At 41.6% G+C, this 72,089-nt stretch overlaps 3 protein-coding genes across 3 annotated transcripts in view; 1 reads left to right on the top strand and 2 right to left on the bottom strand.

The window, feature by feature from the left end:
• The window catches only part of KCNS3 (potassium voltage-gated channel modifier subfamily S member 3), a 1,485-nt gene extending 656 nt beyond the window's left edge, over positions 1–829 (bottom strand). Inside the window, exon 1 of the mRNA XM_009958136.2 lies at positions 1–829. This exon is cut by the window's left edge and continues 656 nt beyond it. Within this exon, the coding sequence (XP_009956438.2) occupies positions 1–829 (829 nt within the window).
• A 41,568-nt stretch (positions 830–42,397) lies between these two features.
• LOC104352965 (uncharacterized) lies at positions 42,398–54,865 on the top strand. Its single transcript, XM_086460478.1, has 21 exons — positions 42,398–42,420; positions 42,673–42,725; positions 44,248–44,340; positions 45,717–45,844; positions 46,504–46,647; positions 47,307–47,402; positions 47,978–48,145; positions 48,214–48,310; positions 48,408–48,631; positions 49,578–49,731; positions 49,807–50,015; positions 50,102–50,219; positions 50,389–50,594; positions 51,048–51,165; positions 51,521–51,690; positions 52,463–52,536; positions 52,615–52,742; positions 53,534–53,723; positions 54,142–54,283; positions 54,555–54,651; positions 54,792–54,865. Exons 1-21 carry the CDS (start codon positions 42,398–42,400, stop codon positions 54,863–54,865), a joined length of 2,706 nt encoding a protein of 901 aa, XP_086316604.1.
• An 8,665-nt stretch (positions 54,866–63,530) lies between these two features.
• Positions 63,531–64,046, bottom strand: MSGN1 (mesogenin 1). Its single transcript, XM_009959414.2, has one exon. It carries the CDS (start codon positions 64,044–64,046, stop codon positions 63,531–63,533), a length of 516 nt encoding a protein of 171 aa, XP_009957716.2.
• Positions 64,047–72,089: the final 8,043 nt, after the last annotated feature.

The following is a 72,089-nucleotide window of genomic DNA, read 5'->3' as shown; positions in this document are numbered from 1 at the left end:
TGTCCACAGCCAACGTGGCATAAAATGGGATAATAGAGACAAAATCAATGATATTCAGTGGTTTCTTCCAGAATTTCTTTTGACTTGGAGCAGTAATAAGCCTGATCACTAGCTCAGCAGTGAACCAGATGATGCACGTAATCTCCACAGCTTCCAGCACAGGGTCTTCAATCTCCCTGTCATTGGCATCCAGCCTTTGAAACTCTGGCATGCTGTGAATGCACATGGCCACAATTGACGCCAGGACAACACTCAGGGATGACACGGCAATTAACTTGGCAGACAAGCAGTATGCAGGATTTTCCATTCTGATCCAGATCTTCTTTCTTATTTCACCAAAACATAGATTGTCAAATTTTTCCAGCTCTTTATCAAATATGGATGACTCTTCAATAGAAGAGTCAATACTTCTGTCATTGCTCTTCTGATCCCAGTCTTTCTCAGGACCTTCCTCTTTCCTTTCTTGGTACCGATTGCTGCAGCAGGAATCAATAAACAGCTCATTTATCCCCCAGTACTCTATTTCCTGGCAGAAGGAAAAGACACAAAGTTCTTCCATGACATGAAGTTTGCCCGTATAGTAAAAATTCAGAACGTATCGGAACAAGGAAGGATTCCTGTCAAAGTAATATTCCTTGTCTGCAACACTATAATCATCACACAGTTCTAGAATAGCCTCTTCTGAATGGCATTTGAGAAGTTTCCCAAGTCTGGTATGGGGAAATCGGAGCAAGGTGCTTTGATCCACTGATTGCTTAAAGCCACCCACATTCAAATTGATAAGTTCTGCATCTTTACCAGGTCTGCGGAAAAATTCACCATAAACCATTTTGAACAGACGAATTCCACTGCTGGTGCCCAACAAGATTACATTGAACCTGAAAAGAACGTAAGATACTGTTAGAGCATTTAATTCAGTTTTGCTCTTGTGACACATTCTTTTTTCCATCTCCAGTTACTGTGAAATGCTATTACAAAAAAAAAAAAAAAAAAAGAAAAAAAAAAAGAAATTATGAATACCATTATTCAGCATTTCTCAGAAGTAGGTTTAAATCAGTTTGATGGTTTAACATAGCTTTAACAAATTTTAAAGCAATAGGTTCTGGTTTGGCTTTCTTGAATCTTTTCTATTGTGGAGGAAGAATGCCTAATTCATCAGTAAATCGGTCTCTGTTCTACTATCACATTGAAATTAATAGTCATGAAATAAGTTTGCTGAATGACAAAAAATCTTTACTTTAAAGACAGAAAACTTATCAATCCACCAAAACTTTTAAGAGAAAGCTTAAGAGCAGGTGTCTCTCAATTATGGTTTCAGGAGAGTTGTATTGATTCATATGATATTGCAATTTATAATCCACTACATTCAACATTATCTACTTGAATGTGGACTGCAATTGCTGCTGCTGTCATATCAATTAATTTCTTTCTAGAGTCATCCACAGAAAAGCATTCTTTATTCTTGAAGACATATCAAATGTGCATTGAAGTTTTCCAATTCCTTACTTCAGAGTTTTGTGTAGTACATATTTGAGTATCTGCACTCCCTCAAGTTATTTTTCTACCTGCCGTCCTACTCACCTGGAGAGTTACAACCCTCTTGTGACCTTGGTCAGTTCCAGAAGCAATTCCTATTCTGCCACAGCACAGCCAAAACCACTACAGTAATGCTGAGAAGCCAGTGTTGAAATGCCATTTCCAGAAACAGGAGCTTCCAGAGATGGAACTTCCACAGGAATTTTGCCTCAGCAAGTAACTGTGGATACCTGCAGATAGACAGAAGGACATTTCAATGTTTCCATATTTTACTGTAAGTTAAATCATTCAGCTGAAACTGAATTCAAAAAGGCAGATATAGATACTAGGAAATAAGTTAGCTTTTTCAGGAGAACTTAACTCTTGCTTTTCTTCTAAGGAGCAGTTGTCTTCAAGCCAAAATTGGCAGTTCCTACGTTTGTCATGAGATTGTAACTTCTGATCACCACATGTGCAAATTTTTTTGATGTCTGACACTTGAATATTAACTGATATATACTAAGCTAATTTATTTCAATTGAATATGGAAGTCAATGATTTTTAAATGTGACAAGAAAACATCGTAATTCTCCAGTCCTAACAGACGGACTCATATCATGCAAAGAAATTGCTTTGGTGCTTTTTAATGGCTTGGGGAAGTTACTAAAGGAAGAGACAGTAATTTCTATACCTGCCCATCTTTCAGTGCCTCCTGCAATAGCACCAACTATGATTCAAAGTTGGGACATGTTAGAGTTTGAATATTTTTTGCTGCCCCTCAAGGTCTCCTGACTCAGTTAATGAAGGTCATTAAAGATATATCTATTCCCCCATCCATAGTGTGTACACCACAGTTGCATCCCTGCTGTATGTTGGCAAAAGAAAGGAGCATCAGCACTGCTTTACATAAAAGAAACCTGGGCATTTTCCTCAAACAGGAATCACTGTAGACTTTAATCAGTGCCAGAGTGGATGGTTGGGATACCGGACCTGAAGGGTGAGCCACACTTCACACCACCAGAACAAGTAGAAGGCAAAAGAGAATAATAACCCAAAACAACCACGATCTTTATTTGTTGTCAGCTAGAACAATTCAGTTTTCATTCAGCCTCAGGTACTTGTATTAATGGACTAGCTCTTTTGAGCCGTATAGCCACACTCACTGAATTCGTAAAGACAGCAAGTAACAGAGGTAAGTCAGCATCTCCACCACTGCTAGCTACAGCTCCATCAGTCACCCAAAGTAACTCACTGTGCAACTTCTTAGGCACCTCTACCTAATCCAGAACTGACTTCCTCATCATTTTTAAAACAAACTGACAGAACTGCATCACAGAGGTTGAGTCATTTTCCAGCTATTGATCCCAAGTCTATCATCCCAATTTGAAGGATCCAGTGAGGCTGCTTGCCTTGGAGGGACCCACCCTGCTGCAGAGCTCCCAACCTCCTTTTACTGCAGGAAGACCTAACAGGAGACAACCCCATGCTGATTCACAGTAGAGTCAACCCTCATGCACAATGTTGTCCTTGTCACTTGTTGATTATACAAAAGGTGGAAATGAGAAACACCTTAAAAACTGGGTTCAAACTTCTGATTAAATGCCAAAGAGAGGAGAAGGAAATGGAGATACAGATTCATGCTGGGCGGGAAAGCACTGAACTGCCCAAAGAACTGAAGAGTTTATCAACTAGAAGTTGAATCCCTCCAGATGAAACTGTTTCATAGTATCTGTAAAATGCAATGATTTATTTTCTCTGTGATGGAGAACACCTACTGTTTAGAGGAGCAGCAGCTCCCTGCAACTGCCGTGAAGGAAAGGACTTCTGTTGCCTTCTTGCCACTCCAGTGCTTTCAAGATGGGGTGAGAACAGAGAAATAGAGCACTGGGAGTTCATAGTGGCAGGGTTTCAGGGCACAAGTTAAAGCACATCAAGTTCTAATACAGATTCATTTTTTTGTTTAGGGAGAGGTTACAAAGGACTTCCTGAGTCATGATCTTCTCACTCACCTCGCCTTTAACTTCCCTGCACACAGGGGTTTCTTTAGGTTTGTCACAAACATCACTAGAGATCTTCTCAGTGGTATTCTCTCTCTCTGTTTTCCTTGTATTATTTTTTTACAGTCCTTCATACAAGTAGGAACACAGGGTCTGATATTATAAACCTCACGTATTCTGCTTCTTCATGGGACTCATGCCAGCTAAAGCTACTGAAAATCTCGTAGTAATCTTTGTGTGTGTAACAATTGCTGACACGTATAACACATGAACAACCAGGCCCAGAAGATGCTGATGCTATTTGCTCTGGTAATTAATTCTGCAAAAACAGATTTCTATCCAGAGTGAGCTTTGTTTATATAGTGAAAGAAAAATGTCATTTTGAAAAATGGGAAAAAGCATTTCTTTTTGTGGCCACACTACAACTCCCTTTAAACAATTTATCTTATATCCAAATTAGTTTGAGACATTAATTTTACTGTGTGCATAGCCTACCATAAAATCAAGATAAAGTTCTTGTTCTGTTAAGACATAAGGGTATGGGGAAAAGCTCTGTATGAGACATACTGCTTTCTAACTAAGCAAGACAGAGAATAGTCAATTTTTGTGGCATGATAAACTGTGTACATAGAAGTGATTTTACACCTTAAGATGTAGTTTGAAGTCAGGTATTCAGTAGCTAACAGAAATGATCATAAGACATAGTTGTTCCAGGCATTTCCCAAGGCTCAGCTTTTAGGAACGATTAAGACATAAAATAAAAGCACTGATCTCTACTCACAGACAAAGGGCAGCAGGACTCAGCTGATAAACAGCACCACACTTCACTCATGATCTAGAGCCAAGCTGTGTTTTACACCACTATAAATTAAAAATAATAAAAAAAAATCTTATGGACTGGCGTGACCAAAGGTCAATGTATATGCAAAACCAAAAAGACTCTACTTATTGATTAATTTCAGTGAGTAAAATCTCTACTTCTCTTTCAGCAATTAATTAAGATGAGAGCACTAACAATACAAGCTAGCACTATAAAAACCAGGCGAAACCTCAGATTATCTGGGGGCATTTCTGACCATAACAAAAACAAAGCAAGTTTTACTCAGAAATAACCAAAGCAAGAACACGGTGCTCAGCAAATCCTTAGTCCACTAGACTCTAACTTACTGTTGAGACAGCAATGTAAAGCCATATTGACTATGCAGATGATATCCATAATGGTGCCTCCATATAATTGCTCTGTATAATAAATTCAGTGAGAAACAATTTACTGCTTTGTTTTAAGGGTACTGCAGTCGTAACTTGTGCAATATACAGAGAGAAAATGGATCTTGCTTAGGAAGGCCATGATCCAGAACCTGTGATAATGCTACTAAGTGATTTTTAGATCGAGGCACGAAAGTACAGGAAAATTCCCTGGTATCTATGTCAAGAGGAGCTTCACGATTTGCTGAACATCTCGTTTGACTTGCAGAGACCTTGATCCCTGAGCCATGGACCAGGACATCGTGCCAGGCACTATCAGAACAATTTGTGGCATTTAAACAAGTGACACCAGCCACAAGGCAAAGACCACAGGGAACCAACTTTTTTACTCAAGGGTAAAACTGCTCAGCTGGAAATGATGTTTTCCTGGAGTGCTAAAGCTGTGTCATGAACACCCTAAGAACAGAGCTACCACAAACTTTGCAACTCTCAACTTGAAGTGCAACATTAACCTCTTTGATCTTCTGCAAACAACAAGTATTCATATATAACATAATAAACTGCTAACCATTCCAAAGCACACACTTCTTGCCCTGGAGAGCATATAAGAGAGTAAGCAAACACATACCAGATGTTAGTTACTTCGTTGCTTTAATTGCTTCAGTTGTTTCAATGAGCTACTGGATAAGAACTCGTATAGAATAGAAAATGAAACAACACACAAAAGAAAGATGCTTACTGGAAGAATCAACATTATTTTCCAAGATGATGAAAAAACCCAACAAATAGAAGTTCCAAATGTTAAGCTTGAGGGCTAAATAAAAGCCAGTCATAGGGAAAGCTGTGTGAAAAGGATACAAACATTAGAATAAAACACAAAATGACAGGATCCAACTCTTCCCAAACCAATTTGAAGATGGGCTTTAGCCAGCGCTTCTGCAGTCATACATTGTTGGTGAGGCCACAGGCCCATTGTCTGGCTTGGAAGAGGGATTGCAAATTTCTGGGCTTTTAGCACACTGTGAAATCTCTAAAGCTCACAAAAGGAGATTCACAGAGACAGAGTTTGTATATACGGTCCCTTTGAGAGAGCTGTGCCACAGATGTACAACATATCCCAAAGTGCTACAGTTTCCAACCTCTTCTGGAATAAACCCCTGAAAGACTGGCAATGTGGATCCCCAGATCACAAATTTCTTTGTCAGTAGATTTTCTCTTTCTCAGTTATCTTTCACATACGGTCTATACAACGTCCCCATACTCTGTGATGTCCTACATCACAAGCTTCAGTACACACTTTTTGATATGTTTCACATTTAAGCATGGGAGTATTTCAGCTACTGGTAATTCCAAAGTGTGACAGTTTCAGCTTTTGTTAGCATTAATCTGTCTGTGATTATCGAGGCACGATGGAAAGAAAGTTGAATTGATTTACAATTGGATAGCCTATGTTGTGCTTTACTACTTAAAATACTAAAAGACAGCAAATCCCTACAAATTTTCTACCAGTTTGCTTCATGACTATGTTGTCTGTAGCCTCACCTCCTGCTTGCTACACAGTAACACTTCATAAACCTCTCAGGACTAAGAAAGTTCACATTTCAGGATGGTATCCTCTAAGTTGAAATAATATAAATAAAAAGGGCCTAGTGCTGCCAAGAGGAATACGATACTGATGTGAAATTGAAAGGGCAACCAAATCTCTTTACAAATGATTGCAAAAACAAACTTTACAAACTACTTACAGAACTCAAGGATATTTTTTTCCCAAAGAATCTGATGATCTTCGTAGATTTAGATTTTAGGGTTGTCAATTCAGGAAATTGAGTTTTAGCAAATACACTCTAAAGAGTCTTATTTGGGCACACAACCATCCCCAGGCACCAGATTTTGCCTCCTAATGATGCAAATAACCAACCACCTGGGCTCTAACTTCTGCTAATTTCCTGACAGCTAAGAGCTTCTACAAATCACCCTAGCTACACACACACAGCTTTAGACATCTAAGCACTTTTTAAAAGCTGTGGATATGACCCTAACAAACTTCAGCTCAGGATCAACATTTTCACTGGTTTTTTAAGTGTTTGAATTTGTCTACTTATCATAGGGCAAATCTAATGCACCACCTAAAAAGTACTGTCTATGCTTTCTGACTCACTGAGCATAGTAAAACATCCAAATGCATGTATAATTTACTTGATCAATCAGAATCAAGGATTTGGACTGAAATCCAGTTAGTATGACTTAAGCTATTATCTGTCAGCTGGGCAGTAATAACTGCTTTAGCACACATAATTAAGCCTGAAAAACTGTAAGGCAATATTACTTGGCACAGGCTCTTTCATTGTGATATAAGCTGTAACCATCAACTCTCCTTTGTAATATTTGACACAGTTAACTGTAAAATCATTTGCAAACAGCCTGTGAGGCAGAGGTAAACTCAAAAAAGTCACCTAGCACAAATAGCAAGACCATCTCAAGATACTGCTCTGTGGTTATGGACATTCTGTGAGGCAAAGAGGATAAATTCATCAGCTAAATTATTTGCTCAGTTGTAATTTATTTTTTATATTCCATTGGCAGTGACATCCTTTATCCAGAATATTGCATTAAAATGCCATGAAAATAATAGAATTATGCAACTACATTCCTCTTAAAATGTATTCAGTACAACCTCCCAGAAGACCTTAGGTAAATAAAGGTTGAGTTGAAATATCCATGGCTGAATTTTGTTCTCCAATTACTTCCACATAAGCCTACTTGGCTGTGTACCCCAGTACAATTCTACTGATATCACCAGACTGTTTTAGAAACTGAACTTGCGCCAAATATTCATGCATCGTTGCCATAAAATGGAGAACAGAAAGAAATTATCATCATTTGGAAACAACAGTAGCTGCTAGGAACAGTGGTGACAATAAAATGTGAAATTATTTAAATATCTGCACCTGCGGAAAAATAGTCTTCAAGGCAAAATATAAGGTTTTTTTTTTTAAAAAATCACTTCCCCAAAAAGACTGCATAAGGAATAAACGGAGATATTATAACTCAGAATAAAAGAACACAAGCAAGAATAGAACAATAAGCATCTCCAGCCCAAGTTTCATGCCACTTAGCTTAGGCACACATTTTCAGGTGGAGTGAATCACCAGAGGTGGAGCCATCTCTGTATTGACTAGATAAGCAGTCTATATGACCAGTGTCACAAGGTGTCTAACTTGCATGTGGCTACTACCAGGTACAATGAATCCCCACAAAGTGAAATTCTGCTGATTTTCACTAGGAGGATGCTGTCAAGACAGAGTATATGCCAAGGGATTGGTATGAGAAAAAATAAGGGAAAAAAGTGCTAGCTGTAGCATCAACATGACAGAAGCTTCTTTGGGAATGCAGTCTGTGATCTGAATTGCTTTCTCACATACAGAAAGAGCAGGGAGTGAGATTTAATACCACCCAGTTATCAGAATGTCATCTTCTAAAATGATTAAAAGAGAAAAAAAAAAAAATAGATATCCTTTCCCTAACTTGAAAAGCTCCTGGAGATAACACACATTAAGACAGTTAACAAGGCTTGCACCTTGCAACATTCCCAAAGGCTTCACAATTTATATTCTGTTCAGATAAATTAAAAGATCATTATCCACCTTAACTAAGAGGAAATTATAGATTAAAATGTGTTGCTTGAAAATCTACCTGTAATACCTCACCAATTAAGCATCGTTATAACACTGCAGTTATGACACCTGTTGGCTTCTACAGACAGCTGACCACATTAAGCATTTCCTTGAGCTATATTGTCCCAATTGCTGAAGTTCGCATATGAAATATTCAAGAAGATGAGAAGATCCCAAAGGCGTTATTACCACCAGGTCAGCGTTGCTGTGGTTTGATGTTAAAAGAAATTGTCTCTCCAGGTTAATTTTTTAGCAATCATGTTGTTTGACAGGTCATCTTAATGACATTCACCAAGAGCACAGTTGTTTGAAGTGAACACTGTAACTTGTAGGTCAAAGGATCTCTTCAGCGAGGACAGTTTGTATAGATCCCTTCCTCAAATTAATATTCCGTACAACATTTTCACTGAATCCTCCGTTATCTCCATTCACATACTTCTTCAATAAGCACAATGAATGTAAAATCCTATTGTCATACCTATTGTGGTAATTTGTAGTACCACTAGTAGTCGAAAACAACTGATACATGATCCCAGCACGAGACACTTTTCCATATAGGAAAAAATCACACGGAATAAAGATAACTCAACATATTTCTTAAAAATAATTCTGCATTCTCCTTTCATCATGGATTAGTCTAGAGTTTACGGAAGTTCTCAGTGAAACTCTCTTTCACTCATAGAGGTAGTTTGACTTTGAAAGGTTAATTACCTAAGCAAATAAGATGACGCAGATACCCAGACAGGCAAAGCAGCATGCCTGAGGTCACACAGCAGATCAGCTGTCCACAAGCAAGTGTAGCCCACATCCCCTCACACCGTTACTCTCTTCACAGCCTCATCAATAGCTATCACTTACCAGACCAGATACTGGTACCCTGAGACATGGGATTGGGTACTTGGGCCCAGAGCCAGCAGCCAAATGAATTCTGACAGCCTAGCCCTATAGGAGGTAATTTAAAAAAAAAATATTTCTAGGAGTCTCCTCACAAACAGAAGGACAGTCTCTAACTAGAGTCAGTGACAGGTTCAGTAGCCTCTGTTTAACATGCATGCTACTACTGTTATCCAGTAAAATTACTCAAATGGCCTGTTAATGATCCTACATAAGCCCATTTTTCCTGAAATATGATATTTTCAAATATTTCTTCATTTAAAAAAAAAAAAAAAGCACATCTAGCTAGAGTAGAAAATCTAATTATTGTTGTGGTATACTGCAGTTTCAAGAGTCAGTGGTTGTACTGACAGGCTATGATGGCAGAGATGAGAAACTTCACAATCTATCCCACCACTACAACTGCTCCAGGCATAACACAAAGGGATAAACAATTAGACATGATATTTTTTTCTCTAATACACAGGTCCATGAACCATTTAAGACTCTTCTGAGTTTTCAAGAAGAGTGTTAATGGTTCACAAGCCTCTGCACAGAGGTGAATTATAGCCACAGTGAACCATAACTCTTCCATGTTAAGGAAAGGAATATGGAGTTTGGTGAAATTCAGAATATTCTTGTCTTGTGGAAGGGCAACCGAGAGTTAAAATTAAGATTTAACTCACTGCCAGACCTGATATTCAAAATTTTTCCATTCATTAGTCCATCCTACATTTCCTGATTGTAAGGAAAACTAGTTATTCTTATTTCTCACTTTAGAGTCTGAAGGATTGTTCTCCAATTCCTAGCACCAATGACTCCTGATGCTGCAGGACTGTTGATCATTTCTGTTCCTAGATTATCCCCTCCCCCTCCTAATCTCTCTCTTTTTTTTTTTTTTTTCCTTTTTAGAAGCAAGGTAACATTTCTAAAGGACACAAAGTTCAATCGCAACAGTCAGTTTCACTGAGTGAAAAAGTTGTTCTGAACAATGACAAATCTATGCACACCATAAAGCAGAGCTTTTCCACCTTATGCTGAGAAGAGAATCTATAAGCACAAAGCCCAGGACTATGTCGTAACATGTCATAGCAGAAAAAACTGTTGGGAGACGTGAAATCAGTCTTGACTGTGATACTAATCACACCTCCACTAGCACTCAGCCACAGAACCAAAACAGCTAAAAGGGCAATTCAGCCACAGATAGCACAGTGCTAAACCACTCAATTGGCTACCCATAACTTTTGAATCCATTATAGTTTTACTCTGTAAAGTCCTGGCTTTGCAATAAGTTGCTTAAAAAAACTCTCTCCCCAGAATATTGTTATGGGTGTATCATCTCAGTCACTTCAGGGGTTTTTTATTTATAAATAAAATGGTTACATTAGTAATATATTATCAACTACAGAAATTAAGTCAGGAAAGGACCTTGAAGGGTAATATAATTCAACTCCTCCCCCACCTCAAGGCAGGATCAGTTGTTCCTAAACAATTTTTGACAGATGTTTATTTAATCTCCCATAACAAAGCCTGCCCAGAGAGGTTGTGGAATCTAGTCCGGTGCTTGAATGCCCTCAAAACTATTTTCGCAACATCTACTTAAGCATACCATGCTGCAGTTCAGGCCCATGGATGTATATACTTAGAGTAGATTTGAAATGGGATGGGTCACTGAGGATGGACAGCAGAAACAGGCTATCTACAAATTTTCCATAACAGTTCAATTTATTCCCTTGGTATCTATCTAATTTCACTTGGCAGTCTGAGTAGAGTTACATGATATTTATTTTTTTTATGTTTTGAAAAAAGTCTGTTAATCTCAGAGTTAAACAAAGGTTTTCTTTAACACAGTGAAATTCTCCAAGATACTTGCAGAGTCTCTTAGGCAACAAGAACACAAGCAGTTGTTATTGTGAATATTTTGGGTGAAACCTTCAACTGAAAAAATGTAAAAACACTTGTGTTTGAAGCATGTTAATGTGACTAAAGGAGCACAAGTTGTTAAAAAAAACCTCTCTTGACCCAAGACAACTCTGAAGCAAAGCTCCAGATCTCACTTATTTAAGTCCTGTGGTTTGCTTCAATCCAACAATCACTTTCAAAGCACCCAAGTAACTTTTGCAATCTTTGAGCATGCATGACATGAGGTTGCATGCTAAGAAAGGATATGTGGAGGCAGCTGGAGAGAATATCTGCAAGAGAGACAAGAGACCTCTGGATGCATAAAATGAGTTGGACGCAGCCTTCCAGCCAACACTGGGAGCAGCTGGTCCAGCATGTTATCGGTCAAGACAGCCAGCTGTATCCATCAGGTGCCATTTCAGAGTGGGAGACAGACTGCAGCAAGGTGGTACAGAAATGTTAGGTGCAGACCAAGCTCTGGTGACATACTGTTCAGAGTCACTCTGTAAGCATTTACCAATACTTAGGCCACTAGAAGCCTCAATTTCTAGGAGTACTCAGATTTTGGGACACATGCTCACAACTCTTATACTGGACATTGCTTTGTTCCACCGCTCCCCTTGACTTTCCAAGCAGTATCACAAACTGATTTGTATTGAAAAGGTCTTTTGAAGGTCATCTTGTCCAACCCAGCGTTCAAACGTGGTCAAGTTAAAGCAGTCTGTTCAGGGCCAGTTGAGTTTTGAATATCTCCAGGGTTTCCCAAACTCTCTGGGCAACCTGGGCCACTGTTGGACTCCTCTTATGGTGAAAATATTTTTCCTAAAGTCTAATCAGATGCTCTTTTGTTCCAGCATGGGTTCATTGGCTTGCATCCCGTTGCTGTGCATTTCTGACAGAAGTTACCCATCAGGTAACTGTAGACCACAGTAAGATTTCCCCTGCACCCTCTTTTCTTCAGGTTCACCTTTGTCAGCCTCTCCTTGTACTCTGTGTGCTCCATCCCCCAACCATCTTGAATGATCTCTACGGGACTTATTCCAGTAATCCAATGTCTGTAGCAAACAGCCCAAATCCTTCAAGCCCTTCAGATTCAGTCTCACAGTGCCAAGCAGGGAGGAATAACTGCTTCTGTGGACCTGCTGTTTACAGCCTTGATAATAAGGCCCAGGATGCAGCTGGCCTTCATTGTGAGGGCACACTGCTCACTCATGTTCAACATGTTGCCTATGAGGATACCCCTGTCCTTCTCTACAAAGCTGCTTTCCGTTCAGTCACCCTCCCAAACTGTGCTGTTGCATGGGGCTACTGCAGCCCAGATGGAGTTTCTCCAGGATGTTGAAATCCCATCAGTGCATCGGTGTAGTATTAACCATCTCAGTTCCTAAAAACCAAAGGTATTTTTCCCCCTTACTTCAACTTGGCTGTCCCCACAAAGCATTCAGCAAGAAAGGTCCTTTGCCAGAAAATGTGTGAAGCAAGTACGTGACAAGCTAAAATATAAAATTGCATCACTGCACCGCTATTCAATTGAATATTCATAGAAATAGCTGAGGCGTCATTGTACAGAAAAAGGAACAGCCAGCGAATAAGTTTTCACCAAATAAGCATTAGTCCTACCAGTGCAATTCATCTCAGCATCTGTCAGTATTACTACCCATTGTTTTTTTCAGGAAGTGTTGAGTAGCTAGTAACACCTGGATTTACATATGCAAAATAATACCGCACATTGGCACAACTTGTAAGGTACTATAGGTGTTATGTGCATGCACTGGATTCTGGCCACATTGATATCTATGTTTGCACAGCCCACAACAATACAGCCATTTACTCAATCCAGTGTCAGGCCCTATAAAGTTACACACGTGTAATTTTTAGTATTGCCTTCCAATGACCAAAAGTTTAGAACAGACTATAAAGCCAAACCAAACTAGAAGGCATTTCAGAAGCCAGGAACAGCCCTTCCTCTCCTTCCTTCTTCCACCTTAATTTTACATATTTTTCTAATGTCTAAGATGACCCATACAAATGTTCAGAGAAGAAACATGAAGACAGGTGGCTAGGTAAATCCTAACCCCACAAAATCAGCAGAGGTTTTGCAGGATTTTAATAGGATGAGGGATTTCTTAGGTTTTTGCCTGGGCTAAACTACAGGTAGGCAGTTTCAAGGCCCAAGGATTTTGAAGGCATTATGATATAGAATCATAGAATAGTTTGGGTTGGAAGGGACTTTTAAAGGTCATCTAGTCCAAAACCACTGCAGTGAGCAGGGACATCTTTAGCTAGGGCAGGTTTCTCCAACCTGACCTTGAATGTTTCCAGGGATGGGGCACCTATTACCTCTCTGGGAAACCTGTACCAGTGTTTCACCACCCTCAGTGTAAAAAATTTCTTCCTTATATCTAGTCTAAATCTGCCCTCTTTCAGTTTAAAACCATTACCCCTTGTCCCATCTTTCTTGCAGGCCCCCTTTAAGTACTGAAAGGCCACAATAAGGTCTCCCCGGAGCTTCTCTTCTCCAGGCTGAACAACCCCAACTCTCTCAGCCTTTTCTCATAGGAGAGGTGCTCCTGCCCCTGACCATTTTCATGGCCCTCCTCTGCACTCACTCCAACAGGTCCATGTCTTTCTTGTGCTGAGGACTCCAGAGCTGGACACAGTACTCCAGGTGAGGTCTCTCCAGAGCAGAGTAGAGGGGGAGAATCACTTCTCTCGACCTGCTGAGCACACTTCTTTTGATGCAGACCAGGATACAGTTGACCTTGTGGGCTGCGAGTGTACATTGCTGGGTCATGTCCAGCTTTTCATCCACCAGTAGCCCCAAGTCCTTCTCAGCAGGGCTGCTCTCAATCCCTTTATCCTCCAGCCTGTACTGACCCAGGTGACCCTCATGAGGTTCACACAGGCCCACTTCTCAAGCTTGTCCAGGTCCTTCTGGATGGCATCCCGTCCCTCAGGTGTGTCAACTGCATGCCTCAGCTTGGTGACATCTGTAAACTTGCTGAGGGTGCACATAGTCCTGCTGTCTATGCCATTGATGAAGATATTAAACAGCACTGGTAGCAGCACAGGTGCCTGAGAGACACGACTTGTCACTGATCTGCATCTGGACAGAGTTGTTGACCACTACCCTCTGGATGTGACCACCCAACCAATTCCTCATCCATCAAAGAGTCCACACATCAAATCCATATATCTCCAATTTAGAGGGAAGGATGTTGTGGGGGACTATGTCAAAGACCTTACTCCAGATAGACGACATCCGTAGCTCTTCCCTCGTCCACTGATGTAGTCACTCCATCATAAAAAGCCACTAGGTCAGGCAGGACTTGCCCTTGGTGAAGCCATGTTGGCTATCTTGAATCACCTCCCTGTACTCCATGTGCCTTAGCATAGTTTCTAGGAGAGTCTAGGGTCCTCCTTTCTACCCTTTTTAAAAATGGGTGCAATGTTGCCCTTTTTCCAGTTGCCAGGGACTTCACCTGACTGCCATGACTTTTCAAATATCATGGAGAGTGGCTTGGCAGCTGCATCAGCTAATTCCCTCTGGACTCTTGGATGGATTTCATCAGGTCCCATAGACTTATGTATGTTTGGTTTTCTCAGGTGGTCACAAATCTAATCTTCTCTTACGGTGGGAAGGGCTTTGCTCTCACGGTCCCCATCTTGCAGCCCATCCACTCAAGAGGTGTGGGAAGAGAGGCAGCCAGTAAAGACCAAGGCAAAAAAAATTGCTGAATTCCCCAGCCTTCTCCTCATCCATTGTTACCAGCTTGCCAGACTTGCTCATTAGGAGGGGTACACTTTAACTTTCCTTTTCTGGTTACATACATGTAGAAGCCCTTCTTATTACTCTTTGCATCCCTTGCCAAGTTTAGCTCCAGCTGTGCCTTGGCCTTCCTGACTCTGTCCCTACACAATCAGGCGGTGACCCTGTACTCTTCCCAGGATACCTGTCCCTGTTTCCACTGCCTGCGTATTTCTTTCTTGCCCTTTAGTTTGACCAACAGGTCTCAACTCAGCCATGCTGGTCTCTTGCCTTGCTCTCCTGATTTCTTACACCTAGGGATTGAGAGCTCTTGCGCTCTTTGGAAAGCGTCCTTAAAGATCTGCCAGCTTTGTTCTGTTCCCTTGTCCCTGAGGGCTGTCTCCCGGGGGTCCCATTGACTAACCCCTTGATGAGCTGGAAGTTTGCCTTCCTAAAATTCATATGAAGGCAGTTCATACCAATAGGTCCAGAGGAGGATCTGAGACCCTGACTAAATATCTTCAGAGAAAGAATTAGATTTAGTTAAACATTCTTCCAGTGCATTGGAAGAAACTAATTTAAGACAAATACATACCTCTTTTCAGTTGGCACTTTCCCTTTATAAGCTGCTGCATGAAGCGAAGTACCACTAAACACCACTGTATGCAAAAACTGTTTGGCCTTAGCAGCAGTGCTAATCCACAACTCACTAGGAGGAAGAAGAGACACCTGAAATTGCACTTCTTTGTTTTGGTCTGAATGAAGTACTTCAGCATGTGCTCAGTAAAACCTTGGAGAGAAAAATTATGACCTCTGCCTCTCACTTCATTTGTGCAGCAGTTTCCCACAGGCCCCAGGGGCTCCGAAGATCTTTAATGTTCAGACTTTGTATCTGAATACATAAACACTTGATAACAGCTGAAATCAGTAAGATTTATCACTAAGAGAAACATGTCTGATTGCCTAAGACCCAAGTTTCAGGCCTAGGGCCAGGAGCTGTCAGAGATGCCAGCCAAGACACAGTTCAAATTTTTCAGATAGAAGAGGATCTACACACAAGAAAAAAAGAGTCTCTTTCAAGTCACAATGGACTTCCTACAAGCTAATGAATAAACTTGTGCTTAAGTATTACCTTGAAATGGAGCTTTTGCTCAGCTCCAACGATAACTGATAGCTTAAGAAGGCTGAAACATCCCCTGCCCCTAGCACTTACAGAAGACCTCAGAAAAGGCTGGCATCACAGCCAGGAGATGGATGGAGCACCCCAGAAAGCCAGGAATAAGCACTTTTCCTAGCAGCAAGTGCTTGCAGATTAAGCTTTTCTCATTTTTAACATTCACAACAACTCTACTGAAAGAGGGTAGGTTTAGATTAGATATTAGGAAGAAATTCTTTACTGTGAGTGTGGTGAGACATTGGAACAGGTTTCCCAGGGAAGCTGTGGATGCCCCCTCCCTGGCAGTGTTCAAGGCCAGGCTGGATGGGGCTTTGAGCAACCTGGTCTAGTGGAAGGTGTCCCTGCCATGGCAGGGGGGCTGGAACTAGACGATCTTTAAGGTCCCTTCCAACCCAAACCATTCTACAACTAGTTGAATGTCAAATATACTGAGACCCAAAGAGCTAACTTGTCCTTAGTTTTGTACTCTTCTGTCATGTAAATAAATTAACCAAAATAAGTGAGAAAAACTGCTTTCTACCTGGCCTAACACACAGCAAACAGTAAAACAAAACTACAACTCCCTGAAAAGAACAGCTTGCAAAAAATGGGACCACAAACACCATTACTGTTTCCAGACTAATGGCAACAAGCTAAAATATCCACAAGGACCCATGGTATACCCCTTGTTCAGCTCAAGCTTTTACCAATTTCATGGGTGAATTAAAAGAGCAGTATTGATCCATATTGGCTGTCCTTTTCAGTGCAAACATTGCACCGGACAGGGAGACACACAGGTCTTCTTAGCTTAAGAAGAATATACAAGGCAGTATCCTTTTCAGCAGCTTATTCAGGGAAAAGGTGTCCACCACTAAAATGTCATGCTGAAACCATCATTCAATGCTTGCCACTAGCTAGGGCTAAAACACGGGGGACTGATTTAAATTTGTGCTGCAGTAACGAGTTATTTTCAAAATCAAAACTTAACTTATGGCTCTACTTGTTCTTCTTTCAACTGGCAATAAATAGAGTTAATAAAATTATGAAGTGTCTTTGGAATCATAATCCAATTAAATCAGCAGTTACAATGATTCAGATAACTGAAAAATTTTAATTAAAAAAAAAAAAAAGATAAATTATATAATAAAAGATTCAATAAAAAGGAGTCTTCTCTGGGACGTATCCGATCCTCCCCTCACCCCCTTTTAAACATTCTGATTGACAATAAGTGTACTCTAAAGCAATATTGTAGATTTATTCTTGCATCTCTCAAACTATGAGGTCGATTCTTCTCTCACTAAAGGCAAGAGGGAGAAGCCCCAGAAGAGAAGCAAGGAGCAGAGCAGAGCTATGGGAAGTGCTTCCATTTTTTATCGAACTACGCAGGCCATGTCTTAACTCCTCCATGCAAATCAAAGCTGTCATTTTTCCTGAGTTGGTAATCTGCCTCCCACAGGTAACCTGCCTGCAGCTACATCAACGGCAGCAACCAATTTGTTATGCTCAGAGAAAAAGAACAAAAAAATCAGAGAAATATAAAATGCCTCCTATATGGGGCAGCAAATTGCTAATACTAAGTTTTACAAGACTATTACATAAAAGACAGGTTTTTTCCATAAATCTCATCACTGTATTAACTTACAAGACCTCCATGCTTTGGAAGCTGAACCTGAGACTTGAGAAGTGACCTGTTCAACGTCACGTAGCAGGTCAACATATTCTGTTTCAACATTCCCAAGTCCGTAAAGCCTCTGTCTTTGCTTTGATTTAGTGAGAACCAAAAGAGAAGGCAAGCAGTCCTCTGCACAGGTGGAGACCTATGCCCATCATTAGAGTAACACTAAGCTAGAATGATTAAACACATGGATTAATTAACCAGTTTTTAAGATATCAGTCAGCATCCCAATTGCTTGTCCAAGTTGATGAATGAAGGACAAAAATGTACAAAAGAGGAAGAAAAAAAGGAGAAGCAAAATTCTCTCTGTCTCAGATGATAAATAACCTGTCCTCCTTAAACCAGTCACACTCCATTTTGTCCATGTAGCCTTTGCTGGTTTTTGCTGGCAGGCTGGTAAGATCAAAATATTTCCAAAAAAAAAGAAAAAAATAAAAGTTTGTTTATTAGCCTCTACCTCAAGACAATCCTATTCAGAGCATAAGCAACTCCAGCAGAGCAGGTACACCTCCAGAGCACTCACACCTTGCCAGTACAACCCCTTGCAGGGCGAGCGGGAATACCTTCATTTCTTGCTGCTGCTGGCTGAGGTAAGGATGGTGCAATGCTGCCTGACTGCCACGACACGTGGATCAATTCTGCTGAATCAAAATCAGGCAGCTCCCCCTGCCCAAGTTCAACCTTTAAGACATAAACCTAACGGGAAGAGACAGCAATAGACACAGAGCAAACTGAAGTCAGGCTGATGTCTGCAGTCAGGGCATGTGGACACTGAACAGAGGGGAGGCCAAACGGCTGAGTCCCCTCCCAACAATTCCTCAGCAGCTGTGAGAGCTGCTAAATCAGAATCTCTCACTTCAGTCCCCACTCACTTGTCAGGGATGGGAAGGCAAAATGGATAAGGCACTTCAGTGTGGAGGGCAATAAGATGAGATGGAGAACTTGCAGATAAAGTGATGGAGAACAGAAAATCATGCTAAGATCAAGGACATCTGGAGTACCTAGCAGACAGGTATCAGTGAGGGAAACAATTTAAAGAGGTCAGAATGAGTGAAGCCTTCCACAATCCTTTATATTAACATCACCAACAATTCAACCACAGACACCACCATGCTTACTCCAGACTTACCCTAGCTTCTTGCAGAATAGTGCACCAAAATGAAGGTCTCAGGCTTTACCTGTAACACAGCAAATGGCCTGAATCTGGATTAAACTAAGCTCCAGAACAGGAACAGTGACAACAACGGGACCTTCTAATATAAGTGATAAAGCTCATCTTTCCAGAAGACAAATCTCTCTTGATAATAAGATCAAGACTATGGAATGAACTCCCTGAGAAACTAAGGACCAAGATGGTCAACATCTTCATATATAAGCAAGACATATTTCAGAAGTCACGTCTTCTACAGTAGAATGAATCATTACAAGCAACTGTCACATACAGAACTCCCTTCTAAGAAAAAATGTGCACGTTATCCACAAATGACAGGTGACAGAAGTTTAACACACTACTGTTAGGACTTTAGATATGTTATGAATGATGGTGATAGAATGTATTTTAATAAAATGGAAAGTAGAGTGTAAAGGGAAGAAGCATCAGTAAAATAAGGAAAACTAAAAAGGGCCAGAAGGAAATGAGGTATAAAAAAGAATAAATGGTAAAGAACGGAGAAGGATGCTTTTGTCACCTAACTTTAACTGGTGCAGAACCATTGACTGGCACAGATCACTTTCCATAAACTGAGGATTTGTCCCTCTACACAGAAACAGACAAGAGCAGTTATACAGCATCCTGCCTGGTTTTCTGAGGGTGTTCTCCCTCCACAGGAAGTAACGGGGCAACACAGAAAGAAAATAAGATGATCTCACAAATTAAAAAGTAGAAAGAGGCTAAACAGGAAAAAATAGATGACATATAAGAAATAAGAACAAAGCGATGGGGCAAAGACAAGATAAGAAGAAAATATCCACAGGTTAGTGGAATACATTTTATTTATTTATGAGCTCTGTTTTATTATGTGTCCTTGGCAGACATCCCATAACTGAAAATTTGCAAGGCAAGGAAAGATGCGAGTTTTGAGACTTGAGCCTTGTTTCTAGTCATTAGCCTTGGGCAGACCTTTTTAATAGATGTGCCCCAGTAGCAAGTTAAAAAGCTCTTTAAATCAAGGAGGCATGCTGCAAACACATGGGCTTAGCTAGAGAGTGATTCCGGGAGAAAAGACAACAAGTAAGCACGGCCACAACCTGTTTTCCAGTAACCAAGAGGAAGGACAGGCTGTTAGGAAAGGTATTACCCAACAGGATACTGTCTGATCTCACTCTGACCCTAGCTCACATCAGACCCTGCGGAGCATCTCCCTTTCACATGCACTCCTTGTTAACCAGCACTTACTTTACCTGAGAGCATGCGGGGCTCAGCTTGCTCAGCTGGCAAGGAGGAGGGATGCAAACAGCAGGCAGGCACAGGAGCGGCGGCAGCGGTCTGTGGCAGTGATCCCAGTACAGAGGCAGGCAATGTGTCCGATGCCAGCTTCGCTGGGGACTCAGCCAGAACAAAGAGCACACCTCTGGCAGATGCACCAACGCTGAGTGGGGAAAGCCCGGCTGTCTCCGCTCTCCTTATGGGTTTAAGGTGCCTCTGCAGCTCAGCTCAGTCACTGCTGAACCTTGTTTTGCACTGAGGCTGAACCTGGCCCATGGTCTTGCCACTGAGTATTAATAGTTGATTTTACCTTGCCTATAGCTGTAAGCACACAACTAAGGTGACATTGGTGGCTTAATACTGATTTATCACCCGACCAGTTTGAGGTGGTTTTATTCTTCTTGCCCCAGGAAATTTGCTAAGTCCTAGAGAGGGTGAGCAAAGAAATGTTTCTCCTTCAGGACCTCTCTTTTTCTACAAAGAAAAATATCTGACCTCACTTGTCTCGGGAATAATGCTAGAGATCACACTGGAGTTTGCATCAGTTCAGTTGAAAACTTCTGCTCATTGATTTTCTTTTGCCCACACTCATAAATAGGAAGTTGAAAGGCTGCTACCATTTCTGTGGTTGCCTTAGTGCTGAGACTGATAACAAGACAAAGACATTTAGATACAGTGTTCAAGGAAGAAGTTCTCTTCAAAAAGAGCTTTAATGTCCTCTGCTATGAATACATATAGATTTTTCTTATTTTAAGATCAACTTAAACAAATATGTTCAGCCTGCACAAAGAAGGTCTAACAGACCAGCTAAAGAACTGTGACTTAGGAAATTTGGATACTATTTCTGGACCTTTCTCATTCTTCAATTCCTGCAATTAAAAAAAAAAAAAAAAGTAATGATACTGCACCTCTTTATGAAAAGAACTGTTTTGAACTCTGTAGATAACAAGCACCACATAAAAGCTAGGTATGATTACTGTCAGTTAAAGGTCTTTTATCATCATTTAGCTACCTACCTATATACAAATAATTTACACAATTTCAGATCATAAAATCCTCTTTGTCTACCCACACTGCTATCTCAGCAGCAGTTTAGATACAGAAACTAGGAAGTTTTTTTCCTTATTAGCCAATTGTCTTCCACTCCCCCAAATACTACCTTTTCGAGCAGAGAAATCTAGAAAAGTAGAAAGCAATGATGAAAAGATACGGTTCTTTATAAAAAAAAAAAAAAACTCGATTCTCATCACAAATGATCACTGGTTTCAACACCGCAGCAATGGGCAGCTTCCCCCCAGCAGCAGATGCGGAGTACACCTTGCAAAGTTCAAAAGCCACCTCTGCTTCCTGGTGAGCTTAGGGTACCAACACTGATCAAATCCTACCAAATCTGTGGATGATTTAACCCTAACTGCTTCGAGCAGAGAAGTATTTTGGAAAATGCTGCCATTGCGACTAAAGAAAATAAGAATGCATATCCCAGGATGCGCGTCTGAAAATGAGACCTTCCTAAAGTATCCCAAGTCAGATGCCCGGATTTTGACTCACATATACTCTCTGAAAAACCTGGCTCACATACAAAGCGTATTGTTGCCTCCTCTGTCCTTTTCAGATGTTAGCCCGAGTACCTTATGCCATCTATTGGTCTAGACCAGCGACAGATGCTCTGAGGGGAACTTTAGTTCTGGGAAAGTGGCTGTGTTAAAAGGGATCTGTCGGTAGATCTGTAAATTCTGCTAATGGAATCAATATGCCGCCGCTACTCAGATCCTGAGATCTGCCTTCCCCAGCAGACACTCTTGAGTTCAGCTCCCAGAATAACCGGCAGTTGTGCTTTGCATTAAGCAAAAGAGAAATAGTATTGACACAGGAAAGGAAATCCAGAAAACGAGCAGTGAGGATTTTCACTGTTTTACAGAAGCACATAAGAAATGTCTTTTAATAAAAAGAGAAAGACCCTTCAAAAACCACCTGGATCTAAAACCAGGTAAACTATCCCCAACTTAGTAAGTGTACTTTAAGTCAGCCACACAGAGAGAAGAGAGTTCTCCCAGATTTCTTTAGCCGTAGAGGCTACCACAGTGATTCACGGCTGCTTAAATCTAGTTTACTTTTTAATCTAAATGCGTTTTTAAAAGGCGAGGCAGAGCTCTGCAATGCGAAAGGGATTCAGAGGCACCGCTATTGATCCGCTCCCGCACAAGCCATTAAAGGCAGAAGCCGGCAGGAGAACGCGCGGCCGCCCCGGCAGCGCCCCGTCCCCTCCGCGGTCCCCGGGGGGTCGAAAAGGAGCTGAGAGTCCCGAGCCGGAGAGTTCAGCCCAACACTTCGGCGGAGCAACGAAGCCCGCCGGGGCTCCCCCAGGCCCAGGCTGCATCCCCTCCGCCTCCTCCTCCTCCTCCTCCTCGTCCTCCTCCTCCCTCGGCTGTTTGCCCCGCAAAGCGCAAGGAGAAACCACCGCACCTCCGGCACCGCGCCGAGCCGAGCCGAGCCTGCCTGCGCGGCCTCCCCACCGGGTCACGAAGCCGCCCACCCCGGGGCCGCCCCGCCGCGGGCCGGGGTGCAGCGGGCGGCGCTGCCTACCTGGAGCCGCGGGCCGCCGCCGGCCGCCCCGCCGCGCTCCGCCCGGCACCGCGGGGACGCACCGCGCAGCCCGAGGTGGGAGGGGAAGGAAGGCGGCGGCGGGCGGGCTCAGGCGAATCCCCACCCCGGCCTCGGGCATCCCCCGGCCTCCGCCCCGGCTCCCCGTTCCCGTCCCGGCGCTGCAACGAATCGGCACCGTCCCGGCGGGGCGGGCGCCGCCGCGGAGCCGCGCTGCCGCCGCCCTGAAGGTCCCGCAGCGCCCTCGGGGGTCCCGGCTCCGCACTCGGCGGTCCCGCACCGCGCTTGAGAGGTGTCGCCTTGCTTCCGGGGGGTCCTGCTCCGCACCCGGCGGTCCCACACCACTCCCGAGGGTCCCGCTCATGCCCGGGCGGCCGCGCTCAGTGGTCCCTCAAAGTCCCACTCCGCACCCGTGGGATCCCGCTCCGCACCCGGGGGATCCTGCACCGCCCTCGGAGGTCCCTCTCTTCTCTCGAAAAGTTCCCGCACTTTGCCTGTCGTTCCCGCACCGCATCCGTGGGGGTCTCCGCGTCCGGGGGGACTCCCGCTCAGTGCCCTCGGGGAGTCCCGCACCCACCCGGAGCCCGTCCCCGGAGCCCGCGTGGGGACCCGGCTGCCCCCGCTGCCTCCCGCAGCCACCTACCAAGCACCACTGGGCAAGTTCCCCTCTCTCCCACGGCTCGGAGGAAGACGCGGGGAGAGGGGCGGCCCGCCTGGAGAGGGGGATGCCGCCGAGGCTGGGCCGTCGGGGCGGGCGGGAGCCGCCGCCTCCTGCCCCCGGGCTGCGGCACGGCGGCGGAGCAAGTTCTGCGCCTGCCGCGGGTCCCCGCGAAATGCGCGGCGCGGCTTTTCCCTTCCCGCTTTTGTGCGGCAGCGGTGCCCGGTGCCACGCGGGTAGTGACAACGCGAGCGGGATCGATCTGCTATTGATTCGCTACCGGCGGTTTGCTGGAGCGGCAGATCCACGGCGTTATTCACCGGCTGTGCAGCGTGAGGTGTGGAGCGTCCCCCCACACGCTGCAGAGGGGAGTGATTCCGTCTCCGTATCGTGCTCCAAAGTAGTTGTCCGTGTCAGGGCTCATTTCTGCCTCAGTCAAATGGGAAGCCAGGGCAGCTCCGAGTGTAACTACAAAGCACAGCCGCATCAACCTTCAAGAATGGAACATTTTGCCTGTTCCACTGATACCATTTTGAAAATTGCTGAGCATGAACGTGGAGGTTTATTCCTTCATTATTTTAACATAAAGAAAAGTATTTTCTGCACTTCTGGCAAGCTCTTCCAAACTTTTTATTAAGAAAAGTCTTTTAAACCATCAACATTGTCGTAACCAACTGCAGGATGTGGAAAGAGAAGTCTGCTTAGTAACTATTTCTGCAATTTTTTCCTTAATCAATCTTACCTTGAAAAAAATCATGCTCAAATGTTGCAGAAAATTCTCCTCTGTTTTTTGGGCAGTTTTGTTTGTGGTTTTGTTTAGAATTCATTACATGTTTTAAAGAAAAGAATTCAATGACCTCTTGTTGTAGAGTCAACATAAAAACTCACCATTCTGTCGTGTTTCTGGTAATAATTTTGAAGTCTTACAAGTGTCCTCAGTTGCAAAGACTGAGGAGAGTAGGGATCCTAATATTTTCTCTCTGATTGTGTTTGCTGGCATTCCCTTAAGTTACTATTGCTATGCAGAAAGGGTTCTTTTTCTTATGAGTTATGGTGTGTAATTACATTAAGAAATTAATTGTTTATTACCTTCCTGTTTCATTAATCATAGAAGTTTTAATCAGTGCAGAATATATCTCCTTCAGATACATCAACCCTTCAATGTCATGCACAGCTCTCTGCATTTCTGCTACTTGTTTCTTCGAAAACCATAATTAACCATCAGTATATTAAGATCAAAAGTAATGACCTGCACAGAATGGCATTTGGTTACAGAAAGTTTGTGAGAAAGCAATGCACTGAGTGCAGAATGAATTTCTCAGAACTATCCAAATACAAGAATGTGAACAGAATACTTCCTGAAGACAAATGAGGTCATCTTAGTGGGTCATTTGGAGATTTCAGCATAAAATTTGAAAGATCCTGCAGAAATATTGTTACTGACTGGAAATGATACTGCAGCAGAGCAGCCCATCAGAAGGTTACACAACCTAAGTCATCACAGGAGAGAATGTGAGATGCTGGAAATTGCCCAGGAAGGTGAGCAGCAGCTCGCCGGGTAGCAAGGGCACATAACGTTTCTGTAACACCTGGTGAGCTCTGTAGTGGCAAAGGGTTGACACAGCTTGTGACACTGGTGACCCTGTCCTTAGCCACTCTTGTGGCCACTGGACATATCCCATGGTCCTGCTCTGCCTGGCATGGAGGGCAGAATCGTGCTGTCTTGGCTTCTCACCGAGCCTGTCAAGCTGCAACCTGCATTATCATAACTTACAGCTCCTTCCATCAGCATGATCTCTCATTGCTCTTTTCTGGACAACAGACCCAGTCCCTTGGGGGCAGCACATTGAGAAATGCCAGCTCTCTCCTCCCAGTGTTCTGCAGACCCAGATGTCTTCTCTTTTTATCTGCCTCAAGAAATATCACAAGACTTAGGAATCGTGTTTATTTTTGTATTTGATGCATCATGGTTTCTTTTCACATAAGCAGTGTCTGAGCATTGAGCTGTCTGAAAGAGCATCTTCCCTTACAAAGCAGTTTTTCATGTGCTTCCGCTAAAACACAGCAACTCCCCTGAGCTGTGATCATGCTTCTACACAGAGGGATGACTTGAGGTTTTTGGCAGGTTTTTGCATTTTCGTTTGAAAACATGCCTTGGAATTTGCTTGATTCGTTCAACTGGAAAAGGAGAGAGGTCATTTCAAGCTTCCTGATGCAGGAAAACTTATTGGCAGATGTTTGTGGGTAGGCATGAGCTTAGCTGCTGACAGTGGGAAAAAGAGCTGAAGGGAAATCTAGGCTCTAACATCATCATCTTCATTGCACTGCAGTGGTTTATAATATTGCAAAATGGTGTAGCTGTTGCTCACCGGCTTAAAAGGATTGTGAGATGAAGACTGTTAGGAAAAGTGGCATATATGGGGCTGGCTCACAGTATCTTGTGCTCTAGCCAAAGGTCAACCAGAAATATTTGTATTCTGGAACAAATCATCACAAAGTGTCCAGTCTAGTTTTTACAAATATTAACTCCTTCAAAGCTGCTGGTAATAAGTTAACTCAAGGCAAAAATTTTCTTTTAAATCCCTCTTAAGATGAGAAGGTTTTCACCAGTGGAGTGAATGGAGTGAAAAGTTTGCACTAGTGAACATATGGCTACATCAGAAGGGATTGTGACCCCCCCATAAAATGGCTTACAACCTTTTTATGGCTCTCTAAAGCACGCAGTGAGCCTATCCAAAGTCAAACTGCCACTGGCTAATCTAAACTGGAAACAACAATGCCCTGAGCACTGTTGTGCATGAGTTTGTTGTGTTTGTGTAATGCTGCCATCCCTAGGGGCTGGCTGTTTTTCCCCCTATTTGTTTTCTTCCCTGAATTGCCTTCATTCAAACAAATTCTGTCAGCAGTTACACCAGGGGAACCCTATTAAAGGCAAATGGACCCAATGTTCTTCCTCCACAAATGCTCATAATTTAAACTGCACAGCTGTGGGACAAAGTGGGAGTAACTCTGCCTTAGGTACTTTCTTGGGGAGAAAAGTGGAAAAAAAAAAGGCAATTATAATGGCAATTCTTCTGTCAGCAAGAGCTGAATCTGAACTGTGCTGCCTGCTGCAATCCCACCCACTCCAGCCCGCAGAAGGGCACGTCGGACAGGGACTGCAACACCACTTCCAGTCCCTGCAGTACTCGCTGAGTACATCCACAGCCACCACACCAGCGAGCGCAGGGAGTTGTCGCTTACCACACAGCCACTCATACAAATCACAGCTGTTCACTCTCCCATTGACTTACGTGTTTCTCAGTGCAGGATTCTGGGTTTCATTTACACCCTGGCTGGATGCAAATTGTCTCATTCGATTGAGCTTTACATGGGGTTTTTTGCTCCATCCACAGAGGCTCAGTCCCACCTCTCATACAAATCAGAGGGACTGCTGTTGTCATGCTATGTTTTTACATTGTCACAAGTGACAGGTGGGTTGGAAAGAGAGAAATCCTGTGCTTGCATTTGTATTCCAAATCTGAGTACTGTCTATGCTCTTCTGATTTAAGAAAATCAGTCGGAGTTTACAACTTTTGTTGCTTAGTTTAGGAAGACAAACTTTCTTCATAAATGATAGGGTCCCTCCTGAATTAGCCTTAGAAAATAACTTCGTATAAAGCAACAGGGCACCTTCAATTCACTAAATATAGCATATTTCTAATGATAACAAAGTATTACCAAGAGAAAGATAAAGAGTTTTAAAGGTTTTGGGAGGCAGCATGATCTTCAGGAAACACTATATCTGCTGCAGAGCCAGGAACAGAACTTAGAGCTCCAGAGGTTTTTAGTGATTTTTTTAATGCTGAGTTTGGTAGTTAAGTATGAATAGTCAAAGGAGAATAGTGCTAGTATTTGAACTTAAAAGCCAATTTAAAAGCATCTGTAAGTGTTTCTAGGAATATGTGAACTGTACCAGATGTTCAATTAAGCAGAAGGAAATAAATTTATCAGTGCCAGCTACTCCCTGGTTACCAAGCTATTGACACATTTCCTAGGAAAAGAAGTCATATGTACGTATGCATTAAGTGTCTTCATTTCTGGAAAGTATATTTTCCATTTAATCTGAAAGCATATTAATATTTAATAGAATAAGATGGACAGCAAGTTACTGAATCACTATTCAATGAGGTAGAGAGGAAAGTCCTAGTACCTTTCCTAACTCAAACTAATGTGAAATTACAATGTGACCTGTAGCAGAATAAGTCTAAAGTAGGGCCTTGGAGGCACAATATAGAAATGACAACTCATGTGGAAATGCTGAATACAGTAGCTATCATTACACAGGATATTAATACAATAATTACACATTGGATACAAAATCTACCTTGCCTGTCACAGCTGAATTCTTCCTTACAACAAATACATTTTGGGATTTACAGTGCTACAACTTTTTAAAAAATAGTGGGAAAGCAGTTACTGAGGTAAAAGAAGACAAGATCTTTCAGTGGGAGAAGTACATTTGTAAAGAATGGTGAAGAAGGATCACATGTAACCTTTCCATTTCTCCTACAAAATTATGGCAGGGTGCTTAGGAACATGAAGTGGAAGGTGGGGCCTTGTTTCTTCAACCTTATTTCTCTTTATTTTTTTATTTCTCCTTTGCTGTCTTTCTTCTCTATTTCAATTCTGTTGCTATTCAATAGGACTAAGGTAGTCCCTTAGGATACTCAGTCCAGGCACACAACTTCATTTCGGTAGATGTGATACAATCAAATACAAAGGAAGAAATCCTGTAGAAGAAACTAAAAATCAGGGTTTGGAAGGCAAGGTAATACTAAAATGAAGAGAGCAATATTAAAGCTATAGCAGTGTTTCAATTTCTTAACTTTTAAACAGTCTTTTCTTCTATTTTCTTTTACTTTGTCTTCTAGCTCTGGTTTGTTTGCTTTTCTTTTGGGGATTTGTCCTTACTTTGCATTTCCATTCAGCTCTGAAGCCCTTGACATGTCCATTTCTCTGACTTGCTATCGGTCACCGGCTGTGTGGGTGAAAGATAGAATTGCAAAGATTTCCTTCAATATTTAAGAGAAAAATGGGCCAGGAATCAATATTTCTATGCAGGCATATAGCACTGATTATTGAGATGTAAGGGTATTTACATCTGAAAGCATTCCACCTTGCTCTTCTCGTGAATAATGAATGAAGTCATGGCATTCTTGTGGGTCTGGGTTAGCCAAATAAAACCTTTGGAGCATGAGAAGGGACTACTATATCTTGATTAGCATCCTGTGTTTACTTAATGTGTTCTGGAAAAAAATAGAGTGCTAAAAGCTAAGGACTTTGTCCATGTTTTGTAAAGTTTCTATTCTGAAGAATCTACAGAGACAGACCATTGACACAATTACTACATAAGTTCCAAAGAGGGTCAACACAGAAGTCTTTCAGCTCTAAAGATATTGCATTTTAGCAAAACTATATGAAGTTCACCCATTTGCATCACATCAAAACTTAGGTCTTCTGTCTAAGATGATCAGTTAGGATCTTCTATCAATGACAAATTATTTATTCCATGTATCTTAGACACATACCTGATAAGGAGAATTGGATTTTTTGGGAGTGCTCATTTTCATCTGACTGACTACAGGAAGAACTTAAGCCTAATGGCTTAGGTTAAAAATCTGAAATCAAAGGACCAAAAGTAACGTAAAGTGAATTGCATTCTATGTGATTAAAGAATAGGGAAATCTACTTCCGGTTAAGTCAAAGGATATTTACATGATTATTTTTTGTGATTTAGTAGTTATGGAAGAAACACTGACACTAAAATGGCAGCACCAACAAAATGACTGCACAGCCCATTACAGATGAGACACCAACACATTCCAAGTGACACTACAAAGAACAAAGTTGATCCAACACATTCCAAGTGACACTACAAAGAACAAAATTGATGTTTGAAAAGGAATGTTTGTTCTGCACTCAAAAGAATTAATAGCCATCCTCATCACTACATCTATAAACTGGCTAAAAATGTAGATATGAGTGAAGAAATGGGGTGTTTTACCCTGCTTTGCTATCAGCTGTAAAGCCCTGCTTTGCCAAACTCTTCTTTGGCTGCTGTATAATTTTCCATCAAACAGCAATATGTTCTGTTGCATTATACTCAGTATGCTCTATAGTTTCCCCAAAAATCTCTCTGAAGCCAGAATGTCAGCACCTTTGAACTCCCAGTTTAGAATTCATATCAGGTCCAATGTCCGGCAAGGAATGATTAATCAGGACACACACTGTACTGGTGGTTAATAGTGCATATGACTGGCTTACTTTTCACATTGCACATACCTTTTTTGTGAGCCTTCTCTGTCCTTTCTGGATGTTTTTAAATGCATACAAGCTACATTTCTTATAGCCTTGTTAACACGGCATATAACATGATACAGTTTTGTGCCACTTAAAGGTGGGAGCCATTTCATATCCAGCAGTTCAAATGCAGGAAAGAGATACGCCTTTTGCTGAATCCATCTGCTCAGAGTTTTGACTAGAAGGAATACAGAAACATGTCATTAAGGTAGTTGTCACATCATGGCCATGAGCCATCAACAGAACATGACCATAAAACCCCCAAGATATTTTCAGTAGATAGAGAAACATTCATACCATTATATATAGTCCTGGTGAAATACCACCTGTATTCTGATCTCCTATATTACAGAAAAATATGCTACTGGGAAGTTCAGAGGAATGGAAAATCAGATGTAAGATACAGTGAGAAAGACTAGGATGCTTCAGTCCACAAAATGAAGAGTAACACTGAGTATGAGTTCTCCTTTTGAAAATGAGAAATAAACCCAGGAGATGAGTAAGAGTAATTTAGTCTCAAGGTCTGTACTAGTACAAGAACAAATCAATATAAACTGCTCAAGAACACAATCTGGATAAAAATGAGAACATTTCCAAATGTCATGGAAACAAAGATCTGGAACATTCTTTAAAGATTCGGAACATTCTTTCATGGGGGGGGCAAAAAATTTGATTGTTTTTGGAGTAGGTCTTAATTAGCTAATGGAAATGATCGTATAGAGGATATCCTGCAATAGTGGAGTACTAAGTACATGGATTTATGGACTCATAAACTTCTTCCCAGTTGAGATTTTTAAGGATACCACTGCAAGCAGATGTGGAAAACCACTGAATTAAAGTAGCAGCATTTAACATTTGCACAAAAGAAGCTGTGAATAGTTACCCTGATTGAAAGCCCTTTTAATGTTATATCCATTTTCTTACAGTGATTAGAATCAGGTGCTTTAGAAATTGCTTCCTTCAGCAACAAACATCTATTTATATGCCCAGTTTGAATGTGGAAACATGAGATGAACATAGATCCAAGCAATGCATCTGATGAAACTGAGCTTACCAAAGTAAAAACAGGTGGGCCGATTACAAATCAGCTATGGAGCCATTTGATTGCTTAATGGAAAGATATATGAATCGCACGATGAGCTCAGGTTTAACGGTACTGTAGCACCCCCTTGTACAAATGCAATAAATAGTACAGAACTCAGCAAAATATTTATCTGGATAAATTATGAGGGTTCTAACACGATGTCAAAACATAAGCTTTTGGATCCCTACAGGTGTATGAAATTTTTTTGGATGATCCCTTAACACTTGGATTTTTCCAGATATCTGAGTTAAAGTAGTTGCTGCAGAATTGTTATTTTATTAATACTTTCTTGAACACCAGCCACTGCTCATTGCCTTGCAAGAGGAAAAAACAACACTCAGCACGTTAAAGAGCTGAAGACATTCAAAGCACACAGTGCTTTCTCAAAAGAAAATCAACTTAACATCAGCATTGCTTCCCAGCCCTGTGCTATAAAGAGACTGCAGAGGAGTTTAAAGCAAACTGCTTTGCAAACATACAGTATTCACTTGCCACACACAGGAGCTCTAGAAGCAGTCATGGGACATCAACTGGACTAATATGCAATATTATCAGGATGACAGTTTTAAAAGCTGCATCATTACTCATATGCTGATGTCAGAGTGTTGCTTTTTAACTTAAGAATAACATTGAAAGGGGATCCCTTCAACTTCTGAAAAAGTGAATCATATCACTAAGTCTAACATGATTTTATTCTCAAGCTGTAGTAGTCTTGCCTCTATTATTTTTAAAACCTAGAATAGTGTATTTTTATGCCATTTAGGCTATGGCGATTGTACCATAAAAAAGTCAAGCCACTGCTCTCCAGCTCTTCCTCATTTTTCTCCTGCTTTTAAGTCAAGAATCTCCTGATAGTTTGCTCTTGCTGGGCAATATCACAGGCTCAGGCTTACAAGTGGACTGGCAAGTTCAGATCAGTAACATAGTAGTTTTATAATCAGACAAAGATATGAAGCGTCTAAACCACAATTTTCAGGAGGCTTCTCTAGTAGTTACATGCCATGCTTAAATTACCTTTTACAGGTGCCTCACTTGGACATTCTGACTACAGACATGTCATCGAAGTCCAAGAGGGGTGTAAATCACACTCCCTACTATTCAAGGTTGCCAGTTCCTTCCTGTCTCTGCAATAACTGGCAGAAGTAGTCAAAACGTCTACTGTGCTGAAAATACGTTGCTTGACAATGTTATCAGTAGCAGTACACCATCTCTATACACAGTCCACCCTCCATGCCAAAACAACCCAGCTTCTCTCCTTACATGCAGTTGTGCCAGCACTGATTTAGGAGAACTGTAAAAATACATATTTTCTTCCAACGGTAGTGCAGTCAGCCAATTCAGACCACAGCAGAGCCCCATAAATAGTCAAAATGATGCTCCTATGGGGGCAGCACCTTGCAGCACAAAGACAGAAATGGCTACCAGATCATGAAGGCCAAGCAGGGAAGACATTAAGGCGATTTTGCCACTGTGGAAAATGCATAGTCAAACTATAGCCTATTCTGAAAGGAGTCAAAGAAGATAATAAACAAGTGTTTTCACTAAGCTGCACTAAAAGCACTCCTGAACTCTTCAAGAATCTCTAATTTTACACATCTTTTGCAACCTAAATAATGAAATTACACCCAGAACCTGTTCAGAGCTAGATCATGGGTACTGCGACACCAATCGTGCCCTAACTGGTCTTCACTGATTTCAAAAGAACAATTCCTAATTTCCTGTGATTAGGGTAAGATCATAATAAAATATTTAATTGTTTGATAAATTGTGGAGTTATTAAGAACCAGTTTCTACTGCCTCTTTTGAAATAGAGACAAAAAGAGCTGTTGGCATTTTCAGTAGAAAAAACAGCTTTCACATTAAATCAATAAGGGTCAATTTATGAATATTATATTAGACTCAGATTCTGAAATCTTAGTGAATAAGTGTGTCCTGTAAGCAAAGTGAAATTAAGAAATAAAACTTAACATGTAAGTCAAGGTCAGATCAAAATCGGGTTCAGAGAAGGCATGTTGTTATGCCTGAATGGCTCATAGCTGTTCTGACTAGTGTTGGGTAAAGGTGATTTCCATACCCCTCATCCATCCTGGGATTCCAGCATCATCCTGACTCCTTCAACTGTAATTGTAATTACTATAGAGTAATTCCTTTTGGCAAGATGATATCAGTATCTATATTAAAACTTGCCATGACTTACTGCCAAATTACTAAGTGTCTATGAAACTTTGAAATTATTAGTATTGGCATACTGTGATCGGCTATCATGGTACCTCATGGATGCTGCGGTTCAGTTGCTGAATATCTCCTTCTCCGTGGTTGGGGGTCTCCTGCCATGCAACATATTCCGGGATGTGGGATAGACTGTTATCCATCGAGATATCAGAGTGTGTTGCAGATAGGGAATTTGGCCAACTGTGGAGAGCAGTCAGATCACAGAATCATAGAATCATTTTCAATCATGGAGTTAAATCCAGCTGGTGGTCGGTCACAAGCGGTGTCCCCCAGGGCTCAGTATTGGGACCAGTCTTGTTTAACATCTTTATCGATGATCTGGATGAGGGGATTGAGCGCTCCCTCAGTAATTTTACAGATGACACTAAATTGGGTGGGGGTGTTGATCTGCTCGAGGGTAGGAAGGCTCTGCAGAGGGACTTGGACTGTCTGGATCGATGGGCTGAGGCCAGTTGTATGAGGTTCAACAAGGCCAAGTGCTGGGTCCTGTCCTTGGGTCACAACAACCCCAACAGCGCTACAGGCTGGGGGATGAGTGGCTGGAAAGCTGCCCGGCAGAAAAGGACCTGGGGGTGCTGGTTGACAGCCGGCTGAACGTGAGCCAGCAGTGTGCCCAGGTGGCCAAGAAGGCCAACAGCATCCTGGCCTGTATCAGAAATGGGGTGGCCAGCAGGAGTGGGGAGGTGTTCGTGCTCCTGTACTCGGCACTGGTGAGGCTGCACCTTGAGTGCTGTGTGCAGTTTTGGGCCCCTCACTGCAAGAAGGGCATTGAGGTGCTGGTGCGTGTCCAGAGGAGGGCAACAAAGCTGTTGAAAGGCCTGGAGAACAGGTCTGATGAGGAGCGGCTGAGGGAACTGGGGTTGTTTAGTCTAGAGGAGGCTGAGGGGAGACTTTATCGCTCTCTACAACTTCTTGAAAGGAGGTTGTAGTGAGGCGGGGGGGTCAGTCTCTTTTCTCAAGTGACAAGTGATAGGACAAGAAGAAATGGCCTCAAGTTGCATCAGGGGAAGTTTAGATTGGACATTAGGAAAAATTTCTTTGCCAAAAGGGTTGTCAAACATTGGACATTGGAACAGGCTGCCCAGGGAGGTGTTGATGTCATCATGCCTGGAAGTGTTCCAAAAACTCGTAGATGTGGTGCTTAGGGACATGGTTTAGTGGGCATGGTGGTGTTATGTCAATGGTTGGACTTGATGATCTCAGAGGTCTCTTCCAACCTGATGATTCTATGATTTAGTTTCGAAAAGATCTTTAAGATGGAGTCCAAATGTAAAGATATTTTATTTAGTCTATAGTCTCCAAATAATACCATAGAACCTGAAGAGATTTCCGCCCAACATCAAGGTAAGCTGAAGCAAACCCCTAGATTGTTCCAGACTGAATTTATTCTGAATTCTTCTTCTATCCAGACCGAACTTCAGTTCTTCTGAACTTTCTCTTCTGCTAAGCATTTAATTATTTCTGCTCTTTATCTCTATTTGGGAGCAAAACAAGTGTCAAATTTATTAGCAGGACATAATGCCATTTTTTTTTACTGGAGCTGATGAATGTTCAATGACATTTATTGTGGAAGCAATAGGAGTATATGAAACACAGAAAAGATATGATCAGTATCTCCTTAGGCCACAAACTTCTCTCTTTCCTGTAAAATGCTTAATCTAGGGCAAATTTTCCCTGGTGTTACCGAAAGGCAGTGTGAATCTAGATTGATTATATTTAAAATAATGCTTCTACAGTAAAATACAAATGATCTTCCATACTTACATGGCCTTTTTGCTACACAAATTATGTCATGTATGAGCAGTTCACAAACTGTTTTCATATCTTGCCTAACAGTACTGCGTTGCATTATTAATCCTGTCCTATGAATGGGGTATGTAGATACTGATGTCTAATGAGACTTCCAAGATGACATACAAAATCTGAGGCAGACTGCCCCAGTCTCAGTGTAATGTTCCAATTCAGTGTAGTGATTCCTCTTTTGTCTCATTGCTTAAGATGAAGAGGGAAAAAAAGTGCAAGGGGAGATTGGAAGAGCCAACATGGCTTTTCTTTAGCTTAGTCTTTTCCACAGACTGCTGTGGAGTTGAACTGGAAGTTAAGACCATTTTGCTTCTCTGGCCTTATTCATAGGGCAGTCTCCATATGCAAGAGACTGACTGGTTCCTTACACGATCCATTGCACAAGGTGGAGATATTCCCAGACCTTATCCATACATTTCATGGTCCTGCATAAAGGTCATTCACCATTTGGCTTTTTGTGATTAGAATCTGTTTCCACAGAAGAAGGAAACCTGGCAAAACCCCAGAGTTCTCCCCTAACCATTATGAAAAATGCTGTGAGACCTTCAACTCAACACTGGATGGCTGCCAGTTCTGGGGAGAGGAGATGTGTCATCTGAACTTGAATTTATCTCCTTCCCTACAGGCAATATGGAGCTCTATCAGCATAGTAATGCAGATCAACACTGATGCAATTCAATACATTTCCAAATTTCAAAATAAATCAATTAATAAAAAAAAGTTTTCCACTGTTCACTGTGTGCTGGGAACACAGACAACCATGTCTTCCAAACTTTGAGAGCCTAATTCAAAGCTCACTGAAATCAGAGAGGATCAGATTGTTGTTCGTTCAAGACTGCAGCACTAAACATTAGAAACTTCAATAAACAAGCATAAAATTGTATTTAAATAAATTACAACTAGACTTATATTTTATGAAGATACTCTGGGAAGACTACTCTTCTCTTTGTTCTGTATTGCTTCATTTTGACTGCTAATAAGACATTGAATTACTTGAACAGATGGAATAGATCTGTTTATTTGCTGGTGATTACACACTATTTTCACTTGCTATCTCTGTTGCTACAAAGTCTAATTAGTACTGGTGCGTGGCCTTGCACCAAAGAAAGTTTACGTCCTTACAGCACCCAAGACTAACTTACTAGATAAGTAAATGATATTGCAAGTTCTCAAAGACTTTAAATAGAGAAAAGACATGATTCCAAATGATTGAAATAGCGCATATAAATCCAGACAAGTATTGGAAGTGACCAAAGAAAAGAAATCTGTCTGAAAAGATGAATCCTGGCTTCTGAACATAGCCTGAGTATTTCAGGTTCTTCAGCATCACAGGAGGATGAGCTAAAAATACAAAAGAATTATGTCTGCATGACCCATCTGCATAAGAAGAGCTAGTTTATGTGTCCATTACTTTGAGGGATATAAACGTATAATAGCATCTTCGAATATAGACAGAGGGAATAGAAGGGAAGAGTAAAATGTGTTTGTCTATACTTCAAATAGAACTAGATCACAGATTGTATTTTCAATTTAAGAACAAGTAATTCTTTCCTTGTTTATTACAGTTGTCAAGTAACCATATATAACTACATATAGACAAAGACAGGATTGTAAGGGGGCAGCAATTATTAATGGACATTGTTGAATGATAAATAAAGAGCTAGCTCAAAAATGGTATTCATTGCACACAGATGTCTGGACCATGGGCAGATGTCTTAAATTGTCTACACAAAGCGCTTTTGTGCTATCACAGTAATCTAAATTGCTTTGCATTTGGTTCCAGACATTTTCACAAACCGCTCTTCACCGAACATAAATTCCCATTCTCAAATCCTAAGTGGACTTCAAGGGCCAAATTACTTCCTGGTGTAACTCTTTCGCTTAATTTGGCTCAGTTTCACTGATGCCAATACACTTTGAGCATGGTATTCTCAGTTATAAGAGAACTCATACATAACTTCATAGGTTATGGTCCTGGTTCAGGAGAGGGCATCCACTGCTCTTGCACCACCACATTGAATGGGATGACACTTTGAAAGCACGAGCGAGGAGAAGGTGAGGTGGAAACATGGCTTCATGCACGTTCTGTGTGCAAAACACCATGATCTTCAGAAGACAGTATGGTTGTGATCAACAGTCTTGGGGCAAGACTTGTTTCAGATGTCCTGCTGTACCCTATTCAGAGAAGAAAGGACTACCATGGAGTGCCTTATAAAGCTTTAACTCAGGACAATTGTCTTTGTAATGGGTTTGCATGTCAAGATTTTGGTAGCAGGGGAGGCTACAGAGGTGGCTTCTGTGAGAAGCTGCTAGAAGCTTCCCCCATATCCGATAAAGCCAATGCCAGACAGCTGCAAGACGGACCCAACCGCTGGACAAGGCCAAGCCCATCAGCAATGGTGGTAGCACCTCTGTGATAACATGTTTAAGAAGGGGAAGAAAACCCTGGTGCACAACAGCAATCTGACGAGCAGTGAGAATATGTGAGAGAAACAGCTCTGCGGACTCCAAGGTCAGTGAAGAAGGAGAGGGAGGAGGTGCTTCAGGTGCCTGAGCAGCAATTCCCCTGCAACTTGTGGTGAAGACCATGGTGAGGCAGGCTGTCCCCCTGCAGCCCATGGAGGTCCATGGTGGAGTAGATATCTGCCTGCACCCCATGGTGAACACCACGCTGGAGCATGTGGATGCCCGAAGGCAGCTGTGACCCTGTGGAAAGCCTATGCTGGAGCAGGCTCCTGGCAGGACCTGTGGCTCTGTGAAGAGAGGAGCCCACGCTGGAGCAGGTTTGCTGGCCGGACTTGTGACCCTGCAGAGGACCCACACTGCAGCAGTCTGTTCCTGAAGGACTGCACCCCATGGAAGGGACCCACGCTGGAGCAGTTCACGAAGAACTGTAGCCTGTGGGAAGGACTCACACTGGAGAAGACATGGAGGACTGTCTCCCGTGAGAGGGACCCCACACTGGAGCAGGGGAAGAGTGCGAGGAGTCCTCCCCCTGAGGAGGAAGGAGCAGCAGAAACAACAGTGTGACGAACTGACCCCAACCCCCATTCCCTGTCCCCCTGTGTCACTCGGGGGAGGAGGGAGAGAAATAGGGAGTAAAATTAAGCCCAGGAAGAAGAGAAGCGTGGGGGGAAAGTGTTTTAGGGTTTAGCTTTTATTTCTCATTATCTCACTCTGACTTGATTGGTAATAAACTAAATTAATTTTCCCTAAGCCAAGTCTGTTCTGCCTGAGACAGTAATTGCTGAGTGATCTCCCTGCCCTTACCTTGACCCACAAGCCTGTCATTACATTTTCTCTCCCCTCCTGCCAAGAAGGGGGAGTGATAGACCAGCTTTGGTGGGCACGTGGCATCCAGCCAGGGTCAACCCACCATAATCCTTTTATATGTGCTGGTCCCTGGTTTAATCTGTGAATTGTCAGCTAACAATCATCATACCTACTGCCTCTGAATATGGGGGAGCCCAAAGAAAATCACTCATAACTCTGAGATAGATGGTTTCGTGACTTTCTGGGGACTTGGGGATCTTAGCTGTACTATACTCCCGTAGAAGGATTGTGCCTAACTGAAAATCAAGTCAGTGATGATTTAGGAAATCATTTGTATCCCCAGAGGAGGCATATCTTCCAGCAGAGACAACCCAGCATAAGTTGCTGAGTTTTAGTTAATGGTGTTGTTCTATCTAATGTGTCTGCTCTTGCAGATATCACTTACAGATGAACCGTGTGTTTTCTGTCTCCCCAATTTTTTTTTTACATGGAAATATTTGAATTAGGCTAGCACATAAACACACTGTCTAGGAACATGAGAGTAGGAGGAAACAGAGAGAGACAGATAGAGTAGTTGATTGAATTCTAGGATTCTGCATTGCAGCCTTGTGAAGAAAATGAGTAATACATTTTCCTGCTGAACATTTTACAAGGGTCACTTTATATGGGTGCGACTGCAAAATCTCTCTCAGTTTTATTATTCCTATTAGCATAGAATTATCTATTATCTAATCCTGGAGGAACTACAATTTGACTTTAATTTATCATGCATATTTGCATGCGGTCAAAATAGCTTTCAAAGTACACTTAACAGATAGCCATATCAGATTGTACAAACCTCCTTTTTTCTCCATCCAAGGGCCATTGCACTACATGACCTGACCCTACTACCAGGTCACTGCTTGCTGTGGGAGAATTATCAGTTACCAGCTGAAAGGCTGGTAACATTAAGATATACCGATACCAGCACATGGTTCCACATATTCGTTAGCCCTGAAAGCATGCATAACACTACATCATTTCTTCCTCTTCTTGCCTTGATACTGCTTGAAAAGTCAGAAATAAATTTTTGTCTGTCATCTTGGATATTTTGGCCATAGAGCTGGAGTAAAGCCTTTTAGATTTTTGTATTCTTTAGAAATTAAAATCGTGACAGACAAGACTTCTTGCTTTTTAGTTAAGTCAGCTGGTAATTTAGGTTTGAGTGGGTATAAATAATCTTAGATTTATTTGTGTTATTGTATTGCCCAGAATCATAATTACGGTCCAAGATAACATGTGCTACATACTAAAAAAAATAAATTTTAAACCCCACAACAAGCCAGAAACATAAAAGTGCCTAGGAATTAATCTACAGTTAATGGATAAAAGAAGTAAAAGAAGGAAGGAAACAAACAGTGACTGTGTGATAAACTAGATGGGCAGTGCTTTCAGTACCATTGTGATAAGGGTGAGTTGTAGCAGGACTACTGCAATGCTCCCATTCCAGTATATGGTTGCTAGTTATCATGATCCTGTTTAAACTGCAAGAAGTGAATAAGACACCTCTGGGGTGCCACTTTGCCCCATAACCTCAGCTTGATGTGAGTACTGGCAGGTTGAAGGATTAATGGAAACATGGCTAAAACCTGATTGGGGTGGAAAAGCATGAGCAATCTTGACACCGTATAAATGGTGTGATGGGCTTGTCAACACTGCAGATCTGCTGTAAATGTCAAGTGGAGTTAATGCAAGCTAGAGGAAATCTCAGGCACTTCCCTGATGGTACCTAAAATTAAGTTCTGGAAAAGCGTAATAACCTTTTTGTAATATTGCAAAAACTCACTGCACAGTGAAATAAAGCCATAATTCAAATGGTCTGAACTCCAACAATAATAAACAGGGATGTGCTGTCCAATATTTAAGCCCTGACTGCTTGATCATCGTTTTATTTATTATTATAATCCATTATTTATATAGTACCCTTGGTGGATAGTGCTTCTTAGGAAAACTCCCTGTAAAGTCAAAAATTTATCACATAGGGAATTTCAGAAGCAACACAAACCAGTTGGGGATACTCGTTTCTGGGGTAAAATCCAACATTTTGGAGTACAGCAAACTTTGGTTTTCAACATTCTTTGCTAGTCTTAAAGTTGTGGGAGTGGTGCAGCCAGGTTAGCCGTGATAAGCAGCATAAACACTTCTCTCCGTCTAAAACGACGCTGTGTAATCTGTGTTAGGTTTAAGAACAAGCTCTGAGCGGCTGGGGCTGCCCGGGCTGCGCCCCGGGGGAGGTGCCGCGGGCGGGCGGGAGCGGGCTGAGCAGCCCGGCCGGAGGGTCTCAGGCTCCCTCTCGAGGACGTCGGTATTAATTACAAATAAATCCTCCACTGCTCCTGCAGCCTCTACGTGTGCAAAGGAAGGAGCAAACCCCAAATGTTACAGGCATAAGCCTAGGACAAAAGAATCCCCAGTATAAGGTTAGTCTAGAGATGGAGTAGAGAGAGGGGGATGCAGGCAATTCTGACCGCTCCTTGGGAAACACCACCAAGCTTGCCTTTTAGCAAAGGTTTTTCAAACAGGGTGGTGTGCACTGATGTGTACAAGAAAAAAATTAAATCCTAGTAAAGTTGCTAGAAAAAGCATACACACTCAAAAAAAATGGGGAAACGAAAGCAATATTTTAGCCATGAAGGAGGAGAAATTATCTTTGCCAGAGGGGAAATAGGTCTCTGAGAGTTGAGGATGTATTTGCACGGAGTCACTGACAGTGGAACTGAATGATGACCGAGACAAGGAATACTGGATTCTAGAACCCTCTATTACATAAAACAACATTGCAGCTATTACTGTTTATTCTATCGATATTGCTATAGTTACACACAAACAGTGCTCAACGCTTACAGACAATGTGAATGCACACCCCTTGCACACTAAGTGACTTGGCCACACCTTCTGGCCATCAGCAACTCAGCCCAGCAGCCCCAGGGACATGACACTCCCACATATCACTCATGGTGACCAGAATGCACCTATGCTGATGATGGTGGGAAACCATCACTGACCCACAGCCAGGGCCACAGGTATAACTTCTCTCCCTTTGGCATACTGCAAAGGCAGGGACCTTTTCTCCAGTCTGTTTGTGGTCAGATCTGCTCCTCCACAGGTTTTGGGTTAATTTTCCCCAAATTTGGGGATGATTTCTGGTCTAGGTGTCCCACAAGCCACCTGGTGAGACAGTCCTTCATTTAGTTTGTGACATCCATCATTCTCCAGCTAGGTTCCCTTTTACTGTTAGTTTTGACCACTTAGCTTAAAGGTCAACAGTTCCTTCTCTTTTCTGTTACACCAATTGCCTTAAAACTGCATTTTGCATATTTGCCTATAGGGAAGGCTATGCAAAATCCTCCACAGAGGAGACAGGGTGAATCAGGTTTGCGTGGCAAGGTTTTGATGGTGGGGGGACTACAGGGGTGACCTCTGTGAGAAGCCACTAGAAGCTTCCCCCATGCCTGACAGCTGGCTTCAGGACAGACCCACCGCTGGCCAAGGCCAAGCCCATCAGCAGCAGCACTAGTGCCTCTGTGATAACATTTAAAAGAAGGGGAAAAAAACCTGCTGCGAAACAGCAGATGAGAGAGGAGTGAGAATAGTTTTTATGTCTCATTATCATACTCTGATTTGATTGGTAATAAATTAAATTAATTTTCCCTAAGCCAAGTCTGTTCTGCCTGTGTCAGTAATTGGTGAATGATCTCTCCCTGTCCTTATCTTGACTCACAAGTCTTTCATTATATTTTCTCTCCCCTGCTCTGCCAAGAAGGGAGAGTGATAGAGGGGCTTTGATGGGCACCTGGCATCCACTCAGGGTCAACCTACCACACAGGGTGAAGAGAAGTAACTCTAAAACTATTAATTGTCATATGCTCTACCAGAACAGGACCAGTTATCCTACTATCCCCTGAAAACCTGATAGTTAGGAGCTGGCAACCATCAAAATGGGGGCACCTATGCAGGAGCAGATTAATCAGTAGAGAAAATGTACAGGTGACATGAATTACAGGTTCATAGTTAGGAGGGTAAACAGCTGAAAATGAGTTTCATCAGTACAAAGGTGTCAGCCTTTCTATTTAACCCAAGACCCTAAGAAGCCAGAAAAGCTTTGATTTCTATGCAAAGCTGATGAAGGAGGGGTTTTTTTGTGTGTGACTATAAAGGAAAAAGCACCAGAGGTAGAAAGTGAGCAAATGCACGATGGAGCTGAGTTTGGTGCAGAGGTGAGAACTTTGTAGTTGGTAAACGTAAATGAACTTACCTCAGGCATTAAATATATCAAATTCTCTGGTTTACCTTCCGTACCTTTCTAGTGGTGACTAAGGAAAGCCTGTTTTGTAATTACCAAGCCTTGACCTGTAGCTCTAAATCTAAGACTAGTTTAATATCCAGACTGTAACTTTCAAAGCACAGAATTTTATGAACAAGCTGTTGTCACAGCTGAAGCTGCTGCTAATCCCTGTCTTCTCTTACAGGTTTTTGCTAATAAGGATATTAATCTCTGAAATATGGACCCAAGAGACACCAGGTAAAGCTGCTGAAAACTGCTTTCATGTAACAATTTCCAGGCTTTTCCATAGATGATATCTGTGTTTGTGCGTGTGTTTCAGAAGAGTCTGAAGCTTTTGTGGCAGCCATACTTGCACATTTTTCTGAGAAACTCCAAATGTACGGGTGTCTACTCATTGTGTAACTACTCATGGCCACTCTTTGGGTTTCTATACTCTCGTATTAAGCAAGCGTTTGTGTCTTTCCTCACTCTAGTAGCAAGCGTTGATGAATTAATAGGGACTTTATTGTTCTTGCGTTCTTGAGCCTACTCATTAACCATATAATATGTAAAGTCTTTTAAATCCTATAGAAATATCAGTCCTTTGCCTGAGAAGCAACAGTTTTCTTAACCAAAACTGCTGTCTGTTTTAACTTCTTCCTTACAAATCAGAGCTGGTCCTGGAACAGCAGATACAGAGATCTGGTCCTAGGACTGTCTTGCCCTACTCACTGCAGGTGCTGTGTAAACATGTTGGCATTTACTAAAGATCAAAGTAAAAAGATACTGGAGCAGGTTTTATCCAGCTTGAACAATTGTATAGTTTCTGCACTGAATCAAGTTGGCAGCTTGGCATATAGGAAGAATAAGGTCATGTTTACCAGCATCTAATTCCCTAGTATGACCATCTCTGACACAGGAGTTGCACCTCTGGTTAACTTCAGGGTATAGTGCCAAACTCTCTAGGAAAAAGGATTCTCTCAGTGTTTGAAATGCACCATTACTATAAAAGGTCTAGTTGGCACTACCTCATTATGCCATAGAAGCATCTGTTAAATGAAAAGCCTTCTCTGGTCTCTAGTCCTACACTTAAAACAGCTTGTACCTGCTTCCCGCCTTTAAGAGGTTTGGCAGCCATAGCTTGGTTTGTGCTGTAGTGACAACTTGGGATTTGAGCTCCTCAAGCCATCCTCTTTGCTCCTCTGTGGCTCTTTCCCAGCATGAGCCAACTGGCTTCTGGTACTTGGGCAGGTGAGCAAGATAGGCTGACGGGTAGCTGATGTGGCTGGTCTCCACCCAGACTTGGCCCATGGCTCCTCCTGTGAATAGGTGTGTAGGGTTTTTTGGTTTTGTGGTTTGTTTGTGGGATTTTGTTGGTTGGGATTTTTGTGATTAGGGTGCTTTTTTCCTCTTTTCAGGAGGGTGGGGGGACTTTCTTGTTCTGGTTTTTTCCATTTAAGGTGTTCCGATTGGGGCAGCTAATTTAGTACTTTTTTTGACCCTGTTCCAAAATCCTGTTTCCGTGACTGGCTGTTGCAGGTAGCATTGCCAGCTGATCAGACATGGTTACTACTGGAATACTAATTTCAGAGCTGTTTTTTCTCCTGGAAGTATTGCCAGTAAAAAACCAAACAAACAACCTCTAACACCTCCGATTAGAGATGCTGGACTATAACTGTCACAACACTGACTTTATAAAGTAACCTGGGAAGTAACAGATTTCGGTTTGTATGTTACCTTTAATCCCCCACTTACTAATGTTTCAATATGTTCAACACAGGACCCATGAGTTCGGAGTGCTTGGGGAACATTTTGCGTATAACACTGAGTGCAGAATACTTTGAGGACAAATACTTATCTTTTTCTGTTGTTGGTAAGTTGATATAAAAGAACTTGGAGAGGGAATTACACATGGTGAAATGTTTAAAATTCTCGGAGGTCATCCTATACGAGAATTCCCTGGATTATTCTAAGATCATGGAGTTTAGTAGGTTAGACCTCATTGTAAGTAAAGCCGAATGCTACGTGTATAACTGATGCTGTAGACCTGTAGTGTGATAACTTAGCAATATCAAGTCTAAACATGGCTATCTTTGGACTCAAACTGAAATGCACATGGTAGTCTCGAAGCATGATAATGCTGGTGGGTTTCCCTCCTGGTAAAAATGTACCTGAGTAACAGCACATACTGTTCTGAAAATTCACTAGTTGAAGCTGGTGCTACATTACTAATTTCTCACTAGTGGCTTTCCACCTTCTTTGCTTATAGCTAAGGGACTTGGTGGTGGAGCTGTATAAATTCTTAATGGAGTTTAAGAAAAATTACCTGGGTCCTCTGGCTATGGGCTTAGTAGTCAACAAGTAGCACATTCAAGTGAAAAGCACCACAGAGTGGCCTGGAAGGGCAAAGTGAGATAACTTTTGGGCTATAAACATCATCAGGTGGAAGATTATACGGATAAAATGTAAACTCAGACTTGAACTAGCTCTCCATGCTAGTTAACTGTCTAACTGGATATAGTCCGTGATATCCACAATGTCTGTCTTTCTAGAATGTTAAACTCGTGTAAAAATTCACTTAATAGATGTTCTTTGGGCCCTCTTGATCCATACACAAAGAAAGACACTCTGCAATGGGGATATGTACAGTTTATAAGTATAAAGTAAATATTTTTGGAAGAAAAAAAAACACAACTCTGAAACACAAAATGAAAAAGCTCAAAACCACAAATACAGTTTTGTAGCCTAAAAAAAAAAAAAAATCCAAGCTAAGTTTTAGTGTGTTTGTCATCCTGGTAAGACCTGAAGAGACTCTGGCCAGTCAGGAATCAGAAAAGTGGGCCTGCGCCAGCTGCAGATCAGACTCCTGATGTTGCTAGGCTGTTGTCTTCTGTCAATCCTTACAGCTTTGACACTGATGACCTAACTGACTGTTCTGTCCTTACTGGGGTTTTTGCTCTTTTAGGTTTTGGTATCTTTCCATGTTGGTGAATTTTTTTTTTCTTTATTTAATCTTCAGTCCTTGAGCTTCCCTGTCCCAGTCTGTCTGTAATGTTACCTTTCTTGCTTTCTGTAGACTTTGTTACAGCTCTTAACACTTTGCAATTCTCTTATGTCTGAGCTCAGGGTATGTGTCTGGGCCCTATTGGAGCAGGGTCAGCTGAACTCTGGGGCAAGAGCAGAATGCTCAGGGAGTCTGCAGAGTGGGAGTTACACTCATTAATACGACCCTTTGTTAATTGCCCATAGATCAATCTGGGATAGCCTGGGAGCTACATGAGGCCATGGCATCACAGTGTGGCTATACAGTAACTTACAGCAATTGGAGTACCATCGAGGTTCGTGCTTCTGCACTAAGCTGCCATTCTCGCCTAGAGGTAAGTCTATTATAGGCATTTTGACTACAGTGCTGTTGTATACAACCTTTATGGGGAAGATAACCAAATTATTGATAGGTATTAATTGAGGTGTTTTAACATCTTGAACATCTATTAGCAGAAAATGATTTAATTCTCCTCAAATGTATCCAGAGGTCTGAGAATATTTCATGGTATTGACATTTGAATGGCCTACACATGAAGAAGCATATTACATATACCCTTGAAGGGTAACCGTTTTGGGTAAGAGTAGGGAATTCTGTCTGGTAGCTGCATTGCACTCTGCTCTTGTATTTAGGGTTTGAGACACATTAGGGTAAAAGCTCAAAAGTTTTGGCTGCTTGTGTTGCTTGCTCACTGCTACTATGTCATAAAATACAAGATCAGCTGTGTTTTAGGGACCACTTTTTGTCCAGTTCTGGGGCTATGTGAAAGGTTGAAGCTGCTCCCCAAAGTATGCTGCTGTGTAGCTATACATCTACACGCTTACAGCTTATGTAGTTAATCAATTAGAGAGCAGTAATGCTTCAGTACAGAGTTGCTCTTCTGTGCAGAAGCTGGTGGGTGGGTTTTGTAATTCACTTTTATGTCATAAGTATAGGTGGCGCCTAACTAGGGAAAATTGGTCTAACAAGCAAGTATTCCCTGTGTCCATGCAGAAAGATGTGTTCACAGTAACTATACAAATCAAAGCATCTCATGCTCCTGATATGAAGAATGCTACAACTCATCTGAAAAGTGCAAGTTGCTATTATGGTCCATGGAGTCCAAGAGAATTAGTATGTGAAAGTAACTACATGGAGGTAAGTACTGGAAGTACTTAGGGGAAGGTACTTAAAGTAAGGTAAGGAGGTAAGTACTGGAAGTTGCTGTCTTTGAAGTTGATTAAATGCTAGGAATGTGCATTGGAAGCAGAAATTGAATCCTCTGCCATGAACAGTTTGCTAGTGAACACACAGCATGCATCTTGAATTCAGTGATGCATTTATATTATACTTATATAGCCTACTTGCCAGCATCAATAGTCAATAAAGTTGTGAAATGGTATTCGAAAGGTTAAGTTGATGGATTGAACTCACTGAATGTTGCTGCAACAAATCTTATTTGAGATAACAGGAATGTATACATTCTGAAGGAAGTTTCCCTACTGAATTTGCTGGGGAGGAATGCAGAGGGGGAAAAAGGCCTTCTCTTGAAAGACGATATGGGAGTCAAGAACAAATTCCTGGCCCTAGCTGGAAGCAGAAATGGGAAGATAGGCAGAAAACAAAAAGAAGCTGAAATAAAGTGGACTATAGATAGTGCACCATGCATAATGGCATCTTATGCCATAATTTTTTACTTGGTGGGAGGAAACCTCCCTCTAGAAAATGATAGATTCCCTTGAAAAAGACTTCTAAGGTGTCAAAAACAAGGACGCAAGTGCCACCAGCAAATCCTTACCATGGCTTCTTCCCTTCAGGTTTCTGTCAGGAGGGAGGTTCCCCAGATGGTAAAAGCCTTCATTCAAGATGAACCTGAGGACTGGACTCTTGCCTTTCCAGAAATAAAACTACAGGTTTTCTTCCTAGTAAAAGCTAGTGCTACTTCTGACACAATCATCCACCTATTCTATGACCACACAGTATAAAAATGCCCTTTCAAAAAGCACTTAAGTACGAAGAGCAGAACTTCTGTACCAAGTGGTTTTAGTATAGAGATTTTATATGCTAGAAATACACGTGGCTGTAGGCCATGTCTCCAAGGAATAAATGGAAACTGATTTATCAAAGAGCCAAGAAATCAAGTCTTCCCCAGGCAAGAGACTGTGTAAAAAAAAAAAAAAAAAAAAAAAAACAAAAAAAAAAAAAAAAAAACCACCCATCTTTAAGATTCCACAGCCCAGGAGTGAACTGTGGATAGGCTTTTTTCTTCTTGGACCCCATATTTGTGACGCAGAAATGCAGTTAATATTTTAATATGTAAAGTTTTCTGTATGTGTGAGAGGGGGAAAATTTGAAGGGGTACCCCACTAACAGTATTTAGAATAAGGCAACAAAACTATTAGGCAATTCAACATAACAAATCATTCAATATAGTAATTCTGTTACTCTGGACAGCATGTTTAAAATGTTGATTAATTTCTCTGGGTAGGCAAAAACAGGAGAAGCCTCTATATGGCAAATAGTGTTTCATCAGCCGGAAGAAAAAAAGGCTTTGCTTGTGAGCGATGCTTGGAGTGCAGGCTATGGACTCAACATTACAGACACCAGGGTTCTGCTGCGAATACCATATGCTGCTGCGCAAATTCAGCTGATCGAGGTTGGTATGCTTATTCTGGCCCAGGAAGCTGCCAGGCTGCGTAGGTCTAACCAGATCTCTTCCTACAGGATCAGGGAATTACCTTTTCTGCAGTGAGATCGAGTACGTTTTATAAACAGAGATGGATGATCCTGATGGTGGATACTGCTGTGGCGTGCCCTGTAGGTGAGAAATGCAGTACCTTACTCCAATGTTTGAATGCACAGGGACTGCCTTACAACTGGAGTAATGAGCTAACAGCCCTTGATATTTTGTCCCTAAGATGGTGTGGACTACACTAACAAAACAATCATCTGGACTGTTCCAAAATATATTCAAATGCTTTCTGCTGGAGCAACTAGCTTTAACGACGTGCTGCTTGAAGCTGGTGTGGACCTACACAAACTCTCTGCCAAAGAAATGGCTTCTAGGAAATACGTGTTATTGAATGACTTAAATGCAATTACAATGAAGATACCAATAGGTGCAAAAGGTGGCTATTACAAGGTTAGTGACTTATGTTAGGTGCCAGGCAACAGACTTTTGTTTTTTTCCCTCTAGGGAGAAATAATTCTTCATCCTGTTCTAATCAAATGAAGGGTGAGGGTGAGGGGGCAGAAAGTATCTATTAAAAATTCCAAAAGCCCTGGCTAAAGATAGCTATTGTAAGCACCACTTCGAAGAATTTTTTTGTACAAGCACAGATGGACAGAATCCTACACAGAACTATTGATTTGTCTCCTTCCTCAGGTTAACACAGAGCTTTTACTTTTTTAGTCCTGACATTATATTCCTTGGAGACAGTCCTAACTGGACTGTAAAGCCTACATGGGTTCTGTTGTGTTTTACATAGACCATTCAAGAGAATGCGAACAACCCATTTGTCCACCAGACCATATGATATTGGGATGGACAGAGACTGCATCTAAATCTAGTTGCTTGGAGTGAACCGAAACCTGGGCAAATGTCGTAACAAATGCACTTCAAAAGAAGTGGTAGGAGGAGCCCTTTCACTGCTGAAATAGTCCCCTGCTGCTTTGAAACTTGGGAGTGGGGGACAATTTTCCAAAGGAAGCCTTCTGAGCATTCTGAGATAATCCAAACTCACAGGGATACAGCAAGTGCCACTTAAGAGTTCATGATTCCTGAGCTGAGAAGGACAATTGTTTGGAGCTGTAGCTCTAGCTGACCTTAGAATCATGGAATGGTTTGGGTTGGAAGGGACCTTAAAGATCTAGTTCCAACCCCCCCACCGTGGGCAGGGACACCTTCCACTAGACCAGGTTGCTTAAAGCCCCATCCAGCCTGGCCTTGAACACTGCCAGGGAGGGGACACCCACAGCCTTTCTGGGCAACATGTTCCATTGTCTCACCACCCTCACAGTGAAGATGCTACAACACAACTTTGATGTAAAATCATGTTATATTAAAAGGTATTGATTTGAAATTCTAGACTTCTGTGAGCAGCGGACAGCATGGGGCAAAATACACTATCAACCCATTTTTGGAACACCAGTGGGAAGACAACAAATGGGGACTAACCAAACACACTATCATCAAGGAAATAGAAACACCATTCGAACAAGTAGAACTTGTTATAACCAACAGTAAGTAGCCTAACATTGAATTTACCGAAGGTTTTGGTACTGTTAAGAGCTTGATATTGCTGTGTTCCTCTTCAGACTTAAATCTGAGTGCGAGGCTAATGAACGTGACAGTGGGAACGTTCCTCCCAGATGTGGAGCTTGTGAACTTAACCATTGAAGGAACAACTGTTGCTGTAGCTGAAGCTGTTCAGCGTGGATGTCTAATATATGAGATCAGATATGTTAATGGAAGCAAAGCCTATGTAATACAGGTCCCACTTGATGCACCAAGTATTAAGAAAGAGGTGTGTACTAAGACAGTGGAGCATACCATGGTATAGAAATGATGATATTACTTGGTGATTTTAATTTCTGAATATGATTTTCCTAGTACACGAGAGCGGACACGAGAGCGTACACCCTGAATGTCACACTTGCATTTGTAACCCATCCAACAAGTGAGACCTTCACTGTGCCAGTTGTAACAGTGTCAGCTGTTAAAGATGCAGGTAAACTAGTGGAACTTGGGCAAAACTGTACCATCTTTCTGTGACTAACCTGGCTGTGAACTCAGCTGTTAACTGGGTTAATTTCAGCCAGGGATACTGTCAATCCTAAATAGCCCTATTGAACTCTGATGGCAGATACCATCCTGGCTGACTCTTGGCTGTGTTACAGTACTGCCCAGTGCAAGAGGATTTTGTGATGGGAAGAACCTTCATCTCATCATTGCTCATGGGAATGTGGACCAAAACTGGCTGCCCTTCATCTCAGACTGGCACCTGACTCCAGAGGTTGCGGAGAAGTACAGCTACAACCTGAGGGACAATGGCACTCACTTGGCAATCTCTGTCCCTTTGTTCTCTTCCCATGTGAACTATGAGGTAAGGATGCCAGCACATAGGAATTAAAAGACGTGCTTTAGCTGTGAGTTATGAATGTGATACACTGTGTCCTTGAAGCTGAAATAAAACTTCCATTTGGGATAGGCTTCAAAGGATTAATGGAGGACCGTTTTCTGCCTGTGGAAGAACACTTTAGTTTCCCTTGGTTAACATTGGCAGAAATAGGCAAGAAAAAAACTCTGCAAACTCTTTAAGGCTGAGCTATCTTTAACAGCAACTCTAGATGCAATAGGGTTTGTACTGCACTCTAATTCAAAACAACTGAAAAAGCTCATTGTGTGAGCTTCTACATTAAAAAAAAATCTCCTGTGGATTTGACTTTGATCAAGCATCATTGCCTTTGGCTTGTGATAGACTATTGAAAAACTAAGAGGACAGGTTATTTGAACAGTGTCTTTATTCTCTTGTTTAACTTGTGATTGTCATCTCTAGGATTTTAATACCTCTGGAATAAAGGCTTCACTCCACTTAACCTTGAAGGATGGCATCACCTTGGCTAATAGGAGGGACTTCTCAGTTTCCTGCATATTTTCACCTTCAGAGCTAATACGTAATAACATGTTGGGGATTAGCTGTTAATGGACTTTGAGCTGCATAACTAAGTCACAAAAGTCCATGCAGTCTGAAATGTTTCTAGAGTTTATACTTGTGTGATACTCTATTTGCCTGTCAGATTTCCTACAAAGTAGTACACTACAAGTCAAATTACAGATTGGAGTGACTATACTGTCTAGTACATGGGGAGGAGGGGAGGAGGTGGGAAACCCTACTTCCCATCACACCTCCAAAATCATTAAGCTTTTTAAAAGGGTTTTGGGGTTGAACGATGAACCTCTTTGTTGTGCTAGGCTACAAAATAAAGGAGTTCGAGTCCCAATTTATATGAAAACGTATTTTTCTTTCAGAGTGCCTGCCCAATGGTACTGTAGTTATTACCGCAGTAAAATTGGTAGGAGTTGCAGACCTGGACACCAGCCTGTTTGTCTTGAGGGACAGACGGTGCAAACCCAGTCTAGTAACAGAGAAGACTGCAACCTTTAAGTTCAGTGTGAACACTTGTGGAACAAGTAGAAAGGTAAGACCTTAGTCACATGAAGTTTACTCTGCATTGGGGTAGGGTTATTACCAGAACTGACAGAGGTTCAGAGTTAAGCAGAAGTTGCAAGAAGGTCACAGCTGACTTTTTCTTCAGTAGTACATCCACACTCTTTTTCTGAGGATACTAAGTTTGGTTGGGCAGAAGTTCTTGGTAAAAATGGATTGCAAGGTCAGAGGTGCTTTCTGAAACTAGCCTTCAGTTTGACACCTCTGCATTGTTTAATAATGGACTTGAATGTGAGCTCATGCTGTTGAGATATACTCATATGCCTTGCAGAAGCTGGTTAGGTGTTACTAATGACTACCTGGCCCAAGACTAGAGCAGGTCCTGTTCCTGCCACCTATGTACTGTGTAAACAGAAAGCAGACAAAATAACACAGGATCAGATCATGCTCAAATTCAGGTCACCACAAACAGCTTGCTTCTGCAAGCGTGGCACCTCATGCTATACATTGATTCTGTCAACAGAAACAACAGATCTCTTTCTCAGGCCCAGTGCACTCCTTTTCTGAGGTGTTATGTCATATTCAAGGTATTGTTAGCTAATAAACTGTTTCTTCTGGACTATGCCATAGCTGTCAGATTTAGTTCAGTAGGCATAGGGCTGTTGGCCAGTAATTTCTGGCCATTCTTAAGTGTACTCTGCTCAGTGGAACCTGCCAGTCAAGTGAAGGGATGTGGATATTGTGTTAAAACTGAAGTAAATGCTAAAATAACTGTCCTGGTTGTAATAATGTGTATCTTTCAGTTCAATAGCACAACTATGACATATCAAAATGAGGTACTCTATTTCAGACCTGGCAGTGGTACACCAGTATACCAGTAAGTGTCATTCCCTAGAAAAAGGTTGTCCAAGGTATTTTGGTTTCTAAAAATCTAATGCTAAACCTCTTCCCTCAGGCTGAAATTTGTATGCTGGTATGCAATCAAGCAGACTGTTGATGTCCAATATGAATCGAAGAAGAACCCACCACCCAGTATTAAGCCAGGGTTTGGCTCTCTTGCTCTTTCATTGAAGCTTTTCAAAGGTAATATTTATTATTAGACTTCATAGAATCACTGAACAGTTGAGGTTGGAAGGGACCTCTGAAGGTCACCTGGTCCATCCACGCTGCTCAAGCAAGGCCACCTAGAGCAGGTTGCCTAGGACTATGTCCAGACAACTTTTGAGTACCTCCAATGATGAAGTGGAAACCTCTTTAAGGCCTGTAACAAAGGTTTTCCATTCCAGAATGCAACACAAATTGTCAAGTATCTGTAGTGTATCAGACTTAGTTAACATCACTGACATGTGTGTGGTTTTCCTGTTTGGTCTGGGCATGCTAAAAGTTTTGTGTACTGGATGTGATGTCAGCTTCTCTCTCCTATCAACTTTTTACGTGTTGCTAAGCAGAGTTAGCACTGACCGAAACAACTGTAATCTGTGTTAGAGAGGGAAGTTACATGCAGTACTGCTGTAAAATGGTAACTATGCCAGTAGAAAGGGCTGACTGAAGCCTGAACCGAATTCCTCACCCTTTATTTTTTTTTTTCCCCACTAGTACCTTTATAGAGATGGTTTTGACTAAGCATCTTACTCCAATGGGTTTTTGGAGGGTCTGAGGCTCAGAGGATCCAAGGGATACAGTTCAGATCTTCGCTTTCATTGCCAGTTCTTAGTTTTCTACCATCCTATCCCCTTTTGTTGACACTCATACACTCTCCCAGATTGTAGTATTACTGTGCCAGAGTAAAAGGTAGTGGAAAGAAGAGCGAAGAAGAAAGCTTGCAAATACTTGCTCTGTAAAAATGAAACTATAACGTCAATATTCTCTTCTAGAGAAATCCTATTCAGAGGCCTACCAGGAATTCGAACATCCTGTTGTAACATACCTGAGGGAGGCACTGTATTTTGAAGTTGAACTGCTCCAGCCTAAAGATGCAAGACTGGAACTAAACCTGGATGACTGTTGGGCTACAAAGTCTCAAAGCCAGGACAGCCTTCCACAGTGGCCAGTCCTTATAAATGGGTAAGGAGGACTTCCCCCCTGTATTTGGTAACTGTTGAGCATAAAGCCCCTTACTGTAGGTGGGAGGAAAGGGGAAGAGGACAGAAGTCAGCCTGGATACATTTTGTCCTGATGGGCAACTCCTGCTTTGCTGTGAGTGTCAGCACAGTGTCTATGCCTTCTGGTGGCAGCAGGTCATGGAGGTGGCCAGAGGCGTTTTTAGCCAACAGCTTCCAGCTGGAAAGAAAGAACAAGAAGCAAGCCTGCCTGTGGCCAAAGGCAAGGATCATGAATGGAGGAGGCTCTATCCATATCATTATGGCCTAAGGAAAACAGAGGGGGAGGCTTCTTTGTATTTCACTGCCTTGCTTTGTTTAAATATCTGGTTGAAGTGATGAAGGTTTAGATTAAATATATTTTCTCACACTTTCCCCAAAAGGTGTGAAAACAGCAAAGACTCCCACAGAACTGTCTTCCATGAAGTTAATCATAGCCTCAGAGTAAAATTTCCTCAGCACCTAAAGAGATTTGAAGTGAAGATGTTCGCCTTTGTACAAGGCACAACTCTGTTACAAGAGCAGGTGAGATGTCTCTGTGGTCTGTGATGTGCTGTCAGCAGTCCCAACATGTGAACCTGGAGCAGTGCATGCAGCAAATGCTGTGCAAGGTCTCAGCTGGCCAGGTGCTGCCTGGGGCTATTAGCCGTCTCCTTGAAGGCATAGCACTGTAACAACAGTAAATAAGTTAGCCACTCAGCAGTGTTCAGTTCATCTTCTTTGGGGTCAGTGAGCATATGAGGTGTTTGCCAAATAAGACTCCCCTACACATAACGAAAACATTCTTGTCTTGTAGCTGTATTTCCACTGCAGTGTGGTGATCTGCAGCACTATGCAACAGCCTTCAGGCTTTCTTTGTGCAAGGAGGTGCAATCCTGGGAAACACAGACTTGGTAAGAAAATGGGCACTTCTTAAGTCCCTCATGAATCTTTACTTAGCAATATGGCTCGTGCTCTCACAAGCTGTGTCAGATGAGACCCCTAGTCCTATTGCATGCTGTACAGAAAAATAAAAGCTGAAATGTTTTGCTAGACCGCAGTGCAGAACCACATCCACGTGGGCAAGTGTCATCTGGAGCAGTGCTTGTTAGGAAGGAAAACCGCTAGCAGAGGTTGGTGTCAATCTTCAATTACTCTGTCAAAACAGGAAGCATACTGCTGTTGTAACATAACAGACTTCTGTCTGCCTCTTTTCTCCCTGTAGGTGAATACACTGACTTTTGACAGAGACTAAACAAGAACTGCTCAGTTTTTGAAGCTGCAGTTAGGTGGCCTAAGCAAGCAGAGCCTGCCCAGACTTACAAGTAAAGACATCTCGAAAGTATCTACTGGGAAAACATATTGATGATGTCTACTGAGAAAGAGTCAGCTAACCACTACGGATGTATCTTTTTTTCTTTAAATTAAATTAGCACATTTCTCTCGTTCCTCTACAGTGTCGAACTCTTACTCTTTTGTGTGATTACTTGTATCTAGTTGTTTTGCAGTTAGAAGCATCTGTTTTGGGGTAGGGGGAGGAAGGTGGCGACAGGTGTGAAGTCAATTGTAAATCACTTAAAGCTGTTTTAAAGCTTCAGTATGACCAAAGGATTGCAGGGAGCTAAATGTCAGTAAGAGAAAGTGTTTTTTGAAGCAAGATGGGGATGAACATACTTGATCCTGTAGTAGCTACTGAGAGAACAGCTGTAAACTGTGGATCTCGCAGGAGTGTTTTGGCTCTGCAATGTCAAGTTGCCTTCCCTAGGTGGGGGGAAATCACTCATAGGTAGCATCAGTGACTGCTTAGCTGAGTAAGCTGTCAGTCTAAATGAAAAAAAAAAAGCTTTTGGTGAAGACTTGTAGTAGTAAAGATAATACATGTACTCTATCCACAAAGTGTTAAGGATTTTTCCTTACTAGAGAATACAATGATTAGGAGTTCCTTTCAGATTATCATGTCTTTTTTTCTTTTTTTTTTAATGGGGGGAAAATTTCTTGGTGGTTTCTTTGCATCTGAACAGTGATGGGAAAACAGTTCAGATTCAATATTGTATTCCTCCATTCTAAGGAAAGCTATTGCTTAGCATGAATCATTATCCCTTGGGGATAAAGATACAGTAATGGGTGTCTGCTTTTTAACTTTATATTAAATAGTTTTATACTATAGGGAATTTTTGTGAAGGTTAACTTGAGCAAGAAACTATTTTGTGAATCTATTTGCACTTTTTCAAAAAGCGTGGTGTCTGAAAGACTGTAGCTCTGTTGCTACAATATCTGTACAGAGATCCCACTAAACAGTTTGTGCTGTAACTATAAGCTCATCTTTCAAACTCTTGTCTGTATTCCAGCTGCCTGCTAAGCATGTCTGTAGTAGATGTCTTTTACTGTCATTTCTGGAAAAATCTGTGTGGGCTTCATGATGAGGGACGTGTCAAGTCCCTAGCTGTGCATCAAGACTGTTTTCCAACAGAGGAAAACTGTGCTAAAGGAGTCTTATTCTGTTATTCCTATGGTAGGTGAAGACTAAAGTAATAGAGCTGTGATGTTGAGGAATGAAATGTAAATATGCCAGCATGGGAAAAAAAGGAAAATGCAGAACACATAAGCCTGACAGCAGAATTGACAAGTCAATGACTTTGTGCTTATATTTTCCCCTTTGTTAACTCAGTGGGTTAAGTACTTGCTGTTCCTCAGTCTGTGGACACAATCTATTAAGAAATCGAGGGACACGCCTATAACATGCTACTGGGGTTTTGCACCTAACAGAACACAAGTACAGGCACTTTAAGTGATACAGTGACTTCACTTACATCATGCTGACTGTCTTCTAAGCATTGAGACTGTTATGCAGTGTTTTCTCCAGATAGATGAGCGGCAATCTTCATCTGCCATGACAGTGCCGTACCAGCACAGCGTAGGCTGCCTTGGCTAGCCTGAGACACATTCTCCCCTCTTACAGCTGGGTTTGGAGAAAAATGTAACAACTAGGGACTGCTGAGAGAATTGAGCATGAGGCTGGGCAGCTTATTTCAGTACTGTTAATTCTTACCTCCTGGGTTTCTGATTCCTTTGTTCAAAGCAAGACTCAAGGACAACATCACTTACGAATAGAAATCTGATGTTTACAATCTTGTCTAAGGCACTTCAATTTACTTTCATAAAATTAGTCAGTATTTTAAGATTTTTTTGTTGATAGGTATTTAAAAGTTGTTGAAAAGCAAGATGATGCACAGGTAAGCTGTGGCTCTTCGCTTCAGCTCTTCTAAAAGCTCTGCTTACTGCCATTTAGCAAAATGAGAACTGTTAATAGATAAGATGGTCCTTTACTTTTTGATATGTGGGAAAATTCAAGGAGATTCCCTTCCATGGTTGGACTAGGATTTATATAAAGCTTCTGTCAGGTTTTCCAACAGCATGAGACACACAAAATCCATTTGAATATCAGTAAAATCTTTTAAAGACATGATGGTAATACTCTCTCCCCCTCAGAGGTGTCTGTTTATACTAAAATTGAGGAATTGCCTTCCTGGTTATATATATAGAGATACATAAAAAAGAAAAAAATCCTCTTCAAGTGTTATATCAACACCTCTTTGCCTTTTAAGTGGATATTTTATGACCACATGCTTTTCCCCCTGGTATTTGGGATGTTATTTTTATATCCCTGTTAACACAAGTTGAAAGCAGATCAATCTTCTTTGTTTATACTTAATGTCTTCTGCAATTTCAACAGGTGAATGATAAAAGTTTAAGGGAAAAGAACTCTGGTGTGATTTTTTTTTTAATAGGAAAATAGGAACAATAACAGAATTGTACTGCAGACAGTTATTTCCATTTCAAATAAATGGTGGTAAGTCAGTGCTACAAGTAACCGTATTATATCTGGTCACTGATGGAAATGCAGTGTTCTTGTTTTTACTATAGTCTATATTCAATGACATGTCTAGTATTTTAAAACTCTGTACTGCTTTGGTGATTTAAAGCAGCAACAACTTACTATTAATATTGAAAAATTAAGAAACCTAACTTCATTTTCCGGCCTAATTAATTTTCTCTTTTGGTATATTGATTTGTTTTTTGTTTTAAATTTCGATGTCTTCAGTAAGACAGTAAATGCTATGCACCTCTCTCCAGAGGAAAATATGTTCTGACAATGAGCTAATGACTTGGCAAGCTTTGGTTCAAATTTTGGCTTTTGCCTCAAGTCTGTTTGAGTCTTCAGCTAGTCACTCCCAGAAAATTTCTGCTTTCCTTTGTGCATGCAAGTCCAGAAACACCTAAAACACAGTGTTAGCTAGATTCCCAAGTCCCAGAGAGGCATGTGCTTTGAAACAAATGTTTTAAAGCATACATAAGCTGAATTGGTTTCCTTATTGTACTTAGGGTAGTGATAAGAGAGCAAGCCTAGGCTCATGTTGCTGTGTAAAGAAGCAAAAAGTCAGGGGCTTTATCAGAAAGAAGGTTCAGACGGACCCAACTGCTATAGCTCGTTAAAAACAAGCTGCTTTATTGGAGCTGGCACTTCTATTCACAACAGAGTTTCCTATCTGTTAAATGCAATAATAGCAGTTGTGGTTATATGGCAAATAAGTTGGAGAGTAAAAGTAAGTCAGACCCTGGCTCCTTTGAAGCTAGGGTGTGTATACGTATATATTGTTGTGGGTAGGTTTGTTTTTTGTAAGTTACTGCCATGCAAAGCTGGAGGGATGCCCCCTGGCATCCCACCCCTAGGCAAGAGCGGACGTGGAGCTGTGGCAGCTACCAGATAAGCAGCTCTCCCAAGGAACTGGATGAAGCCCTTTTGCAGGAGGCTTTCTTCCCCCCAAGCACACCTATGTGCAGCCCAAATGTGTAACCATAAAACCTCTTGGCACCTACATGGTGCTTCTCAGTGTAGAATTTCAAAGGGCTGTCTGTGAGGGTGGGCAGCCCCAGGCTCCCCTCTGCTATGGGGGGTGAGCTCTGCAGCTTACAGAGCCAGCTTGCCTGGGGAGCTGCTTCCACATGTGAACCCTTAAGTACTGGGGAATATTCTCTCCAGGGTACTTATTCCTTCCACCAAGAAGGAATATGGCTTGCTTGCCATCTTCAGGGTATTTGTCTAGGTATCACTGCTGCTGGCAGGCAACACACCGCTGTACTCCTTTTATAGGGTAGGCAGAGAAGCTGTCACTCTCCTGAATTTGGGTGGAAAGCCTGCCCTGGAGAGTGAAGTTGTACCAATTTCCTGAATCCTGGGCTAACACTCTACTAGGCTTCCTCCTTTCCATCAGTGTGTCTTCTGCTAAATAAAGCAGCATCATGTACTTTCAGCTGCACCAGAATAGCCTCTGGTCTCTGGGGCAGAAGAATCCCAAAGCTCATTCTCTTACTGTTGATATCAGCAACTCCTCCCTCCAGCAGCACTAACTGCCTGGCTGATGGTACCAAAAGAGTTAACTTGTATAAAATCCATTATACGTAACTGCCTGCTCTGCCTTGCCTTATTCTTCCCTAATAAAATCATTAGTGTGGCTGTGGGGCAAAAATCCCTCTTTTCTCTGGCTCCTGAAACTTCAAGCATGCTGTCTCTGTGATTACACCTGGTTTCTCCCCTCAGCAATTCACAGGAAGAGTTGCTCAGGAAAGCAGCTAGTGAGGTCCAGCCATCTCGCCTGTTGTTTGGTGCCCCCCACTCATCTTTCCTCTTGCCTTTAGCCCGCTTCACTGTGCAGGTCTCCAGTGTCTTTGGGCAGAGAGAGTGTATGCACAGTCTGGGCTGTTTCTTTCTGGCTCAGTGCAGACTGGTTTTTAACGTCTGGGAGCACTTTTTTAAAAGGCAAAATGGCTACTTGTAGGTGAAGCAACTGATTCTGGGAGCAGCAGGATGGCATAATCATCTCCTCAGTAAACTGAGTGGAGGCCTAGTTCAACTAAATTGCCAAGCTTCTGTGTATCAAGGCTTTTCCTGAGATTCTAAAATCCATTTCAATTAATTTCTGTAGAGGATCTTATGATCTCTATCCCTTTTCTGCTGCCCTTTCAGCTTTATCACTAGTATCACTCATGATTTCATGTGTGAGGAAACTGTGAATGCAACAGAAAGCTAGGTGGTGGTTGTTTCTTTAATACCCACATTCTGCTCTGCACACTAGTGAGGAACTTCAAGGCCATGCTAACCTGGAAAACGGAGAGCTCTTCAAGGTGGGAGAGTTAATTTCCTTGCCTGGGATCCTCAGTTCACTCTCCTGTATCTCTTTCTTTTTGGCATGGTAAACAACTCTATCCGGTAGCCAAAATATGATCTGATTCCTCAGCCATGGGCTTCCAGTGATTGTTGGGCTGCCACTTCAGCTTTATTTCCATGTAGATTTTTAACATATTTTGTTGAGAGAAGGTGTTTGTATGTGAAAGATGTCCTCTGCTTCTGTGACTTGTGTAACTTTTTCAGACTGAGGTTCCACTTCTTTTTGCCTCTGTTCTATGAATTATTGTGATGTTGCTGCTGGAATTCGGTACAGCATTATGGACCTTACATACAGTCCTGGAGGCTAGATCTCATACCTTTTAAGTGGGGAACTTAGCTTGGTCTATCCTAAATTTCTGGGGATAGAGGAAAGAGAAGAGGAGGAACACTGACTGTATTCCATTTTATTGAAAAGTAAATAAAAAGTCCAACACTAATAGCAGCAGGACTTGTACCATCATGAATATAATAATTCAGACTATTTCCTCTGGAGCAGTGAAATGTATGTGCCAAGGGGAAGAATTACAAAAGGAGGGGGTTATAGAGATGCTCTACATTAGGCAGAGCAAGAACTCATTTCTTTCTGGGAGGGGCAGAACCAAACCTGGCAGATCTAGGAGATCCCAGTCAGAAACAAGTACTGAACCTATGCATCCTACTCATACACCTCACTCACTTTTTGCTCCCTCACATGCAGGTGGAATGAGAGATCCCCTGAAAGGGATTTGAACAAATGAAACAGTGCAAGAGTACAGTGTATTCTAGTAAACTAACACCATCTTAGATATGGGCTTTGTCCTGTTGCAGCACAGTGAGTGAACTAGGGCAGATCATTCCCTAAGGTCAGCTTAGATGCAGCCATGTTGAGCTGAAGCTTAAAGTATTTAAAGGTATGGTAGTAGCCACTGGAATTCTGGGGCTAGGGAATAGGCACAGTCAGGGTCTACTTCACCGGCACAGAAGCCTTGCCTTTGTGGTGACTTTGAACAGTTTCTCCACCTTGGACTTGCAGGGAGACAGAAGAACTCTACAGGCACCTAACAAGATGTAGCACGGCACATTCAGGGCCTTCATCTGCCACTTCTCTGAGCGGTGGGAAATTCTGACCCTGAGCCACTTCTCAAATCTGCACGGTGCCTCCCGCTGGTACGCTCTTTCTGCATACAGCTTTACTTAGCTTTGTCTATGAGCAGCAGCCTTATGAAGCTATCAGAGCATTCATTTGTAGATGACTGAGGTGGTAAACTGAGGCAGCAATGCTGGATGACAAGGCAAGGTCATAAATAAACTAGTGATACAAGTGGATCCTTCTGGCTCCTTGTTTCTCTGCTTTAACTATGACCTTATAAGCTTCCCTAGCTAAAGAGCTGAAAAGCATAGTTATTACTTATACTTTCAGGTGTGAAGATTTAAAGAACAAGGTTAAAAGTCTTCCCAAGCATAGACAATATAACTAACCATTAGACTTGTGAAAGACGAGGGTCTTTAACTAACATCACAGAATGATGGGACTATCTTCCTGTGCACCTGCTGGTGGTTTGCCAGCACTAGGTAAGCAAGTAGCCATTTACACCTGTCAGTGACAACAAGAGTCTTGGAGAAAGCGTATGGGATCAAGCTCCCAGTTATGGTTCTGTGCAAGATCCCATGGGCAATGTGCAATTTCACTCCCCAACAAAACGTAATCCAGACTGACTTTGTCTATGTTGCACTTTATCTGCTCGAATCTGGATCAGCTCCACAGGCTTATACTGAGGAATGCTATGCTGATATTAGTGCTGCCACCTCATATGCACAAACTTTTCTCTGGTTTGACAATTTTATAGGGCTTTAAGAAATTATTCCACTTACATTCTTGCTGAAACCTTAAAGCTTGTGAGAAATCTAACATGGGTTAAAATAAAACAGAAGCATATGGGGTAAGATTAAATTTGGTTACATCTTACGTGGTAGTGCTACCTGCATAAATTTTAATGTAGCTACTTTTCAGAGACACTGATGGATTTCATGCTGATTGCTCCAATCTGCATGTACCATGTGAGAAGAGCACTAGGGCAGCTTAGGTTGAGCCTTGGAGAAAAAAGATATATAAAGACAATTGTATTGCCTTCCAAACAGAAAGAGAGAAAGAAAAAAAAAAGAGAAGGATGCAATAAACTTTTAGCTTTGTGGTGCTCTACTACAAGATGTATCCACAAACTTAAACCATCTGCCCCACACAGACATGCTGATCTGTCCATCCCGGTGAGACAAGCCTGCTACCTCCTGCCTGCTGCTCTCTCTGTGCCTTATGTCTGCCCGTGGAGAAAAGGTTAATCTCATTTAATTAGCTCCATGCAACTCAGACCTGGGTTTTGCTCCTCCCTGTGTCTTGCTGGTCTCAGCTGGTCTCAGCACAGCCAAGTCTTATGAATCAGTCTGCAACAAGATTTACAAAGCAGCCATATTTTTTGGTGGTGTTGGTAAGACCTGTGTGATACCTGTCAGATAAAAGTCAGAGTAATTAATGATTAACACTATGTCCTCATTTGTTTGGTTTTTGGAGGGTTTTATTTGTGTGGTTTACAGGACTGTTACCAGCTGTAGGAAACAGCTGATCTGACAGCTTTTAATAAGGAGACATTATGGTTCCTAGAGCCCTCCTAGGTTTTAGTGCACCTTGAGAAAAAAACTTCACATCTTTCTGATACCTGAAGCAATTTATTACAGTCCAAGAGAAGGAAGATAACTCAGCCTGATCTTATTTGTTCTAACAATTTGAAGTAAAAATGTCTTCCATAATTTATCAGGCATTGAAGCAAGGTTTTTTATACATTAAATACAGAAATATTATATGTTTCTGTATATATTAATAAAGAAGATAGGCTTTAACAGCAATTTATCTATACAAAAGTCAGTTTGCTTATATTTAATTTCCAATATTTAGCAGTCATTGCTAGATTTTTACCTGTCTATCAATCAGATCTATGATACAAGATACAGACTATGACACTGATATTTGTTTACAAGCAAAAATGTTCTCACTGTTACTTAGTTTCTTGATTTTTTAGTTACGGTGAAAATGTGGATAAATAGACAATACTTGAACTAACTATACATGTTCTTCCTCATCCTAGTATTAAAGTGCCTACAAATCAATTAGTATTCTTATAATGTCATCATTTACTTTTTAAAAAATCAGTTTAAAACCTATGGATTTATTGTTGTCCTTATTAAACAGATGATCAGTCACAACAGTGATGCATAAATCCTAGGAAGATCAGTTGGCTTTCTTTTTTGTTTACTTTCGTATCAGACTAGGTTTAATATTTCTCAGAAGCTTATTATTAAAAAAAAAAAAAGACATTAAAAAAGGCAAAAAGCAAGACTTCTGCTGCTCAGGTTTTTAGGCAATCCTACATCACCTTCCAGCATCGTGTCCTACGTACAACGGTGACCCTCACTCTCCTCCCTCGCTCCGTCCTCCTCTCGCATCCCGTGCCACTGTACTCTGATGAGGAGGAAATTTTACTGTTTTTTGGTTTGTAAAGACCCTGAGCATGCTGGAACGGATGCTCCAGGTTGTGCCTACACCCGCTTGACGCTGTTGAGGAGCTCCGTCAGTTCGCTGATGTACTTGATGGTGTACTTCAGGGTTTGTATTTTGGTGAGGGGCTGTCCCCTCTGGCTGTAGACGGGTGGCAGGTAGTTGCGCAGTGTGTGGAGAGCGTCGGCCAGGGTCCTCATCCGCAGCTTCTCCCTCTCGCTGGCCTTCCTCCTGCGCTGGGCAGACATCCGCACCTTGGTGCCCTTGGGCAGCCGGGCCTGCCCCGGGCTGGGAAGGTAGGCGGTGGGGAAGTCCACCAGGCTGTAGCCCACCAGGCTGCCGCCGCCGCTGCCGTAGGGGGTCTCTGCTGCTGCCGGGCAAGGGGACGAGGAGTAGGATTCGAAGGAGGGCGTCGGGGATAAGCTGTGCGGAGATGAGACGGAGTGAAGCTCAAAAGCTCCGGTGGCACTTTTCCAGTCCCAGGATGATAAGCAGATGGAGTGCTCCGAACCCAAAGCGTCTTCCATGTTTATCAACGTCTCATGCAGTTTGTCCATGCTGGAGGAGCACTTGGGAGAAGCAATACCCTCTGCCCGCCAGCAAAGGCTGGAGCCGCCGGCTGCCGAGACCTTTTTATGATGGAGGGAGGAAAGTGACAGAGTGGGAACGTGGGTTTGGCGAGAGGAGTTCAAAGGAGCGCCACAAGTGCTAAGATGGAAAATGAACTCCTGATGTGCTAGTTTCTCCTCAATGATAATTATCAACCTTCAGCTAAAAAGCCTTTAAGCTAACAGGCAACAGTGAGAAGGAGGAAAAAAAGATTATCTTCTTGCAACTAAACCAATTAAGGCTGCGCATCTATGTGTAATGTTGCACTGGGGTGGTGAGAGAGGAAAAAGAAAATTAACAATTTCACAAAACAATTTACAGATGTAGAATTTAAAGATAATGACCGCTAAAACAAACGCTGAATTTAAGCCACCAAGCCCTGATTTCTGTGTAACTGCTTGAAGGTGATAGCACTATAGCTGTGGTGGTTTGATCCGTGCTGACTGCTGCTGAAGTAGTCTCTCATTATCTGCATCTTAATCGTGAAAGTCAAAGACTGTTTGTTTGGATTCATGTGTTATGGCTGTGTGGACTTCTCATTAGATTGTAACTTCTCTCTGGATCACTTTGGTTTTCAACAGAAGAAAGGAGGAAAGAACAGCAATATATTCCCTGCGGTCTGTAGATTCATTTGCTATTTTAAATCATGACTGTGGAATCAAAAAGGAAATCTGTAACTGTAAACAAAGCGAATGTCCCATTTAAAAAAAGAAATAGGAAAAATCTAATTTAAAAAAAGTCTAGGAAATAAAATAAAGTGTATAAACATTGGGCCTAGACAAAGGTTTTACACAAGAATTTAATTCAAAGTAATATACAGATTAGACGTGTAAGAGAAGACTAGAAGCTACTTCTGTAAAATTGTCTACCTCTAGGAATCCATTCTTCTGCCAAAAAAACCCTTTTCCAACCCTGACTCAATACAACAGTGAGGCAGTTCAAGTGAAAATGTGTATCTTACAAATTAATAGCATTAATAATGAGCACTTTTCATCACTAGGCTTCAGAGCATCTTACAGTGATGATTAATGGTCTCTGTTACTCTGGGGAAAAGGATAAGCAGAAACAAGGAGTAACTTGCCCAAAATTACACAGCAAATCATGAGGAGAGCCAGGAAAACTGTACAAACTACTGAGATCTGCAGCTCTACAGAGCAGCTTGGCAGGCAGCCGTGACTTTGCATCAGCCATAATGGAAGCAAAATATATTATATAATGAAAAGAAGGGGAGAAAGTTTGCTAACCTGAAGGAAAAAGAAAAGTAGTATTTATTTTAGAGATTCCTTCTGTATAACTATCTCTGCATGCACCATGATCCACTCTGAAAAAAGGGGGCAACAACTCTGAATGACACACCACTGAGAGAAGCTGACGCTTTCTGGAACAAACCACTTCTTTCTGGTTGTGAAACCCTCACTACAACACTCAGGAAAAAAACAACAATCCAATACTCATCTATAGCCACTAGGAAGGCTGTTGTGAATTTTTATAAGTTTGGGATCAAAATGTTGGGAAGCAGCTTGTGGGAGACCTATTTATGCTGAGACGAAGAAAGAACCAAAAAGTAAAGGATTTTTGCATTTCAACCTGGTCTGAGAGAGTTTGACCATGATGACATCTACTCCATGCAGAAACTTGGGACACAGTTGTCTGCAGTCAGGATTGCTTTGGATTTTATGGTTACCCTATCATATTCTGAGCTCTGCTTTACTGCTTCTTTAAGGAAAACGAGATGAAACGGTCCTAAGAATCACAAATGCCTACTACAAATTAAAATTAAGACAAGATGAACAACAGGTATTTTCTGTGACTTCAGTAAACTAAATCAGTTTCATTGAGCACCAAGACAATGATCACAAGGTCACAAGTTAGACACAAGGTCTAATTTAGCATAAATAGGGGACTTGTTTTTATCCCAGTTAAAATCTCTCTCCTACTCTTTTTCTATTTTTCCTCCCTGTATTTGTGTTTATAATGCCTTTTCCATTTGACATGTCCCCTGCTCTTATTTTATGTCTTTCCATTTTTTGGTAAACACAGTTAAAAGTCTACAAATAGTCAAAAATCGGGAGGGGCGGGTGGAAGAGGAGGAATTTCTGTCACGGTGTGTCAAGAAAAATAAACTAACAAATATACATTTGTGTACATATAAATATATTACAAGTACACATATTGAACATACATATAAAGTGTTCTGTTCAGCAGTTTTTATTTTGGAATCAAATGTTAATTAAATGCTGTCGAATTTAGAAGCAAAAATTTCAAAAAGTCACGTGTTTGCTGACTATAAACAGTGCATGTTGCCATTTAATTTATACCCCTAATCTATGGGTAAATCATAGAAAGTGTTGCCCAGACACCAAGGGCGAAAAGATTTTTTGCATGTCCAAGATGTCCTTTCTGTAAATGACAGGTGAACACAATCAGATTTCATTTCTGTATTCTTATACATATGCATTCGGATGAGATTAGGTAGGGAAGAGGAATCCAAATTATAGCAATAGCTGTCTCTTTTCTTGTATCTTATGGATAAATGTTTAGAGGGACCAAGGCAGGATATTAGAGTATGTAGATGACTGCTTTGGTTGCATGAAAAATCACAGGATCTTGTAAGCTTATGCTCTTATAAACTGTTACACAGGCAAGAAAAATATTATAGGCTTTTCTATATTGATATATAACACAGTGCTAATGCTCATACTTGAGAACTGCCTTGCAGTTGTGCATCCTGTTTTATTACCATCATGCTCTACTGGAGTTATTTGAGCTTGGAGCCACCTAGTTACATCCCAAACTTTGCCTGACTCGGTTCAGGGGATGCCACTGAGGGCTAGGGGTGAGCAAAGGGTTTACCCATATGAAAGCAAGCTTTGCCATAATGTGCCTTCAGAGCTTAAGGGGCTGTGGCCCTGTTTGCTCTACTGGTATAGATGCAGCCAAAGGTTCAGTTTTGAAAAATAGGCACCCATTTCTACCCACAGCCCCCAGGTTCCCAAAATGTACTCACATTAAGTGTGCCTCAGTGTTGGCCAATTTGAGAAGCTGTGTAACATCTCTCTCCACGATCTCTGTATGATCCATTGCCTATGTAAACCAACAGAGTCTCATGGCATGTAGCTGTTCTTGGACTAGCCAGTTTTGGAGTGCACTATGTTTCCACTGGCAAGTATGATAATCCAGAGTTAGGAAATTATCTGGCAAGGTAGAGACAATTATAGCAGGCAAAACTTACTGGAAATGGCAGAATAGCTCACAGTGATTATTTATAACAGAGCCTCAAATGTACCATACAGAGGAAGGCACGGCTACAGGCTGGATACTAGGTTTATTTATCTATACCCTATGATTATTTATGCTCTTCCACTAAATTGCTAAGAAAGCCTAGTATTTCAGGTGGCATCTTCCTAGAAAGTAAATCCATGGGGGGAAAAAAAAAAAGTGCTTCCAATCTTTGTTTTATTCTACGTCTTGCATATTTTAGGAACTCCTTTTTTGTCTGTCAGTAGCGCTAAAACGTTGAAGGCTAGTGAGATATGAAGCTGACACCAGCAAAATACAAACTGACACTTAAAAGATGATAAGGCATTTGCTGCTTGATTGATAGTTTTTATTTTCATTTCAGTAATTTATTCTGCAATACAAAGGCTAACTTCTCAGACTTCATCTCCTTTAAAATAAAAGATTCCCTGTTCATATCTCTGAATTCGTTACAGAAAGGAGGAGAAGCATGGATGCATAGAAGGAGCAAAAATGTTTCCATTTGAAAAAAAAAAAACACCCAAGAAATAGGAAATTTTTAAAGTTTCCATATGTGTCTGAAACAGGTTTTAAATCTAAAAATAAGTTGTCCAGATAATCACTGTCATCCACAAGTATGGTAGATAAATGCATTTTTTGTCTAGAGTTATTTAAGGACTGATCTACATTTTTTTTTTCCTATATTAGAGTATATATCCACCAAGCTGTGAGTCTGGTAGTAGCAATAAGTAAAAAATCATATTGGATGGGAGAAATGCAGGCTGAAACTGAGCAAACATGGATAAATGAGTTTCAACTAATCCTGTAACAGTCAGCCTCCTTTACAATTAGGACAGAAGTCTAGTCTTATTTTATTGACATGAAGCAGATCATACCAATATTCTTGTAGAGCACTTAGACAATAAAGCCTCATCTTGCAGTTTGTACCATGCATAAATATCTATTTCCCAAAAGCTTTTACAGTCACTTTGTCTCTTATTTAAGAAGAGGTTTCCCAAGTATTAGCTGCTCCACTGCTCACTCTGTAAAGCAGCCGTTTCCATCCTGCTTTACAGAGGCGCAAACAAGGAGTCAATCACCCGTATATAAAATGTGGGGCGAGCAGCTGCAGGTCTCACTAACTTCAGCAGACGCAGCAGGTGTTCAACACTTCTGAAAAATAGTGTTGAACACCTCAGTTTATGCCCAAGCTGGCAATAAAGGAAGGAAGAGATCCACCACATTTGTTTGGAGTCACATTAGCCACCCGACAATGTTTCTCTCCATTTTAAGACTTTCCTTTAGTTTGGATAGATGCAATTTTTTAAAATGAGTGGGCTTTGAAGCTTTTTCTCTACTTGTGGAAGATGGTTGAATCTGGGCCCAACCTCATTGAAATAAATAAGACTTCTTGGTAAGTAAGCTGGTCAACATACATATACTTTTTCTTTTTTTTTTTTTTTTTTCTTAGTCAATATGCCAAAGAATGCAGATTAATAGCCAGCTACAATTCCCAGAGTGAAAGAAGGCAATTAGAGAACCAGGACTGATCCTGAGTCCAGCCCTTTGAAAGGGACCCCACACCCTTACTATAACCAATGAAAATCATGTGTAAATCGGATGTCTAATTATTATTACTGCCTTTGGCCAAAACAACCGGTGGCTGCACAAAAGAAAACATTGTTATTCATTTATAGTAAGACCAGAAATAGGTTAGTTCTAGTGCTGTTAAAAAATCCCCACATAAATGTTTAAAACTTTTAACGTTTTCAAGGGCACAGCTCCAAAATGCCAAACTAAGAGCCTGCTCATGGAGAAGAAACAGTCAAGTAAGGATTGATGGTTTCACCAGGGCTTTGCATGATGACAAGCATCTCTCTGGCGTTGCCCTGGCAGGATCAGGACCTATCTATTTGCTTTACATCTTCAAATGTAAGTATTTGATCCTCCAAATAGTGGCAGTCTCCATCGACTGACAAGTGACATCAGCTCCGCAATTCATTTAAAACATCTGATCTCCAAGCAACTGGCTTCCCAGATGAAAAGGCCTATGTGTGGAATTTACACCTACCCACCTTTTAAGTAGGGAGTTTATTACCTAGTGGTTTTCAGCTGATATTTAGGAATGTCTTTTTAATACCCCTGTTAACGGAAGTTGAAAGGAGGTTCAACTACGTGGTTGGTCTTTAATGCCTACTGGCTACCTCAGCCAGAAGGAAAGGGCAAAGCTAGGGAAGGGAGGGGAGCCTAATAAGGTTTATTTTGCTCAGAAAATGAGAAGTAACAGATATTATCAAAATAATAGGATCTGTTTCAGTAGGACAACTCCATTATCACTTAATGCAGCTTAATTGTATCAACTTTCGCATTTGGTTTTAAAAAATTTTGCCTGCTGCAACGAAGTAGATATGTTTCAGTTTTTTCATGGGAGAGGTGGAGCATTGCTCGTTGCAAATATTTCAAGATTATCGGCAATGCCTCCTTTTCTACCCAAAAGCATACATTCAAATTTAATAAAGTACAATATAGCTCATCTCCAAGTGTTTCTTTCACTTTGCCCATGAACAGCTTGACGATTGCCTTTGCCATGAGTGATAGTGGTTTCACAGGGCTTTTCAAAAAAACAGGATAGCACCTAAGGGTTTGTACTCTTGCTTTCCTGCTATTAAAATGGGCCTTCATGTCCCGTGCTCTAAATGGTTTGTTTTGCAGTGTGATGAATTTTCCATAATGAGGTAAATCTTAAAAGGAATTCCCATAGCCAGGAAAATTGCAACTGTTTCAGTTGTGACTGTTTCTAGTCGAGCTGTACAGCTGAAGCTGGATGTTTTAAAATGTTTTTCAGTTGCTGTGATTACATTTCAGCTCAGGCTGTTCCTTTTCATCCACTGAACCTCCTCATCAGTATCTGCTCTTTTCTTCCTCCTCTGTGTCCCAGCACTGATGTGCAGGATTGCTGCCTGCTGCTAATAGAAACCATGTTTCATCTCGGTGCTAAATTAAGTTATGCTCTGGGCACAGCCTGCAGTTCAGTTTAATAATTATAAAATGGATCGATGGTCTGGGTAAGAGACAACATACAAGTGTTAGATTACAAATTTTATTTAGGTCTTACATATTTCACATTCTGAAACAAAGCACTGTGTGCCTGTTCAAGCCACCTTTAACAAGCACATGGTTAACCCATGGGTGAGGACCATAGATTTTAAACTGCAATCATAAATTTCTTGGCAAGGTGCTAAATCTTCATTTTAATCACATTCAATCCCACAAAAAAAAAAAAAAGTCCTTCAGTCTACCGATGAACATGAATGACATATTAAATTTGGGATTTTTTTTGCATTTACTCTGAATGCGTCCATGAATTTCGCCTAACAATTTAAACTCAGTGTTATAACAATCCCATGAATACATTTGAGTAAAATCATTCCCATTTTTTTATAGGTAATATCATTGCACATATAGAGGTTTTCATATTATACTGAAATGGGCAAAGTGGTTAATGTATTGGAGAGAAGAGCTGCTGCTCAGAGGGACCTGGACAGGCTGGAGAAAATAATCTGGGAGCAGCCTCGGGAGGTGCAAGGAAAGGAAATGCAAACCCCTGCACTGGGTGGGATAACCCCTCGCAGCAGCACAGGCTCAGGGTGACTGGCTGGGAGGCAGCTTCCCAGACGAAGACCTGGGGAACCTGGTGGGTTGACAGACTGGAGCAAGTCCAGAGAAGGGTCACCGAGCTGACCAGAGGGCTGGTGAACACGACATATGGGGAGAGGCCCAGGGAGCTTCGTCTGTCCAGCCTGGAGATGAGAAGGTACCTGCAAGGAGCCATTTCTTAAATATTATTTAAAATTTTACTTTGTTATTAAAAAAAAAACCCAATAAGACAAAATTAACTCCCCAGTCAGGAGAGCTATCTGTGGGCTAGAAGAGGAAGCCTTGAAAAAAAATAAGGGCATTACTGGCACCGTAAGCACATGTGAGCCAAATCAAGCATATAAGGTAGGATAGATAAAGGATGTTCCTAATGTTTACTATTTGACCTCAAAATAAGAAGGGAGCCACAGGTTTCAGAAGGAACAAATCTGAATATTTGAAACAGGACTACTGCATCCCTCACAATTGTCTAAAATTTCATAGGAGATGGCCACTGCCTGCAACTAGACAATCACTAGAGTGAAAAGAAAAGCAACCAAACTCTTTGCAGTGGAAGAAAGAGAGACGACAAACACATCAAGTTCCGAGTCTTGCAAGCCTTCGACCTTTCAGTGATGCGTTATAGTTTCATACTGTATTTCTGGTGTTAGAAGACATGGATATTTTTCCTGCCTGATTAGATTTTTGGACAATTGTGTTTGGGTGACAAGGGGATGGTGCAGAAGTCTGTATTTTTCACCACTGAAGACTCTGCTCCCTTTCTTTGCCTCATGATCAGCTTTTGTTTTCCACCTCTTTTCAGTTTTTCTGCCTCTAGCTTGCCCCATCTGTGACTAAACATTGTTTATTTTCCTCTTTTCTCTATCTTTTCTTTTCCTCTCTCTCTCTCTCTCTTTTTAAAGCTTTCATCTATCTGATTTTTAGTCTTTCACATTTTTTGGTGCTTCTTTATACTGACAGTAGAATATGATGCCTTTTTTAACATCCTCTGCCCATATAAATCATACACATCTGTTTATCTGCTCAGTTGCATGAATAAAGTTGATATTAGAAGCAGGAAACATTTATTATCCACCTGAAACAGGCTTTTTAGGAAA

The sequence above is a fragment of the Leptosomus discolor genome, chromosome 2 (assembly GCF_034619465.1).
Source record: "Leptosomus discolor isolate bLepDis1 chromosome 2, bLepDis1.hap2, whole genome shotgun sequence".
Classification (NCBI taxonomy): domain Eukaryota; kingdom Metazoa; phylum Chordata; class Aves; order Leptosomiformes; family Leptosomidae; genus Leptosomus; species Leptosomus discolor.
The sequence above is the reverse complement of the archived record's forward strand: the minus strand, read 5'-3'. Positions and strand labels throughout refer to the sequence as shown.

Excerpts from the sequence above, each read along its gene's own strand:
- MSGN1 (XM_009959414.2), bottom strand. The coding sequence starts at position 64,046 with ATGGACAAACTGCATGAGACGTTGATAAACATGGAAGACGCTTTGGGT.
- LOC104352965 (XM_086460478.1), top strand. The coding sequence starts at position 42,398 with ATGGAGCTGAGTTTGGTGCAGAG. Across the intron at positions 42,726-44,247 it reads ATGGACCCAAGAGACACCAG|GACCCATGAGTTCGGAGTGC; the intron begins GTAAAGCTGCTG and ends TGTTCAACACAG. Across the intron at positions 44,341-45,716 it reads CTTATCTTTTTCTGTTGTTG|ATCAATCTGGGATAGCCTGG; the intron begins GTAAGTTGATAT and ends AATTGCCCATAG.